The following is a 72,089-nucleotide window of genomic DNA, read 5'->3' on the forward strand; positions in this document are numbered from 1 at the left end:
GAGACAACTTAGTAAAAAAATTTGTCCGTTAAGGGCTTCTGTAGAAAAATGGCGGCACAAAATGGTGACTTCTATGTAAGGGGACCCTCAGTGTATGTAGATAAAAAGGTCTCGTTCTAAGGTAATAAACACATACCGGTTCATTATGAAAGGTCTTTATACACCCCTGATAATATAGTTTTGTATATAATTTTGCATTTTCGTCAAGAGATCCTTCTAAAAATTACACACTGCACCTTTAAATGTGTACAGAGTTCTATTAATAGTAGACTTAGTTAAAGAGTAATCATCTTCTGGGTTTTCTGTGAGTGCAAATGTCAGCCAGTGATTAATCCTCTACAGCCATCTAGTGGACATAACGGAAAATTGCACCTAAAAGTCACAATAAGGAATTTGAGTATATTGCCAGATCTCAATAATACTTGTATGCTTTGTCATAAGCTTTAGGGGCCGTTTGTCAGGGCCGTTTTCAAAATGACTGTGTGATAGCTATACTTCTGCAAAGTTGTTTTTGTATTTGTATTATACAGTGTAGAGAAAATTGTACTGCACTGGCTTTACTGTTGTTGAGTGTAAGAACTGAAACAATTTAATAAAACAAAACCAGATAAGTTATCTGAATGGTGGATGGTGTTATTAAATCGTGTCAATAACAAATATCATTTCATTTAGCAGATTCATGTTCATGTCCTTTAATCGAGTACCATGAAGGCTTTCTGTTTTAGTTAGGTAAATAAAGTGAGGTATGCAAGTTATTAAACCGAATATATCTTTATGGACAAAAGGAACATATACACAAACATGCTCTGCACATTTTGTATGTTTCTCTCATCTGAAACAGTCATTTTAATTCATAGAGATCTAGGTCTTACTAAATGGTTGCTTGTTTAAATCTTTTAGACTATTTTTTAAACAAAAGTAATTGTTCTTATAGAACATATATATTCTTTGACATAGATATGATGTGCAAACATACAAGTTTTTCAGATGACAGCCTCTGTCATATTATAGTAGGCCTAAAAATAGTCCTAAAGCTGTACATTTTTTATATTTAACAACTGGCTATGTCCATACATAACTGATCCAGATGTGTTGTTTATATCAAATGGAGTTAATAACAAATATGATGTCATTAAGCAAATGTCAGTCAGATTTGCTATTAAGCACTTATTTGTAAATAGAAAATAGAAAATAGATTAGAATACTAACTTTTAAATCTAGATTAAAAACACATCTGTTTAACTTTGCATTTACTGAATGAGCACTGTGCTGCTTTACACTGACTGCACCTTTAACTCAAGCCACTTTTACTCCTGTTTTATTCTGTTTAACATTTTAAACTGTTTTTATTAAAATCACATTCATTTTCTTTAATTGTTATTCAAAATTCTCATGTATCTTTTTTTATTGTGATTTTATTGTGTATCTATTATTTTTAAATTTTCTTTTTTCTCTTTTATATATTGTTTTCTCATTTCTATGTAAAGCACTTTGAATGACCTCTGTGTGAAATGTGCTATACAAATAAACTTGCCTTGCCTTGCCTTGCCTTGTGTTCACACACGTGCTGTGCTAGAGTAAGTATTCAGTAAACATTTATATTTAAAATAACCAAGTGTATCATAACATTACAATTTCATTGCAATAATTCTATAAACAATTATTGAAAACTTTATAAGACACAGCATGACGTGTTTATGTTATGGAAAATAGATTAGAATACTAAAGCTACTGATAACCAGTGTTGGTCATCTTACTTTAAAAAAGTAATAAGTTACAGTTACAAATTACTTATCCCAAAAAGTAATTGAGTTAGTAACTCAGTTACCACATTGTAAAAGTAATTAGTTACTCAGCAAAGTAACTGTGACGTTATTTTTTAAGTTGTATAACGCTATTACGTTCTATAACATCTTTAATATCAAAAATGTATATTAACTGATTGAAAAATAAAAACACTATATACAGTATTTTAGAACATTTGGTATTTATTTGAACTCAGTAGATTGCAGCCTGCCATATATGCATAGAAATAAAAACATGTAAAAAATAAATATTGTGCAAAATTAAGACACACAAATGTAAACTTGGGTAAAAAGAAACAAAGGAAAACCTGGCCATTAATGCAAATCTCTGTAACTGTATATTAGGCCTACTGCACAATAAACAGAACACTATCCAACTCTTAAATATTCAGTACAGTAACAAAATTGAATATTGAAAATAAATAATGTTCACATACTTTGCATTCAAGTGCAGAACTAAGACACACAACTGTAAGCTTGTGTAATAAGAAAAAAATGAAAATTTGGCCTTTAATTAGTGCAATTATCTGTTTCTCTATAATGCTGCACAATTAACAGAGCACTATCCAACTCTTAAATATTCAGTAAAGTAATACAAATTAAATATTGAAAATAAATAATATTCAGTTATTCACACACTTTGCAATCAAGTGCAAACTAAGACAAACAAATGTAAACTTGTGTAAACAAACAAAGGAAGATCTGGCCATTAAGTAGTATAAATCTCTGTACCTATATATTATTGCACAATAAACAGAACACTATCCAACTCTCTATGTATGTAGATTAACATGTTGTTTGTTCTCAGTTAGAATGAACAATACATTAATCTATACTAAAATACTCCTCTCATCTAACAACTAAACCAGTGGTTGTAACGTAGGAGGAGAAGCTTTTCGAATCTTTTGTCTGACAGTCTGTTCCTCTTCGGAGAGAAGACAAGCTTGCCCAGGCTGAACAGTCTCTCAACAGGTGCACTAGATGGTGTAGCAGCATTGTAACGTAGTGAAATTTTCTTGATGAGAGAAAATTCACACAGAGAGTTTAAGTTTTGTGCTGAAGATCTAATATAGTCTGCCACTTGGTTTTCTGCTGAAGATGAAGTTTCCTCCTCATCCTCCTCAAAGGAAAAGAAATCGTTCTCTTTGACTGAATCTGTGTGATGTGAAGATGTGCTGGGACCTGGCTGTGGTTCGTCGAGGACAATTCTTCTGCACTCTGCCAGCAAACTTGCCTTAGCCTTATCCTTTAACTCCTGTGAACGCAGCCAGCGAAGTTTGAATTTTGGAAGAGTTACAGCAGCAAGTATAGCCTCCTCATTTCCCAGGACATCAGCAAATCTGGTTTTGATAGACTGAAATGATAATAATAATAACATTAAATATATGTATCAAAACAAATCAGTGATATTATTATTATTATTATTATTATCATAATTAGTAGCAGTTGTATTTATTATTATGTGTACTATAGCAATGTTCACTTAACAAATAATAAAATATCAAATTCAAGTTCTTACTGTGACTATGGCATCAGGAAGGTCTCTCAGTATTTGCAGGTCACTTTTAAGGGCTTCTGTCTTCAACATTAATGTCTCGATCGTTGGTAAGAGTGTACCATAAAAACAGTTGTCTTCTCCCTGAAGTATATCCAAGGCAACTGTAAGGGGCTTCATCGCAGTACAGTACTCCTTTAAAAACTGGTGTTCCCTTTCTGTTATCGCTGCCAGTCCTAATTTGGATGAAATGGTGTTAAGGTCTACCATGGATATTTCACAGATTCTAGCCAGGGCATCATAGAAGGAATTCCATCGTGTTGTACAAGGTACAAGCAGCTTTTTTGACACCAACTCATCAACTGTTTCAGTAGCCAAAGCAGATCGACTAGTCTTGTTCCATAGGGAAGTACATTTGGCAGTAGCACTTCTATAAACAGCCTTTGTTCCAGATTTTGACAGCAGCCACTTTTCAACATCAGTGCATGAAATCAGGTTTAGTGTGTGTGATGCACATCTCTTGTGGGGGGGCAAAGTGATCACAACATCACCATCATTATCATCAGTTGCATGTAGAGCAGCATTAATGTCTGTAAACGTCACCTCATCTTCATTGTCTTCTTCAGAATCACTTTCCTCAAGTGGCTGGTACCTCTTAAATGCTTTAACAAAATTAGAGCCGTTATCAGTCACTGTTGCTGTGATTTTGTGTGTTATCCCATATGTTGAGTGTATATTGTCAAGCTCAACTGCAATGGCGTCATGAGTATGATGCCCCTTAAACCGTCTGCAGGCAAGAGCTGCTTTCTCTCTTTCCATGTTATTTGGATTGATCCAATGTGCTGTCACACCCAGGTAACTTTTATTGTGGGCAGTCCAGATGTCTGCTGTAGTTGAAATGTACTCAAGTTCCTCAAATGACGTTTTGAGCTTAATATTCATTTTTTCATATTCACTGTCTATGAATTTAGCAAAAGTGTTTCGGCATGGGGCAACCCCCCTTCCTCCTCCTCGTATTGGTATTTTAGCAAGGATCGCTCTGAATGACTCAGACACCACAGTTGACAGGGGGAGCATGTTTTCAACAACATACCTTGCAATCAACGTGTTCAGCTCGGGCTTGGTCACCTGTTGCTGACCCGAAAAATCGAGCGTTGCTTGTTTTAACAGAGTGGCTCCGTCTCCTTGGCTGGAGCTCAGGCTAGCTGCATCTGGGGTTGGGTTAGCAGCAGCAACAAGTGTCGTGTTAGCGTGTGTTGATGTGAGGTGCTTCATAAGATTTGAGTTGCTTGAGGCAGACGTCGATAAAGTCTTTTTTCCTGGGCATAGCGTGCATGTAACGTAAACATTCTTGCCTTTAATTTCAATTAATGAGAAGTAATGCCGGTACTTCCAGTTTGCGAACGCAACCTTTGAATTTCCCCGGCTCATCGCCATTGTCACTCACGCTGTCTTGTGTTGGTAGTCAGCGCGTGCAGTGAGACAGCGTGAGCAGGGCACCGCCCACCCAGCCAATCATCATGGCATTTGAAACGGTGTCATCATCCCCACCCCTGCTCTCTCCAGGCAGCTGATGTGTAGCCAAAGCATGACACCTCGCGCTTTATTCAACCAAATTGTAGTAACGCAACACTTTACATTCTCAGTAAAGATAACGGCGTTGCAACGATGGGAAAAGTAATTAATTAGATTACTCCGTTACTGAAAAATGAACTCCGTTACTAACGCCGTTATACTTAAACGCCGTTACTGCCAACACTGCTGATAACCAAATATTTATTCTCTTTATGTGTGATTATTAGTTATTATTTCTAATGTTGGCCTATTATTGTTCTTTAAGGATCCACATATTTACAGCAATCTTTTTCATACCTTTAAGGCCAGTTCACACTGGTCAGACAACTACCAACTCCAACAGACACCAACAGACAACCACATTCTAAAGTCTCATTTACTTTGATCCAACAACTTCCAACAGGGGTTTCACACTGGTCAGACAGACTCCAACAGACGCGTCTGTTGGAGTCTGTCTGACCAGTGTGAAGTGGCCTTTAGGATTTGAAGAATTCTAAGACAACATTTGAAGCTTTATAACTTCATAGGGTTGCTTCCCACAGGTTTAAATTGATGCATGACTAGCCATTAGTTATGTAAAAACATTTAGGTACTTTTTACAAACAAACCTTATAAAAAACATTACTGGTATACATCTTAAGACAAAACTATGGCCCAGATATATTTAGAGGTAGGCCAGTGTAAGCTATTTTCAAGTAAGATAACTGAAACTTAAGCCTTAATTTTAGTCTGTAACTACACTTAAACCAATGGTCAGTAACATGAATCTCTAAGACTAGTATTCAAAGTTAGTCATACATTTTTGTCTTCATGATTGAACATAACTGCTTTAAGTATCATGTGAAAAAATATTTAAATTATTTAAATTATATTTAAATCCAAATAGTAAGACTGATTAGCCCTAACTAACTACTAGTTCTTCAGACTAGTCCTTAAAACACAGTCTTTACTTAATGGCTACTGTATGTTTATTCAACCAGCCCTAGTCTTGGAAAGACATATATTGTCTGATCTTAATAAAACTGTTAATATTTTGTCATAAGCTTCACATTACTAGTTAATTAGTTAGATATACTTAGTCTGGCCCATTTTGAAAATGTCACATTTCAAAATGCTTGAATTGATTACCTCAAGTCTTTTAGTTTTAATGAGGTAAATGACTGCAAATCATTAAATCTTAATTTTCATGCAGATGCAAACCCATGGACAAAAGGAACATAACAGCCGCTACAAATGAAATAAAGAATACAGGTTACAAATGGTGCCCACCTCCCTATGTGACATCACATCAAATCCAGTAATACAACGGCAAAATTTTATTTTATGTTTCATATTGATATTTGCCCAGATAGTACAGCAAATTCATAAAATTGTTTTTCATATAAACATAAACATCTAGAGCAGTACTTTCAACTCAGTGAACCGCAGTGGTTTCTCAAGACCCAATGCTTGGCACATTTTGTATGTTTCTCTCATCTGACACAATCAGTTCAGTTCATACAAATCTCTACTGATGATTAAAGTAGATTTGTTTAAAATAGAAGACTTTCGTATATGTGCAGAGCAGTGGGCCTCCAGGAATAATTTTGAGAACCATTGATCTGGGGCACATTTAACGTAACTCCCGTTGTTCTAGATGCAAATATTTCCGGAATGATGAGCCAAAAATCATCAAAGACACTTGAGAACATAAGACAAACAGGCCCATCAGTTTAGTTGTAATGGCACACCATTACGCTGGACTCGTACATGGTTAATACTGGCTGGCTGTTGGTCGTCATGTTTTCTAAGATATGTAATTATCCTAAAAGACCCTTATAAGAATCTGAAAGCAGATGTTATGTGCAAAATAAAAAGTAGGTCAGACAAATATTTATGTGTTGTATACATATGCTATAGTTATCGTTATTTTTTCTTAGGTTATAGCGCCACCTAGTGGACAATCTCTGCAATTTTTTGCATGTGACCTTGGCCTGGGTCTATACATATGTGTACCAAGTTTCGTGTTGATATCTCATTCCTATCATAAATGATAGCCATTGTAGTATTTGTGGCACCGCCTCTTCATACTTTTGACCGTGGTGTTGCGACAATGAGTGCAAAGTTCAACTTTTTTTTGATAGTTATTGATAATCAGTGTCTAAGGACTATTCCAGCACTGGATCGGTTCAGATCGGTCAAAAAACCTAGGACTAGTTCGCAAAAGTAGGTTTCAAAGAAAATGATGAATATCTAACAAACGATTCGACTGAGACAAGTGCTGCTTGAGGAAAAGTTGTTCATTTTAAGTACCTCTATTAATTGATATGAGGATCTTGTTGATATCTGAAACACTGCATAATACACAATCACTTAAACACTGAAAAAACGTGATAGCGCCCTCCGGAGTCCGAATTTTTTCTTACTCTGCACAGACCTTCATGGCCAAGAGACAAACAGGCCCACCGCGTTTCATTTCGATCGGGCTCCGTTAACCCTGTCTAATAGCTGCTTTTTCTTGATTGGCCGATGGCGGCCATGTTTTTTGAGTTACGCAAAATTCCTTTTAAACATAGATAGTACCCCAGACCAGGAGCACACCTGTCAAATGTCAAGTTGATCGGTCCCATATTTCCGTAGTTACAGCCCTTCAAAGTTGAGGTGGTGTTATAGTGACAACTAGTGGTCAAGCGGCGCAATTTTTTGCACCTGACCTCAGAATAGTCCCCTGTATATGTGTACCAAATTTGGTGTCGATACCTCCTTCCCTTCCTAAGTTATAGCCATTTAAGATCAAGAGGCTCCGCTCATTGGGGGCGTTTGGGCGTGGCTTGACGACGGCGAGTCGAAAGTTCAACTTTTTTTTGATAACTTTTGATATTCACACTCCAAGGAATATTACGGCACTGGAACGGTTCCAATCGGACGAAAAACCTAGGACGAGTTCGTTTTTATTTTTTTTTGACAAAATCGAAAATAGCGAAAAAATTTTCATGACGGAAATGAAATCGGAGATATACGTTTTGTTCGCCTTGACGCAAGGAATCCAGGGATATAAGACACTTGACATTTGGATAAGATTTGTGGAAGTTATGACCATCAACGCGTTTGTTATCGCTATAGCGCCACCTATGGGCCAATCGGGTTGATACTCTATCAACCTCTCCCCAAATTGGGTCCTACCATTTGGCCAAGTTTCAAGTCTCTAGGCCTTACGGTTTGGTCTGCACGTTCCGTTTTACGGCAGAATAATAATAACTAATAATAATAATAATAAATATAGCTGCTAGCAGCGATTATCGGGGTTCAAGCCATTTAGATCACAAGACGTTTAAGGACATGGCCATATAGATATTCTGCATTGTATATTGTACACACACACGTTTACCTGAGAAAGGAGAAACAAGACTGTTAAAGAACAAGACTTAATATTGACATGGTTATACACTCATTTGGTATGTAGTTTTTTTTATAAAAAACAAAAAATATATAATTCTTACTGCAAATGTCGTGTAAGTGCCTCCAAAATTATGTTCACGTTTCACAGCTATCATAAAATGACATGAGTGTTAAAACTGATAACTCAGAACAATTGAAGTGGTAGTCTTTCACTAAATGTGATTTTAATATTATAACAGTAAAATCATGAAGTTAAAGGTGCAGTGTGTACATTTTAGCGGCACCTAGTGGTGAGGTCATGAATTGCAACCAATGGCTTAGTCCACTGCTCACCCCTCGCTTTTGAAACACATAGAGAAGCTACAGTAGCCGCCACCAGACAAACATGTCATCGTCGGAGACAACTTAGTAAAAAAATTTGCCCGTTAAGGGCTTCTGTAGAAAAATGGCGGCAGAAAATGGTGACTTCTATGTAAGGGGACCCTCAGTGTATGTAGATAAAAAGGTCTCGTTCTAAGGTAATAAACACATACCGGTTCATTATGAAAGGTCTTTATACACCCCTGATAATATAGTTTTGTATATCATTTTGCATTTTCGTCAAGAGATCCTTCTAAAAATGACACACTGCACCTTTAAATGTGTACAGAGTTCTATTAATAGTAGACTTAGTTAAAGAGTAATCATCTTCTGGGTTTTCTGTGAGTGCAAATGTCAGCCAGTGATTGATCCTCTACAGCCATCTAGTGGACATAACGGAAAATTGCACCTAAAAATCACAATAAGGAATTTGAGTATATTGCCAGATCTCAATAATACTTGTATGCTTTGTCATAAGCTTTAGGGGCCGTTCGTCAGGGCCGTTTTCAAAATGACTGTGTGATAGCTATACTTCTGCAAAGTTGTTTTTGTATTTGTATTATACAGTGTAGAGAAAATTGTACTGCACTGGCTTTACTGTTGTTGAGTGTAAGAACTGAAACAATTTATTAAAACAAAACCAGATACGTTATCTGAATGGTGGATGGTGTTATTAAATTGTGTCAATAACAAATATCATTTCATTTAGCAGATTCATGTTCATGTCCTTTAATCGAGTACCATGAAGGCTTTCTGTTTTAGTTAGGTAAATAAAGTGAGGTATGCAAGTTATTAAACCGTATATATCTTTATGGACAAAAGGAACATACACAAACATGCTCTGCACATTTTGTATGTTTCTCTCATCTGAAACAGTCATTTTAATTCATAGAGATCTAGGTCTTACTAAATGGTTGCTTGTTTAAATCTTTTAGACTATTTTTTAAACAAAAGTAATTGTTCTTATAGAACATATATATTCTTTGACATAGATATGATGTGCAAACATACAAGTTTTTCAGATGACAGCCTCTGTCATATTATAGTAGGCCTAAAAATAGTACTAAAGCTGTACATTTTTTATATTTAACAACTGGCTATGTCCATACATAACTGATCCAGATGTGTTGTTTATATCAAATGGAGTTAATAACAAATATGATGTCATTAAGCAAATGTCAGTCAGATTTGCTATTAAGCACTTATTTGTAAATAGAAAATAGAAAATAGATTAGAATACTAACTTTTAAATCTAGATTAAAAACACATCTGTTTAACTCTGCATTTACTGAATGAGCACTGTGCTGCTTTACACTGACTGCACCTTTAACTCAAGCCACTATTACTCCTGTTTTATTCTGTTTAACATTTTAAACTGTTTTTATTAAAATCACATTCATTTTCTTTAATTGTTATTCAAAATTCTCATGTATCTTTTTTTATTGTGATTTTATTGTGTATCTATTATTTTTAAATTTTCTTTTTTCTCTTTTATATATTGTTTTCTCATTTCTATGTAAAGCACTTTGAATGACCTCTGTGTATGAAATGTGCTATACAAATAAACTTGCCTTGCCTTGCCTTGCCTTGTGCTCACACACGTGCTGTGCTAGAGTAAGTTTTCAGTAAACATTTATATTTAAAATAACCAAGTGTATCATAACATTACAATTTCATTGCAATAATTCTATAAACAATTATTGAAAACTTTATAAGACACAGCATGACGTGTTTATGTTATGGAAAATAGATTAGAATACTAAAGCTACTGATAACCAAATATTTATTCTCTTTATGTGTGATTATTAGTTATTATTTCTAATGTTGGCCTATTATTGTTCTTTAAGGATCCACATATTTACAGCAATCTTTTTCATACCTTTAAGGCCAGTTCACACTGGTCAGACAACTACCAACTCCAACAGACACCAACAGACACCAACAGACAACCACATTCTAAAGTCTCATTTACTTTGATCCAACAACTTCCAACAGGGGTTTCACACTGGTCAGACAGACTCCAACAGACGCGTCTGTTGGAGTCTGTCTGACCAGTGTGAAGTGACCTTTAGGATTTGAAGAATTCTAAGACAACATTTGAAGCTTTATAACTTCATAGGGTTGTTTCCCACAGGTTTAAATTGATGCATGACTAGCCATTAGTTATGTAAAAACATTTAGGTACTTTTTACAAACAAACCTTATAAAAAACATTACTGGTGTACATCTTAAGACAAAACTATGGCCCAGATATATTTAAAGGTAGGCCAGTGTAAGCTATTTTCAAGTAAGATAACTAAAACTTAAGCCTTAATTTTAGTCTGTAACTACACTTAAACCAATGGTCAGTAACATGAATCTCTAAGACTAGTTTTCAAAGTTAGTCATACATTTTTGTCTTCATGATTAAACATAACTGCTTTAAGTATCATATGAAAAAAATATTTAAATTATTTAAATTATATTTAAATCCAAATAGTAAGACTGATTAGCCCTAACTAACTACTAGTTCTTCAGACTAGTCCTTAAAACACAGTCTTTACTTAATGGCTACTGTATGTTTATTCAACCAGCCCTAGTCTTGGAAAGACATATATTGTCTGATCTTAATAAAACTGTTAATATTTTGTCATAAGCTTCACATTACTAGTTAATTAGTTAGATATACTTAGTCTGGCCCATTTTGAAAATGTCACATTTCAAAATGCTTGAATTGATTACCTCAAGTCTTTTAGTTTTAATGAGGTAAATGACTGCAAATCATTAAATCTTATAATAATTTTCATGCAGATGCAAACCCATGGACAAAAGGAACATAACAGCAGCTACAAATGAAATAAAGAATACAGGTTACAAATGGTGCCCACCTCACTATGTGACATCACATCAAATCCAGTAATACAACGACAAAATTTTATTTTATGTTTCATATTGATATTTGCCCAGATAGTACAGCAAATTCATAAAATTGTTTTTCATATAAACATAAACATCTAGAGCAGTACTTTCAACTCAGTGAACCGCATTGGTTTCTCAAGACCCAATGCTCGGAACATTTTGTATGTTTCTCTCATCTGACACAATCAGTTCAGTTCATACAAATCTCTACTGATGATTAAAGTAGATTTGTTTAAAATAGAAGACTTTCGTATATGTGCAGAGCAGTGGGCCTCCAGGAATAATTTTGAGAACCATTGATCTAGGGCACAGTTAACGTAACTCCCGTTGTTCTAGATGCAAATATTTCCGGAATTATGAGCCAAAAATCATCAAAGACACTTGAGAACATAAGACAAACAGGCCCATCAGTTTAGTTGTAATGGCACACCATTACGCTGGACTCGTACATGGTTAATGCTGGCTGGCTGTTGGTCGGCATGTTTTCTAAGATATGTAATTATCCTAAAAGACCCTTATAAGAATCTGAAAGCAGATGTTATGTGCAAAATAAAAAGTAGGTCAGACAAATATTTATGTGTTGTATACATATGCTATAGTTATCGTTATTTTTTCTTAGGTTATAGCGCCACCTAGTGGACAATCTCTGCAATTTTTTGCATGTAACCTCGGCCTGGGTCTATACATATGTGTACCAAGTTTCGTGTTGATATCTCATTCCTATCATAAATGATAGCCATTGTAGTATTTGTGGCACCGCCTCTTCGTACTTTTGACCGTGGTGTTGCGACAATGAGTGCAAAGTTCAACTTTTTTTTGATAGTTATTGATAATCAGTGTCTAAGGACTATTCCAGCACTGGATCGGTTCAGATCGGTCAAAAAACCTAGGACTAGTTCGCAAAAGTAGGTTTCAAAGAAAATGATGAATATCTAACAAACGATTCGACTGAGACAAGTGCTGCTTGAGGAAAAGTTGTTCATTTTAAGTACCTCTATTAAATGATATGAGGATCTTGTTGATATCTGAAACACTGCATAATACACAATCACTTAAACACTGAAAAAACGTGATAGCGCCCTCCGGAGTCCGAATTCTTTCTTACTCTGCACAGACCTTCATGGCCAAGAGACAAACAGGCCCACCGCGTTTCATTTCGATCGGCCTCCGTTAACCCTGTCTAATAGCTGCTTTTTCTTGATTGGCCGATGGCGGCCATGTTTTTTGAGTTACGCAAAATTCCTTTTAAACATAGATAGTACCCCAGACCAGGAGCACACCTGTCAAATGTCAAGTTGATCGGTCCCATATTTCCGTAGTTACAGCCCTTCAAAGTTGAGGTGGTGTTATAGCGACAACTAGTGGTCAAGCGGCGCAATTTTTTGCACCTGACCTCAGAATAGTCCCCTGTATATGTGTACCAAATTTGGTGTCGATACCTCCTTCCCTTCCTAAGTTATAGCCGTTTAAGGTCAAGAGGCTCCGCTCATTGGGGGCGTTTGGGCGTGGCTTGACGACGGCGAGTCGAAAGTTCAACTTTTTTTTGATAACTTTTGATATTCACACTCCAAGGAATATTACGGCACTGGAACGGTTCCGATCGGACGAAAAACCTAGGACGAGTTCGTTTTTATTTTTTTTTACAAAATCGAAAATAGCGAAAAAAAATTCATGACGGAAATGAAATCGGAGATATACGTTTTGTTCGCCTTGACGCAAGGAATCCAGGGATATAAGACACTTGACATTTGGATAAGATTTGTGGAAGTTATGACCATCAACGCGTTTGTTATCGCTATAGCGCCACCTATGGGCCAATCGGGTTGATACTCTATCAACCTCTCCCCAAATTGGGTCCTACCATTTGGCCAAGTTTCAAGTCTCTAGGCCTTACGGTTTGGTCTGCACGTTCCGTTTTACGGCAGAATAATAATAACTAATAATAATAATAATAATAATAATAATAATAAAAACCTTGGCAATTACAATAGGGTTTCAGCACTTCGTGCTTGAACCCCTAAATATAGCTGCAAGCAGCGATTACCGGGGTTCAAGCGATTTGGGACATTAAGACCTTTAAGGGCATGGCTGTGTAGATTTGCTGCATTGTACAAAATAAATGATGAAAAATAAGATACCAGACACACGTGTTCAAAGTTATCAGCAAAAAAGTGCTATCATTCAGTGAAATGTCTCCCTCTCTTCTCACGGAACATTGACAAATAGAACACTGAAGGAAATGTTTGTGGTGCTTGCATTGGCAAAACTCGGGTCACAAAATGTTAAAATAGGGTTAATGAGTCAAAAGAGCCGAACCCCATGTCTCTACGATGTTCTGATACAGAGATACAGCTCTTGCTAAATGGTTGCTAGGGTATTCTCATTGGTTGCTAGGGAATGACTTGCAATCCATCAATGATTATACTCAAAGCCATGAAAGGAATAATCCATGATGACTCATGATTTTAAATGTAAGGTTACAGTATTTTTAAGTGAAAATAACAAATTACCACCAGGTGGCGCTATGACAAACTCGTGCATGGAATCTCAGGTCATGACTGTGTTACATCTAGCTAGCATCATGGCTGTACACTTTAGTTTTATTGAAAAAAACAGTTGTATGACCATTGGGTTTGCTCAATGTCATAGGTTTTGTTAAATTATGAGGCCAACTAGTGGTGCAGGCATACCATTTTTTTTGTATTGCCTCAGCTTGTGCTCAGACATCAGCGTATCAAATCTGGTGAAAAAATATCATTTCGTTGCGGAGTTATAACCATTTATGTGTAAAAACACAAAATTTTGAGGTAATTTTTCGTTTTTTGCAATTTTCGGCCATTTCTGATGGAAATTTTAACATAACGCCAATAGAACTTTTTGTTCAGAAGGTAATACAATGTTCTTCCTATGGTCGTTTCGAGTCGATCGGAATAACCCTCGCGGAGATATTTGAGCGTGTTTTTTAAGAGCTATTTTGCTGTGCAGAACCAACCGTAAAGCAAAACCTGGCATGCTTGGTATCGTTGGACTCGGCAACAATTCAGGACTCCAAAGAAAAAAGTTGCATGAAAATACGTTAAACTCAGCCTAAGTTATAAGCATTTAAATGATTCGTCTGACCACTAGGTGGCGCTGTGACGAAACGACGCATGCCACCTCAAGCCATGACTGTCATCACAAGTACCAAGTGTCGTGTTGATACTTCATTCCTGTCCGCAGTTATAGCCAATAAATCCCTAGTGGCTGCGCACACTTCAGACGTTTGGGCGTGGCATGTCGACCGTGAGTTGAAAGTTCAACTTTTTTTCAATAATTATTGATATTCGAACTCCAAGGAACATTTTAGCACCGAAACGATTCCGATCGAGCGAAAAACCTAGGACTAGTTCGTTTTTATTTTTTTTGACAAAATCGAAAATAGCGGAAAATTTTTAATGACGGAAATGAAATCGGAGATATACATTTTGTTCGTCCTGACGCAAGGAATCCAGGAATATAAGACACTTGACATCTGGACAAGAATTGTCGAAGTTATGAGCATCAACGCGTTTGCCATCGCTGTAGCGCCCCCCATAGGCCGATTGAGATGACACTCTGTCAACTTCGCGCACGAATGAGACCTACCATTTGGCCAAGTCTCAAGTCTCTAGGCCTTACGGTTTGGTCTGCACGATCCGTTTTACGGCAGAAGAAAAATAATAAATAGAATAAGAATAATAAAAATCCATACAAATACAATAGGGTTTCAGCCCTTCGGGCTTGAACCCCTAATAATAAAACAGACAAATACAATAGGTTTTCAGCACTTCGTGCTCGAAACCCTAATTAAAGCTGCAAGCAGCATTTACCGGGTTTCGAGCATTAAAGCACGTCAGAGACGTCAGACGTCGTCGACCAGGCTGATACATCACATCGCATGCAGAAAAACGAAAGAGATGGTCAGAAACGGTTCATACAGACTATGTATGCTTACACACAGGTGCACCTATAGGACAAATATGTCACGTCCTTAATGTTAAGTCATTCAGATAATTTGTTAACGAGAATTAGTTTTTCAGATTTATACCGTAACATACAATTCAGAAATGGCCGTGTTTAGTTGAACTACAAGGCCATTGAGTCGTGGTATGGTGCAATGGTGTAAACAGACTGCAGACGTGCACATAAGGCACACACACAGCAGCGCAGCAAACCGCAAGGACCTACAGTGGACAGCAAACACAGCTGGAAAGATAATACTTGACTTATTTAATGTCCTCCTTAATTGTGTTCTGATAACTCCAGGACTAAGCATAAGGCAAAACCTGGCATGTTTGGTATCGTTGGACTCTGCAACAATTCAGGACTCCTGTGAAAAAAGTCCCATGAAAATACGGTGACTGCAGCCAAAGATTTACGTTTCTAAAATATGCTTCCGACCACTAGGTGTTGGTGCAACAAAACTGCAGGCTCCCTCAGGTCCTGACTGCCATCAGAATAACCAAGTACTGTGTCATTACGCATACGTTTGGCGAAGATACACCTTAAATACATTAGCTATCAGCAAAAAAACAGCTCTCATTCAGTGAAATTTCTCTGCTCTCTACTCACTTTTAAGTGAAAATAACAAATAACCACAGGGTGGCGCTATGACAAAATTATGCATGCAACGTCAGGTCATGACTTTGTTACATCTAGCTAGTATCATGGCTGAACACTTTAGTTTAGTGAAAAAAACAGTTGTAAGACCATTGGGCTCGCTCAATGTCAAAGGTTTTGTTCAATTATGAGGCCAACGAGTGGTGCAGGCATATTATTTTTTGGGTATTGCCTCAGACTCTGCTCAGCCATCAGCGTATCAAATCTGGTGAAAAAAATGTCATTTCGTTGCGGAGGTATAACCATCTATGTGTAAAAAACACAAAATTTTGGGGTAATTTTTCGTTTTTTGCAATTTTCTGCCATTTCTGATAGAAATTTTAACATAACGTCAATAGACTTTTTTGTTCAGAAGGTAATGCAATGTTCTTCCTATGGTCGTTTAAAGTCGATCGGAATAATCCTCGCAGAGTTATTCGCGCATGTTTTGTAAGTGCTATTTTTGCTGTGCAGAACTAACCGTAAGGCGAAACCTGGCATGCTTGGTATCGTAGGACTCGGAAACAATTCAGGATGCTAAAAAAATAACTCCCATGAAAATCTCTTGACCACAGATAAAGTTATAGGCGTGAAAGTTGCAACCATTGCATAATCACAGTATTTAGTGCTATTTTCCCCGTTATAGTGCCATCTAGTGTCCAATCGGGGAGCTTTTTATATCACGACCTTAGACCGATGGCCTACACATATGATTCAAGCCCCATGATGATATCTCAAACGCCTCTCGAGTTATGGCCGTTTAAATGTTTTAAGCTCCGCCCAGTTCGATTTTTGGCCACTCCTTGCATGTTTGAATACAAATTTCAACTTTTTTTCGATAATTATTCATATTCACACTCCACAGAATCAATCAGCTTTCGTTAGGTTCAGATCGGATGAAAAACCTAGGACTAGTTCGCAAAAGTAGGTTTGAACGTTATCGCCAATAACTAACGAACCGTTTGATTGACAACAACGCTTTAAGAGGCAAAGTTTTTCGTCATGAACCGATCTATCATATGATGTCATGTTTGTGTATGTATGTCAAACGTCACGTGATACAGGCACCGACATACGGTATTACGCCCCCTAGTGGCCAAATGACACCATAATTCTTACAGACCTTCTAGAGCAGTACACGAACAAGCACAGTGAGTGTCGTTCCGATCGACCTTCGTTAACCCTGTCAAATCAGCCCTCACACTTCATTGGCCGATGACGGCCATTTTTTTGCAGATACGCCAATGTCCTTCTAGAACCTCATGGTACATTGCACAAAGACACACCAAACCAAATATGAAGTGTATCGGGCTTACGGTTGTGTAGTGATAGCCATTTTCGACCCTCAAGCTTATTATAGCGCCACCTAGTGGCCAAAATCCGCCTTTTTTTTCCTGTGACCCCGGAGTGAGCTGATACACATGTGTACCAAACCGCGTTAAGATATCTCTAACCGTTCACGAGTTATAGCCATTTTCCTGGAGATAGTCTACTTCCGGTATTGAATTTTGGCGCCCCTTAGTGACACTGAAGCGAAATTACACATTCTGTTCGATAATTATTTACCTACTCACTCCACAGATTTCTCCTGCGTTGGAACGATTCCGATCGGGCGAAAAACCTAGGACTAGTTCAGTTTGGCTTGAAATGCATATTATGCAAATTAGCGAAAAAATTTGCATACCGGAAATGAAATCGGAGATATACATTTTTTAAGTTTGGAGCCAAGGATTACAATGACACCAAACACTTGAGTGTAGGATGTCCGGTTTAGGAGTTATGAGCCCCAACGCGTCGGGCATTGCTATAGCGCCACCTATGGGCCGATTTGGCTGATTCACTGTATCTGAGTAGCCTGCTAATATACAACCAGTTGACCAAGTGGCAAGTTTCTACGACTTACGGTTTGTGCTGGGCGACGCGTTTTATGGCGGAAAAATAATAATAATAATAATAAATATAGCTGCAAGCAGCGATTACCGGGGTTCAAGCGATTTGGGACATTGAGACCTTTAAGGGCATGGCTGTGTAGATGATGAATAAATAATAAATGATGAAAAATAAGATACCAGACACACATGTTCAAAGTTATCAGCAGAAAAGTGCTATCATTTAGTGAAATGTCTCCCTCTCTTCTCACAGAACATTGACAAATGGAACACTGAAGGAAATGTTTGTGGTGCTTGCATTGGCAAAACTCGGGTAACAAAATGATAAAATAGTGTTTATGAGTCAAAAGAGCTGAACCCCATGTCTCTACGATGTTCTGATACAGAGATACAGCTCTTGCTAAATGGTTGCTAGGGTATTCTCATTGGTTGCTATGGAGTGATTTGCAATCCACCAATGATTATACTCAAAGTCATGAAAGGAATAATCCATGATGACTCATGATTTTAAATGTAAGGTTACAGTATTTTTAAGTGAAAATAACAAATTACCACTAGGTGGCGCTATGACAAACTCGTGCATGGAATCTCAGGTCATGACTGTGTTACATCTAGCTAGTATCATGGCTGTACACTTTAGTTTAGTGAAAAAACATTTGTATGACCATTGGGCTTGCTCAATGTCAAAGGTTTTGTTTAATTATGAGGCCAACTAGTGGTGCAGGCATACCATTTTTGTTGTATTGCATCAGAATGTGCTCAGACATCAGCATATCAAATCTGGTGAAAAAATATCATTTCGTTGCGGAGTTATAACCATTTATGTTTAAAAAACACAAAGTTTTGAGGTAATTTTTCGTTTTTTGTAATTTTCGGCCATTTCTGATGGAAATTTTAACATAACGCCAATAGAACTTTTTGTTCATAAGGTAATACAATGTTCTTCCTATGGTCGTTTCGAGTCGATCGGAATAACCCTCGCGGAGTTTTTCGCGCGTGTTTTTTAAGTGCTATTTTCCTGTGCAGAACCAACCGTAAAGCAAAACCTGGCATGCTTGGTATCGTTGGACTCGGCAACAATTCAGGACTCCAAGGAAAAAAGTTGCATGAAAATACGTTAAACTCAGCCTAAGTTATAAGCATTATTTGATTCGTCTGACCACTAGGTGGCGCTGTGACGAAACGATGCATGAAACCTTAGGCCATGACTCTCATCACAAGTACCAAGTGTCGTGTTGATACTTCATTCCTGTCCCCAGTTATAGCCAATAATGTTCTAGTGCCTGCCCACAATTCAGACGTTTGGGCGTGGCATGTTGACCGTGAGTCGAAAGTTCAACTTTTTTTTAATAATTATTGATATTCAAACTCCAAGGAACATTGTAGCACTGGAATGCTTCCGATCGGGTAAAAAACCTAGGACTAGTTCGTTTTTATTTTTGTCTACAAAATCGAAAATAGTGGAAAATTTTTCATGACGGAAATAAAATCGGAGATATACATTTTGTTCGTCTTGATGCAAGGAATCCAGGGATATAAGAGACTTGATATTTGGACAAGAATTGTGGGAGTTATGAGCATTAACGCGTTTGCCATCGCTGTAGCGCCACCTATAGGCCAATCGGGTTGATACTCTGTCAACCTCTCCCCAAATTGGGTCCTACTATTTGGCCAAGTTTCAAGTCTCTAGGCCTTACCGTTTGGTCTGCACGTTCCGTTTTATGGCAGAATAATAATACAAATCCTAACAAAAACAAATGGTATTAAAGCTGCAAGCAGCGTTTACCGGGTTTCGAGCATTAAAGCACATACAACATGTCAGATGTCGTCGACCAGGCTGATACACCACATCGCATCCAGGAAAACGTAAGAGATGGTTTAGAAACGGTTCAGACAGACTATGTAGCTTACACACAGGTGCACCTATAGGACAAACATGTCACATCCTTAATGTTAAGTCATTCTGATAATTTGTTAACGAGAATTAGTTTTTCAGATTTATACCGTAAAATACAATTCAGAAATGGCCGTGTTTAGTTGAATTACAAGGCCATTGAGTCAGGTTCAAGCGATTTGGGACCTTAAGACCTTTAAGGGCATGCCTGTGTAGTTTTGCTGAATTGTACAAAATAAATTATAAAAAATAAGCTACCTCACACACCTGTTCAAAGTCATCAGCAAAAAAGGTGCTATCATTCAGTGAAATGTCTCCCTCTCTTCTCACGAAGCATTGACAAATAGAACACTGAAGGAAATGTTTGTGGTGCTTACAGTGGCAAAACTTGGGTCACAAAATGTTAAAATAGTGTAAAAAAGTCAAACGAGCCGAACCCCATATCTCTACGATGTTCTGATACAAAGATACAGCTCTTGCTAAATGGTTGCTAGGGTATTCTGATTGGTTGCTAGGGAGTGAATTGCAATCCACCAATGATTATACTCAAAGCCATGAAAGGCATAATCCACGATGACTCATGATTTTAGATATAAGGTTGCAGTATTTTTAAGTCAAAATAACAAATAACCACTAGGTGGCGCTATGAAAAACTTGTGCATGCAACGTCATGAATGTGTTACATCTAGCTAGTATCATGGCTATACACTTAAGTTTAGTGAAAAAAACTGTTGTATGACCATTGTGCTAGCTCAACGTCAAAGGTTTTGTTCAATTATGAGGCCAACTAGTGGTGCAGGCATACCATTTTTTTTTGTATTGCCTCAGACTCTGCTCAGACATCAGCGTATCAAATCTGGTAAAAAAATATCATTTCGTTGCGGAGTTATAACCATTTATGTGTAAAAAACAAAAAATTTGGAGTAAATTTTTCGTTTTTTGCAATTTTCGGCCATTTCTGATGGAAATTTTAACATAATGCCAATAGAACTTTTTGTTCAGAAGGTAATACAATATTCTTCCTATGGTTGTTTCGAGTCGATCGGATGAACCCTCGCGGAGTTATTCGCGCATGTTTTTTAAGTGCTATTTTCCTGTGCAGAACCAACCGTAAAGCAAAACCTGGCATGCTTGGTATCATTGGACTCGGCAACAATTCAGGAGTCCAAGGAAAATTGTCGCATGAAAATACGTTAAACTCAGCCTAAGTTATAAGCATTATTCGATTCGTATGACCACTAGGTGGCGCTGTGACGAAACGATGCATGAAACCTCAGGCCATGACTCTCATCACAAGTACCAAGTGTCGTGTTGATACTTCATTCCTGTCCCCAGTTATAGCCAATAATGTTCTAGTGCCTGCCCACAATTCAGACGTGTGGGCGTGGCATGTTGACCGTGAGTCGAAAGTTCAACTTTTTTTTGATAATTATTGATATTCAAACTCCAAGGAACATTTTAGCACTGGAATGATTCCGATCGGGCGAAAAACCTAGGACTAGTTCGTTTTTATTTTTTTCGACAAAATCGAAAATAGCGGAACATTTTTCATGACGGAAATGAAATCGGAGATATACATTTTTTAAGTTTGGAGCCAGGGATTACAATGATACCAAACACTTGAGTGTAGGATGTCCGGTTTAGGAGTTATGAGCCCCAACGCGTCGGGCATTGCTATAGCGCCACCTATGGGCCGATTTGGCTGATTCACTGTATCTGAGTAGCCTGCTAATATACAACCAGTTGACCAAGTGGCAAGTTTCTACGACTTACGGTTTGTGCTGGGCGACGCGTTTTATGGCGGAAAAATAATAATAATAATAATAATAAAACAGACAAATACAATAGGTTTTCAGCACTTCGTGCTCGAAACCCTAATAAATATAGCTGCAAGCAGCGATTACCGGGGTTCAAGCGATTTGGGACATTAAGACCTTTAAGGGCATGGCTGTGTAGATTTGCTGCATTGTACAAAATAAATGATGAAAAATAAGATACCAGACACACGTCTTCAAAGTATCAGCAAAAAAGTGCTATCATTCAGTGAAATGTCTCCCTCTCTTCTCACGGAACATTGACAAATGGAACAATGAAAGAAATGTTTGTGGTGCTTGCATTGGCAAAACTCGGGTCACAAAATTTTAAAATAGTGTTAATGAGTCAAAAGAACTGAACCCCATGTCTCTACGATGTTCTGATACAGAGATACAGCTCTTGCTAAATGGTTGCTAGGGTATTCTCATTGCTTGCTAGGGAGTGACTTGCAATCCACCAATGATTATACTCAAAGCCATGAAAGGAATAATCCATGATGACTCATGATTTTAAAGGTAAGGTTACAGTATTTTTAAGTGAAAATAACAAATTACCACTAGGTGGCGCTATGACAAACTCGTGCATGGAATCTCAGGTCATGACTGTGTTACATCTAGCTAGTATCATGGCTGTACACTTTAGTTTATTGAAAAAACAGTTGTATGACCATTGGGTTTGCTCAATGTCATAGGTTTTGTTAAATTATGAGGCCAACTAGTGGTGCAGGCATACCATTTTTTTTTGTATTGCCTCAGCTTGTGCTCAGACATCAGCGTATCAAATCTGGTGAAAAAATATCATTTCGTTGCGGAGTTATATCCATTTATGTGTAAAAACACAAAATTTTGAGGTAATTTTTCGTTTTTTGCAATTTTCGGCCATTTCTGATGGAAATTTTAACATAACGCCAATAGAACTTTTTGTTCAGAAGGTAATACAATGTTCTTCCTATGGTCGTTTCGAGTCGATCGGAATAACCCTCGCGGAGTTATTCGCGCTTGTTTTTAAAGCGCTATTTTCCTGTGCAGAACCAACCGTAAAGCAAAACCTGGCATGCTTGATATCGTTGGACTCGGCAACAATTCAGGACTCCAAAGAAAAAAGTTGCATGAAAATACATTAAACTCAGCCTAAGTTATAAGCGTTTAAATGATTCGTCTGACCACTAGGTGGCGCTGTGACGAAACGACGCATGCCACCTCAGGCCATGACTGTCATCACAAGTGCCAAGTGTCGTGTTGATACTTCATTCCTGTCCGCATATAGCCAATAAATCCCTAGTGGCTGCGCACACTTCAGACGTTTGGGCGTGGCATGTCGACCGTGAGTCGAAAGTTCAACTTTTTTTCAATAATTGTTGATATTCGAACTCTAAGGAACATTTTAGCACCGAAACGATTCCGATCGAGCGAAAAACCTAGGACTAGTTCGTTTTTATTTTTTTCGACAAAATCGAAAATAGCGGAAAATTTTTAATGACGGAAATGAAATCGGAGATATACATTTTGTTCGTCTTGACGCAAGGAATCCAGGGATATAAGACACTTGACATTTGGACAAGAATTGTGGAAGTTATGAGCATCAACGCGTTTGCCATCGCTGTAGCGCCCCCCATAGGCCGATTGGGATGACACTCTGTCAACTTCGCGCACGAATGAGACCTACCATTTGGCCAAGTCTCAAGTCTCTAGGCCTTACGGTTTGGTCTGCACGATCCGTTTTACGGCAGAAGAAAAATAATAAAAATAATAATAATAATAATAATAATAATAAAAATCAGTACAAATACAATAGGGTTTCAGCCCTTCGGGCTTGAACCCCTAATAAAAATCTGAGCAATTACAATAGGGTTTCAGCCCTACGGGCTTGAACCCCTAATAATAATAAAACAAACAAATACAATAGGTTTTCAGCACTTCGTGCTCGAAACCCTAATTAAAGCTGCAAGCAGCGTTTACCGGGTTTCGAGCATTAAAGCACATACAACATGTCAGATGTCGTCGACCAGGCTGATACACCACATCGCATCCAGAAAAACGTAAGAGATGGTCAGAAACGGTTCAGACAGACTATGTAGCTTACACACAGGTGCACCTATAGGACAAACATGTCACATCCTTAATGTTAAGTTATTCTGATAATTTGTTAACGAGAATTAGTTTTTCAGATTTATACCGTAAAATACAATTCAGAAATGGCCGTGTTTAGTTAAATTACAAGGCCATTGAGTCGGGTTCAAGCGATTTGGGACCTTAAGACCTTTCAGGGCATGCCTGTGTAGTTTTGCTGAATTGTACAAAATAAATTATAAAAAATAAGCTACCTCACACACACTCTTGCTAAATGGTTGCTAGGGTATTCTGATTGGTTGCTAGGGAGTGAATTGCAATCCACCAATGATTATACTCAAAGCCATGAAAGGCATAATCCACGATGACTCATGATTTTAGATATAAGGTTGCAGTATTTTTAAGTCAAAATAACAAATAACCACTAGGTGGCGCTATGAAAAACTTGTGCATGCAACGTCATGAATGTGTTACATCTAGCTAGTATCATGGCTATACACTTAAGTTTAGTGAAAAAAACTGTTGTATGACCATTGTGCTAGCTCAACGTCAAAGGTTTTGTTCAATTATGAGGCCAACTAGTGGTGCAGGCATACCATTTTTTTTTGTATTGCCTCAGATTCTGCTCAGACATCAGCGTATCAAATCTGGTAAAAAAATATCATTTCGTTGCGGAGTTATAACCATTTATGTGTAAAAAACACAAAATTTGGAGTACATTTTTCGTTTTTTGCAATTTTCGGCCATTTCTGATGGAAATTTTAACATAATGCCAATAGAACTTTTTGTTCAGAAGGTAATACAATATTCTTCCTATGGTTGTTTCGAGTCGATCGGAGGAACCCTCGCGGAGTTATTCGCGCATGTTTTTTAAGCGCTATTTTCCTGTGCAGAACCAACCGTAAAGCAAAACCTGGCATGCTTGGTATCATTGGACTCGGCAACAATTCAGGACTCCAAGGAAAAACGTCGCATGAAAATACGTTAAACTCAGCCTAAGTTATAAGCATTATTCGATTCGTTTGACCACTAGGTGGCGCTGTGACGAAACGATGCATGAAACCTCAGGCCATGACTCTCATCACAAGTACCAAGTGTCGTGTTGATACTTCATTCCTGTCCCCAGTTATAGCCAATAATGTTCTAGTGCCTGCCCACAATTCAGACGTGTGGGCGTGGCATGTTGACCGTGAGTCGAAAGTTCAACTTTTTTTTGATAATTATTGATATTCAAACTCCAAGGAACATTTTAGCACTGGAATGATTCCGATCGGGCGAAAAACCTAGGACTAGTTCGTTTTTATTTTTTTCGACAAAATCGAAAATAGCGGAAAATTTTTCATGACGGAAATGAAAACGGAGATATACATTTTTTAAGTTTGGAGCCAGGGATTACAATGATATCAAACACTTGAGTGTATGATGGCAGGTTTAGGAGTTATGAGCCCAAACGCGTCGGGCATTGCTATAGCGCCACCTATGGGCCGATTTGGCTGGTTCACTGTATCTGAGTAGCCTGCTAATATACAACCAGTTGACCAAGTGGCAAGTTTCTACGACTTACGGTTTGTGCTGGGCGACGCGTTTTATGGCGGAAAAATAATAATAATAATAATAAATATAGCTGCAAGCAGCGATTAGCGGGGTTCAAGCGATCTGGGACCTTAAAGGGGTCATAGCGTGAAAATCTGACTTTTTCCAAGTGTAAGTGCTATAATTGGGTCCCCAGTGCTTATATCAACCTAGAAAACATGAAAAAGATAAAAAATAAAATAATCGAGAGCACAATTGAATTTCAATTACAACAAACCACCATCATTGTGATCAGTGTTTGCATTTCATCCACTCATTTGCATTTTAAAGGAAACACCCAAAAACTGCACAATTTTGCTCAGGCCTACAAAGTGTCAATTTTAACATGCTATAATAAATGATCTGTGGAGTATTTTGAGATAACACTTCACATACACACTCTGGGTACACAAACAATTTATTTTACATCTTTAAAAAATCTCATTATATGAACCTTTAAGACCTTTAAGGGCATGCCTGTTTAGATTTGCTGCATTGTTATCAAATCTACTTAGAATATGAAATACTAACATGTTACCAATTAGGTAAATTTTCTGAAGAGAAAATTATGTGGTGCATGCTGTTGCAAGATTTGTCACACAAAATGTTTCAAAAATTGTTAACATGAGACAAAACAGCCCACCACAATTTCTCTACGATGTTCTGATATAGAGATATAGGTCTCATATGGCTAATCTATAACACAGCAATGATGAAGAATAAGCTAAAACACATACATGCATTTACACACAGAAGCAGAAATGGCAGGGTTAGGAAATAAGACTTTGAAATAAATGACCAATCTCCATATGCTTGGTGTCCTTTAAGAGTTCATCAACCTATTTAAATGTTTATCCTATGTTCGAATGTCACATGACTGTTAAAACGGATACCGTCAGAATGATTGACGAAATGTTATTTTAACATAATAATACTGACTTCATAAAGTTAAATCATGCATCCATTGATGAAACCTGTGAACACAATTTCATTGAGTATACATTTTAAATAATAAATAATAATTTTAGCCAGCAGATGGCAGAAGATGACCTTCTGCCATCTGTTGGCTAAAATTATTGTTTTCCTTTTACAATTAATTTAACATAAAATTAGTATTGAATATTTAAAAGTAAATAAAGGTAGACACATTTTTAACTCAAATCCTGATAAGCATGCTCTTAAGTATATTAATGAGGGTCTGTGTTTCACACAGAGAGTATATATTTTTCATATAATCCTTTTATTGTGTTATTGTAAGAGAATACTAATTTATGGATTTGGAAACAATAAAGCAAAGTTACATATTTTAATAGAAACATTTTTAGGCTCTGTCATGTTAAATTGTCAAATAGTGGTATAGCTCTGCAATTATTTTCATGTGATTTTAGGCTGGGCCAATAAATAACTGATCCAGATATGTTTTCAATATCAAATTATGTCAATAACAAATGTCATGTTATTTAGTAGATTTGCAGCAGATTTGCTGGTGAGCATTTGTCTGTGTTACTTTCATAAAGTGCTGCTTTTTAGTCGGGTTCTAGCATGTCATTTATGTGAATAATAACCAATTGCATTATCACATGAAGTTTTTGGTGCAATATTTGAAAAATAACATATAAAAATGTAACAACTTTGTATTATACATCATGTCAGGACACGTTTATGTCATGGAAGGTAGAATAGAATCCTAATGCTACTGATGTAAATAAATGGAGATAATGAAAAACTTTAATCCATATCTTTATGAGTTCCTTTAAACACACATGCTGCAATTCAGTCGTACAAATGGCACCTACACCAATGTGTGACATCACATGAAATCTATGCTTACAAAAGCAGGTATTCAAATTCATTACATTTTGTATTTGATATACCTTTACACACAGAGGACAGAAAAATGTACTGCGCTGATTTTATTGTTGTTGACTGAAAAAATTCTAGTAGTTTTGAAAAGTTGTTTTTGTAATTCAAAGCTAAACAACTAAAGGAATAAGACGTACAATTGGTGATAACAATTTGGCATTCATATTTGCTCACAGACTACAGGAAATTGTATTGCATTGGCTTTAGTGGTGTTGAGTGAAAAACCAAGTATTAGTTCACAAAATAGTTTTTTCATATAAACATAAACATATAGAGCAGTGGTTCTCTACTCCGTTTCTGGAGAACCACTGCTCTGCACATTTTGTATGTTTCTCTCATCTGACACAATCAGTTTAGTTAATAGAGATCTCTACTATTGTGCTGATTATGTGAAGCAGGTGTGTTGAGAACCACTGATCTAGAGAACTGTTTACTTTGCACACATTGTGTTAGATGCAAAGATTTTCAGAAAGATGAACTAAAAATCCTCACAGACACTTGGAAACATAAGACCAACAGTCCCATGAGTTTAGTTGTAATCACACACCATTAGGCTTGACTCGTACATGGTTAATACTGGTTGGCTGTTGAGTGGCATGTTTTCAAAGATAAATAATTATCCTCATAGACCATTATAAGAACCTGAAAGTAGATGTAATGTGCAAAATAACAAGTAGGTCAGACAAATATTTATGTGTCATATACATATGCTATAGTTATGGTTATTTGTTCTTAAGTTATAGCGCCACCTAATGGACAATCTCTGCAATTTTTTGCATGTGACCTCAGCTTGGGTCTATACATATGTGTACCAAGTTTCATGTTGATATCTCATTCCTATCATAAATGATAGCAATTTAAGTATTTGTGGCCCCGCCTCTTCGTACTTTTGACCGTAGTGTTGCGACGACGAGTGCAAAGTTCAACTTTTTTTCGATAATTATTGATATTCAGTGTCTAAGGAATATTCCAGCACTGGATTGGTTCAGATCGGTCAAAAAACCTAGGACTAGTTCGCAAAAGTAGGTTTAAGAGAAAATTATGAATATCTAACAAACGATTCGACTGAGACAAGTGCTTCTTGAGGAAAAGTTGTTCATTAAATGTAGCTCTATTAAATGATATAAAGATCTTGTTGATATCTGAAACACTGCATAATACACAATCACTTAAACATTGAAAAAACGTGATAGCGCCTCCCGGAGGCCGAATTTTTTCTTACTCTGCACAGACCTTCATGGCCAAGAGACAAACAGGTCCACCACGTTTCGTTTCGATCGGCCTCCGTTAACCCTGCCCAATAGCTGCTTTTTCTTGATTGGCCGATGGCGGCCATGTTTTTTGAGCTACGCGAAATTCCTTTCCCACACAGATAGTACCCTAGACCAAGAGCACCCGTGCCAAATCTCAAGTTGATCGGTCCCAGATTTCTCTAGTTACAGCTCTTCAAAGTTGAAGTAGTGTTATAGCGCCAACTAGTGGTCAAGCGATGCAATTTTTTGCACGTGACCCCAGAATAGTCCGCTGTATATGTGTACCAAATTTGGTTTCGATACCTCTTTCCAATCCCAAGTTACAGCCATTGAAGTCCAAGAGGCTCCGCCCATTGGGGGCGTTTGGGCGTGGCTTGACGACGACGAGTATAAAGTTCAACTTTTTTTTGATAACTTTTCATATTCGCACTCCAAGGAATATTACAGCACTGGAACGGTTCCGATCGGACAAAAAACCTAGGACTAGTTCGTTTTTATTTTTTTCGACAAAATCGAAAATAGCGAAAAAATTTTCATGACGGAAATGAAATCGGAGATAAACGTTTTGTTCGTCTTGACGCAAGGAATCCAGGGATATAAGACACTTGACATTTGGACAAGAATTCTGGGAGTTATGAGCATCAACGCGTTTGTTATCGCTATAGCGCCACCTATAGGCCAATCGGGTTGATACTCTATCAACCTCTCCCCAAATTGGGTCCTACCATTTGGCCAAGTCTCAAGTCTCTAGGCCTTACGGTTTGGTCTGCACGATCCGTTCTACGGCAGAAGAAAAATAATAACTAGAATAATAATAAAAATCCATACAAATACAATAGGGTTTCAGCCCTACGGGCTTGAACCCCTAAATATAGCTGCTAGCAGCGATTATCGGGGTTCAAGCCATTTAGATCACAAGACGTTTAAGGACATGGCCATATAGATATTCTGCATTGTATATTGTACACACACACGTTTACCTGAGAAAGGAGAAACAAGACTGTTAAAGAACAAGACTTAATATTGACATGGTTATACACTCATTTGGTATGTAGTTTTTTTTATAAAAAAACAAAAAATATATAATTCTTACTGCAAATGTCGTGTAAGTGCCTCCAAAATTATGTTCACGTTTCACAGCTATCATAAAATGACATGAGTGTTAAAACTGATAACTCAGAACAATTGAAGTGGTAGTCTTTCACTAAATGTGATTTTAATATTATAACAGTAAAATCATGAAGTTAAAGGTGCAGTGTGTACATTTTAGCGGCACCTAGTGGTGAGGTCACGAATTGCAACCAATGGCTTAGTCCACTGCTCACCCCTCGCTTTTGAAACACATAGAGAAGCTACAGTAGCCGCCACCAGACAAACATGTCATCGTCGGAGACAACTTAGTAAAAAAATTTGCCCGTTAAGGGCTTCTGTAGAAAAATGGCGGCAGAAAATGGTGACTTCTATGTAAGGGGACCCTCAGTGTATGTAGATAAAAAGGTCTCGTTCTAAGGTAATAAACACATACCGGTTCATTATGAAAGGTCTTTATACACCCCTGATAATATAGTTTTGTATATCATTTTGCATTTTCGTCAAGAGATCCTTCTAAAAATGACACACTGCACCTTTAAATGTGTACAGAGTTCTATTAATAGTAGACTTAGTTAAAGAGTAATCATCTTCTGGGTTTTCTGTGAGTGCAAATGTCAGCCAGTGATTGATCCTCTACAGCCATCTAGTGGACATAACGGAAAATTGCACCTAAAAATCACAATAAGGAATTTGAGTATATTGACAGATCTCAATAATACTTGTATGCTTTGTCATAAGCTTTAGGGGCCGTTCGTCAGGGCCGTTTTCAAAATGACTGTGTGATAGCTATACTTCTGCAAAGTTGTTTTTGTATTTGTATTATACAGTGTAGAGAAAATTGTACTGCACTGGCTTTACTGTTGTTGAGTGTAAGAACTGAAACAATTTATTAAAACAAAACCAGATACGTTATCTGAATGGTGGATGGTGTTATTAAATCGTGTCAATAACAAATATCATTTCATTTAGCAGATTCATGTTCATGTCCTTTAATCGAGTACCATGAAGGCTTTCTGTTTTAGTTAGGTAAATAAAGTGAGGTATGCAAGTTATTAAACCGTATATATCTTTATGGACAAAAGGAACATACACAAACATGCTCTGCACATTTTGTATGTTTCTCTCATCTGAAACAGTCATTTTAATTCATAGAGATCTAGGTCTTACTAAATGGTTGCTTGTTTAAATCTTTTAGACTATTTTTTAAACAAAAGTAATTGTTCTTATAGAACATATATATTCTTTGACATAGATATGATGTGCAAACATACAAGTTTTTCAGATGACAGCCTCTGTCATATTATAGTAGGCCTAAAAATAGTACTAAAGCTGTACATTTTTTATATTTAACAACTGGCTATGTCCATACATAACTGATCCAGATGTGTTGTTTATATCAAATGGAGTTAATAACAAATATGATGTCATTAAGCAAATGTCAGTCAGATTTGCTATTAAGCACTTATTTGTAAATAGAAAATAGAAAATAGATTAGAATACTAACTTTTAAATCTAGATTAAAAACACATCTGTTTAACTCTGCATTTACTGAATGAGCACTGTGCTGCTTTACACTGACTGCACCTTTAACTCAAGCCACTATTACTCCTGTTTTATTCTGTTTAACATTTTAAACTGTTTTTATTAAAATCACATTCATTTTCTTTAATTGTTATTCAAAATTCTCATGTATCTTTTTTTATTGTGATTTTATTGTGTATCTATTATTTTTAAATTTTCTTTTTTCTCTTTTATATATTGTTTTCTCATTTCTATGTAAAGCACTTTGAATGACCTCTGTGTATGAAATGTGCTATACAAATAAACTTGCCTTGCCTTGCCTTGCCTTGTGTTCACACACGTGCTGTGCTAGAGTAAGTTTTCAGTAAACATTTATATTTAAAATAACCAAGTGTATCATAACATTACAATTTCATTGCAATAATTCTATAAACAATTATTGAAAACTTTATAAGACACAGCATGACGTGTTTATGTTATGGAAAATAGATTAGAATACTAAAGCTACTGATAACCAAATATTTATTCTCTTTATGTGTGATTATTAGTTATTATTTCTAATGTTGGCCTATTATTGTTCTTTAAGGATCCACATATTTACAGCAATCTTTTTCATACCTTTAAGGCCAGTTCACACTGGTCAGACAACTACCAACTCCAACAGACACCAACAGACAACCACATTCTAAAGTCTCATTTACTTTGATCCAACAACTTCCAACAGGGGTTTCACACTGGTCAGACAGACTCCAACAGACGCGTCTGTTGGAGTCTGTCTGACCAGTGTGAAGTGACCTTTAGGATTTGAAGAATTCTAAGACAACATTTGAAGCTTTATAACTTCATAGGGTTGTTTCCCACAGGTTTAAATTGATGCATGACTAGCCATTAGTTATGTAAAAACATTTAGGTACTTTTTACAAACAAACCTTATAAAAAACATTACTGGTGTACATCTTAAGACAAAACTATGGCCCAGATATATTTAAAGGTAGGCCAGTGTAAGCTATTTTCGAGTAAGATAACTAAAACTTAAGCCTTAATTTTAGTCTGTAACTACACATAAACCAATGGTCAGTAACATGAATCTCTAAGACTAGTATTCAAAGTTAGTCATACATTTTTGTCTTCATGATTAAACATAACTGCTTTAAGTATCATATGAAAAAAATATTTAAATTATTTAAATTATATTTAAATCCAAATAGTAAGACTGATTAGCCCTAGCTAACTACTAGTTCTTCAGACTAGTCCTTAAAACACAGTCTTTACTTAATGGCTACTGTATGTTTTTTCAACCAGCCCTAGTCTTGGAAAGACATATATTGTCTGATCTTAATAAAACTGTTAATATTTTGTCATAAGCTTCACATTGCTAGTTAATTAGTTAGATATACTTAGTCTGGCCCATTTTGAAAATGTCACATTTCAAAATGCTTGAATTGATTACCTCAAGTCTTTTGGGTTTAATGAGGTAAATGACTGCAAATCATTAAATCTTATAATAATTTTCATGCAGATGCAAACCCATGGACAAAAGGAACATAACAGCAGCTACAAATGAAATAAAGAATACAGGTTACAAATGGTGCCCACCTCACTATGTGACATCACATCAAATCCAGTAATACAACGGCAAAATTTTATTTTATGTTTCATATTGATATTTGCCCAGATAGTACAGCAAATTCATAAAATTGTTTTTCATATAAACATAAACATCTAGAGCAGTACTTTCAACTCAGTGAACCGCAGTGGTTTCTCAAGACCCAATGCTCGGCACATTTTGTATGTTTCTCTCATCTGACACAATCAGTTCAGTTCATACAAATCTCTACTGATGATTAAAGTAGATTTGTTTAAAATAGAAGACTTTCGTATATGTGCAGAGCAGTGGGCCTCCAGGAATAATTTTGAGAACCATTGATCTAGGGCACAGTTAACGTAACTCCCGTTGTTCTAGATGCAAATATTTCCGGAATGATGAGCCAAAAATCATCAAAGACACTTGAGAACATAAGACAAACAGGCCCATCAGTTTAGTTGTAATGGCACACCATTACGCTGGACTCGTACATGGTTAATGCTGGCTGGCTGTTGGTCGTCATGTTTTCTAAGATATGTAATTATCCTAAAAAACCCTTATAAGAATCTGAAAGCAGATGTTATGTGCAAAATAAAAAGTAGGTCAGACAAATATTTATGTGTTGTATACATATGCTATAGTTATCGTTCTTTTTTCTTAGGTTATAGCGCCACCTAGTGGACAATCTCTGCAATTTTTTGCATGTGACCTCGGCCTGGGTCTATACATATGTGTACCAAGTTTCGTGTTGATATCTCATTCCTATCATAAATGATAGCCATTGCAGTATTTGTGGCACCTCCTCTTCGTACTTTTGACCGTGGTGTTGCGACAATGAGTGCAAAGTTAAACTTTTTTTGATAGTTATTGATAATCAGTGTCTAAGGACTATTCCAGCACTGGATCGGTTCAGATCGGTCAAAAAACCTAGGACTAGTTCGCAAAAGTAGGTTTCAAAGAAAATGATGAATATCTAACAAACGATTCGACTGAGACAAGTGCTGCTTGAGGAAAAGTTGTTCATTTTAAGTACCTCTATTAAATGATATGAGGATCTTGTTGATATCTGAAACACTGCATAATACACAATCACTTAAACACTGAAAAAACGTGATAGCGCCCTCCGGAGTCCGAATTTTTTCTTACTCTGCACAGACCTTCATGGCCAAGAGACAAACAGGCCCACCGCGTTTCATTTCGATCGGGCTCCGTTAACCCTGTCTAATAGCTGCTTTTTCTTGATTGGCCGATGGCGGCCATGTTTTTTGAGTTACGCAAAATTCCTTTTAAACATAGATAGTACCCCAGACCAGGAGCACACCTGTCAAATGTCAAGTTGATCGGTCCCATATTTCCGTAGTTACAGCCCTTCAAAGTTGAGGTGGTGTTATAGTGACAACTAGTGGTCAAGCGGCGCAATTTTTTGCACCTGACCTCAGAATAGTCCCCTGTATATGTGTACCAAATTTGGTGTCGATACCTCCTTCCCTTCCTAAGTTATAGCCGTTTAAGATCAAGAGGCTCCGCTCATTGGGGGCGTTTGGGCGTGGCTTGACGACGGCGAGTCGAAAGTTCAACTTTTTTTTGATAACTTTTGATATTCACACTCCAAGGAATATTACGGCACTGCAACGGTTCCGATCGGACGAAAAACCTAGGACGAGTTCGTTTTTATTTTTTTTGACAAAATCGAAAATAGCGAAAAAAATTTCATGACGGAAATGAAATCGGAGATATACGTTTTGTTCGCCTTGACGCAAGGAATCCAGGGATATAAGACACTTGACATTTGGATAAGATTTGTGGAAGTTATGACCATCAACGCGTTTGTTATCGCTATAGCGCCACCTATGGGCCAATCGGGTTGATACTCTATCAACCTCTCCCCAAATTGGGTCCTACCATTTGGCCAAGTTTCAAGTCTCTAGGCCTTACGGTTTGGTCTGCACGTTCCGTTTTACGGCAGAATAATAATAACTAATAATAATAAAAACCTTGGCAATTACAATAGGGTTTCAGCACTTCGTGCTTGAACCCCTAAATATAGCTGCAAGCAGCGATTAGCGGGGTTCAAGCTATTTGGGATCACAAGACGTTTAAGGACATGGCCAAATAGATATTCTGCATTGTATATTATACACATACACGTTTACCTGAGAAAGGAGAAACAAGACTGTTAAAGAACAAGACTTAATATTGACATGGTTACACACTCATTTTGTATGTAGTTTTTTTTAAATAAAAAACATAAAAATATAATTCTTACTGCAAATGTCGTGTAAGTGCCTCCAAAATTATGTTCACCTTTCACAGCTATCATAAAGTGACATGAGTGATAAAACTGACAACTCAGAACAATTGAAGTGGTAGTCTTTCACTAAATTTGATTTTAATATTATAACAGTAAAATCATGAAGTTAAAGGTGCAGTGTGTACATTTTAGTGGCATCTAGTGGTGAGGTCACAAATTGCAACCAATGGCTTAGTCCACTACTCACCCCTCGCTTTTGAAACACATAGAGAAGCTACGGTAGCCGCAACCAGACAAACATGTCATCGTCGGAGACAACTTAGTAAAAATTTTGTCCGTTAGGGGCTTCTGTAGAAAAATGGCGCCAGAAAATGTTGACTTCCATGTAAGTGGACCTTGGTGTATGTAGATAAAAAGGTCTCGTTCTAAGCTAATAAACACATACCGGTTCATTATGAAAGGTCTTTATACACCCCTGATAATATAGTTTTGTATATCATTTTGCATTTCTGTCAAGAGATCCTTCTAAAAATTACACACTGCACCTTTAAATGTGAACAGATTTCTTTTAATAGTAGAATTAGTTAAAGAGTAATCATCTTCTGTGTTTTCTGTGAGTTCAAATGTCAGCCAGTGATTGATCCTCTTCTGCCATCTAGTGGACATAATGGAAAATTGCACCTAAAAACCACAATAAGGACAAATTGAGTATATTGCCTGATCTCAATAATACATTGTATGCTTTGTCATAAACTTTAGGGGCCGTTCGTCAGGGCCATTTTCAAAATGACTGTGTGATAGCTATACTTTTTCAAAGTTGTTTTTGTATTTGATATATATAAATATATATAAATTAATTTATACAGTGTAGAGAAAATTGTACTGCACTGGCTTTAATGTTGTTGAGTGTAAGAACTGAAACATTTAATAAAACAACCAGATACGTTATCTGAATGGTGGATGGTGTTATTAAATCGTGTCAATAACAAATATCAATTCGTTTAGCAGATTCATGTTCATGTCCTTTAATCGAGTACCATGAAGGCTTTCTGTTTTAATTAGGTAAATAAAGTGAGGTATGCAAGTTATTAAACCGTATATATTTTTATGGACAAAAGGAACATATACACAAACATGCTCTGCACATTTTGTATGTTTCTCTCATCTGAAACAGTCATTTTAGTTCATAGAGATCTATTCTGTAGGTCTTACTAAATGTTTGCTTGTTTAAATGTATTAGACTATTTTTTAACAAAAGTAATTGTTTTTATAGAACATATATATATTCTTTGACATAGATATTATGTGCAAACGTACAAGTATTTTAGATGACAGCCTCTGTCATATTATAGTAGGCCTAAAAATAGCACTAAAGCTCTGCATATTTTTATATTTAACCACTGGCTATGCCCAGATTACTAGTTCATTATTAGAAATACTTAGTCTGGCCCATTTTGAAAATGCCACATTTCAAAATGCTTGAATTGATTACCTCAAGTCTTTTAGTTTTAATGAGGCAAATGACTGCAAATCATTGAATCTTATAATAATTTTCATGCAGATGCAACCCATGGACAAAAGGAACATAACAGCATCTAAAAATTAAATAACGAATACAGGTTACAAATGGTGCCCACATCACTATGTGACATCACATCAAATCTTTGAATACAAAAGTTTTTTTTATGTTTCATATTGATATTTGCCCAGATAGTACAGCAAATTCACAAAATTGCTTTTCATATAAACATAAACATCTAGAGCAGTACTTTCAACTCAGTGAACCACAGTGGTTTCTCGAGACCAATGCTCGGCACATTTTGTATGATTCTCTCATCTGACACAATCAGTTCAGTTCATACAAATCTCTACTGATGATTAAAGTGGATTTGTTTAAAATAGAAGACTTTTGTATATGTGCAGAGCAGTGGGCATCCAGGAATAGTTTTGAGAACCACTGATCTAGGGGACAGTTAACGTAACACCCGTTGTTCTAGATGCAAATATTTCCGGAATGATGAGCCAAAAATCCTCACAGACAATTGAGAACATAATACAAACAGGCCCATCAGTTTAGTTGTAATCGCAGACCATTACGCTGGACTCGTACATGCTTAATGCTGGCTGGCTGTTGGTCGGCATGTTTTCTAAGATATGTAATTATCCTAATAGACCCTTATAAGAATCTGAAAGCAGATGTTATGTGCAAAATAACAAGTAGGTCAGACAAATATTTATGTGTTGTATACATATGCTATAGTCATCGTTCTTTGTTCTTTGGTTATAGCGCCACCTGGTGGACAACCTCTGAAATTTTTTGCATGTTACCTCGGCCTAGGACTATACATATGTGTACCAAATTTCGTGTTGATATCTCATTCCTATCATAAATGATAGCCATTTAAGTATTTGTGGCACCGCCTCTTCGTACTTTTGACCATGGTGTTGCGACCACGAGTGCAAAGTTCAACTTTTTTTGATAATTATTGATATTCAGTGTCTAAGGAATATTCTAGCACTTGATTGGTTCAGATCGGTCAAAAAACCTAGGACTAGTTCGCAAAAGTAGGTTTATAAGAAAATTATGAATATCTAACAAACGATTCGACTGAGACAAGTGCTTCTTGAGGGAAAGTTGTTCATTATAAGTACCTCTATTAAATGATATGAAGATCCTGTTGATATCTGAAACACTGCATAATACACAATCACTTAAACACTGAAAAAACGTGATAGCGCCTCCCGGAGGCCGAATTTTTTCTTACTCTGCACAGACCTTCATGGCCAAGAGACAAACAGGCCCAACGCGTTTCGTTTTGATCGGCCTCCGTTAACCCTGTCTAATACCTGCTTTTTCTTGATTGGCCGATGGCGGCCATGTTTTTTGAGCTACGCGAAATTCCTTTTAGACATAGATAGTACCCTAGACCAGGAGCACCGGTGCCAAAGGTCAAGTTGATCGGTCGCATATTTCTATAGTTACAGACCTTCAAAGTTGAGGTGGTGTTATAGCGCCAACTAGTGGTCAAGCGGCGCAATTTTTTGCAGGTGACCCCAGAATAGTCCCCTGTATATGTGTACCAAATTTGGTGTCGATACCTCTTTCCAATCCCAAGTTATAGCTATTTAAGTCCAAGAGGCTCCGCCCATTGGGGGCGTTTGGGCGTGGCTTTACGACGGTGAGTCGAAAGTTCAAATTTTTTTTGATAACTTTTGATATTCACACTCCAAGGAATATTACAGCACTGGAACGGTTCCGATCGGACAAAAAACCTAGGACTAGTTCGTTTTTATTTTTTTCGACAAAATCGAAAATAGCGAAAAAAATTTCATGACGGAAATGAAATCGGAGATATACGTTTTGTTTGTCTTGACGCAAGGATTCCAGTGATATAAGACACTTGACATTTGGACAAGATTTGTGGGAGTTATGATCATCAACGCGTTTGTTATCGCTATAGCGCCACCTATAGGCCAATCGGGTTGATACTCTATCAACCTCTCCCCAAATTGGGTCCTACCATTTGACCAAGTTTCAAGTCTCTAGGCCTTACGGTTTGGTCTGCACGTTCCGTTTTACGGCAAAATAATAATAATAAATAAAAATCTTAACAATTACAATAGGGTTTCAGCCCTACGGGCTTGAACCCCTAAATATAGCTGCTAGCAGCGATTATCGGGGTTCAAGCCATTTAGATCACAAGACGTTTAAGGACATGGCCATATAAATATTCTGCATTGTATATTGTACACACACACGTTTACCTGAGAAAGGAGAAACAAGACTGTTAAAGAACATATTGACTTAATATTGACATGGTTATACACTCATTTGGTATGTAGTTTTTTTTTATAAAAAACAAAAAATATATAATTCTTACTGCAAATGTCGTGTAAGTGCCTCCAAAATTATGTTCACGTTTCACAGCTATCATAAAATGACATGAGTGTTAAAACTGATAACTCAGAACAATTGAAGTGGTAGTCTTTCACTAAATGTGATTTTAATATTATAACAGTCAAATCATGAAGTTAAAGGTGCAGTGTGTACATTTTAGCGGCACCTAGTGGTGAGGTCACAAATTGCAACCAATGGCTTAGTCCACTACTCACCCCTTGCTTTTGAAACACATAGAGAAGCTACAGTAGCCACCACCAGACAAACATGTCATCGTCGGAGACAACTTAGTAAAAAAATTTGTCCGTTAAGGGCTTCTGTAGAAAAATGGCGGCACAAAATGGTGACTTCTATGTAAGGGGACCCTCAGTGTATGTAGATAAAAAGGTCTCGTTCTAAGGTAATAAACACATACCGGTTCATTATGAAAGGTCTTTATACACCCCTGATAATATAGTTTTGTATATAATTTTGCATTTTCGTCAAGAGATCCTTCTAAAAATTACACACTGCACCTTTAAATGTGTACAGAGTTCTATTAATAGTAGACTTAGTTAAAGAGTAATCATCTTCTGGGTTTTCTGTGAGTGCAAATGTCAGCCAGTGATTAATCCTCTACAGCCATCTAGTGGACATAACGGAAAATTGCACCTAAAAGTCACAATAAGGAATTTGAGTATATTGCCAGATCTCAATAATACTTGTATGCTTTGTCATAAGCTTTAGGGGCCGTTTGTCAGGGCCGTTTTCAAAATGACTGTGTGATAGCTATACTTCTGCAAAGTTGTTTTTGTATTTGTATTATACAGTGTAGAGAAAATTGTACTGCACTGGCTTTACTGTTGTTGAGTGTAAGAACTGAAACAATTTAATAAAACAAAACCAGATAAGTTATCTGAATGGTGGATGGTGTTATTAAATCGTGTCAATAACAAATATCATTTCATTTAGCAGATTCATGTTCATGTCCTTTAATCGAGTACCATGAAGGCTTTCTGTTTTAGTTAGGTAAATAAAGTGAGGTATGCAAGTTATTAAACCGAATATATCTTTATGGACAAAAGGAACATATACACAAACATGCTCTGCACATTTTGTATGTTTCTCTCATCTGAAACAGTCATTTTAATTCATAGAGATCTAGGTCTTACTAAATGGTTGCTTGTTTAAATCTTTTAGACTATTTTTTAAACAAAAGTAATTGTTCTTATAGAACATATATATTCTTTGACATAGATATGATGTGCAAACATACAAGTTTTTCAGATGACAGCCTCTGTCATATTATAGTAGGCCTAAAAATAGTCCTAAAGCTGTACATTTTTTATATTTAACAACTGGCTATGTCCATACATAACTGATCCAGATGTGTTGTTTATATCAAATGGAGTTAATAACAAATATGATGTCATTAAGCAAATGTCAGTCAGATTTGCTATTAAGCACTTATTTGTAAATAGAAAATAGAAAATAGATTAGAATACTAACTTTTAAATCTAGATTAAAAACACATCTGTTTAACTTTGCATTTACTGAATGAGCACTGTGCTGCTTTACACTGACTGCACCTTTAACTCAAGCCACTTTTACTCCTGTTTTATTCTGTTTAACATTTTAAACTGTTTTTATTAAAATCACATTCATTTTCTTTAATTGTTATTCAAAATTCTCATGTATCTTTTTTTATTGTGATTTTATTGTGTATCTATTATTTTTAAATTTTCTTTTTTCTCTTTTATATATTGTTTTCTCATTTCTATGTAAAGCACTTTGAATGACCTCTGTGTGAAATGTGCTATACAAATAAACTTGCCTTGCCTTGCCTTGCCTTGTGTTCACACACGTGCTGTGCTAGAGTAAGTATTCAGTAAACATTTATATTTAAAATAACCAAGTGTATCATAACATTACAATTTCATTGCAATAATTCTATAAACAATTATTGAAAACTTTATAAGACACAGCATGACGTGTTTATGTTATGGAAAATAGATTAGAATACTAAAGCTACTGATAACCAGTGTTGGTCATCTTACTTTAAAAAAGTAATAAGTTACAGTTACAAATTACTTATCCCAAAAAGTAATTGAGTTAGTAACTCAGTTACCACATTGTAAAAGTAATTAGTTACTCAGCAAAGTAACTGTGACGTTATTTTTTAAGTTGTATAACGCTATTACGTTCTATAACATCTTTAATATCAAAAATGTATATTAACTGATTGAAAAATAAAAACACTATATACAGTATTTTAGAACATTTGGTATTTATTTGAACTCAGTAGATTGCAGCCTGCCATATATGCATAGAAATAAAAACATGTAAAAAATAAATATTGTGCAAAATTAAGACACACAAATGTAAACTTGGGTAAAAAGAAACAAAGGAAAACCTGGCCATTAATGCAAATCTCTGTAACTGTATATTAGGCCTACTGCACAATAAACAGAACACTATCCAACTCTTAAATATTCAGTACAGTAACAAAATTGAATATTGAAAATAAATAATGTTCACATACTTTGCATTCAAGTGCAGAACTAAGACACACAACTGTAAGCTTGTGTAATAAGAAAAAAATGAAAATTTGGCCTTTAATTAGTGCAATTATCTGTTTCTCTATAATGCTGCACAATTAACAGAGCACTATCCAACTCTTAAATATTCAGTAAAGTAATACAAATTAAATATTGAAAATAAATAATATTCAGTTATTCACACACTTTGCAATCAAGTGCAAACTAAGACAAACAAATGTAAACTTGTGTAAACAAACAAAGGAAGATCTGGCCATTAAGTAGTATAAATCTCTGTACCTATATATTATTGCACAATAAACAGAACACTATCCAACTCTCTATGTATGTAGATTAACATGTTGTTTGTTCTCAGTTAGAATGAACAATACATTAATCTATACTAAAATACTCCTCTCATCTAACAACTAAACCAGTGGTTGTAACGTAGGAGGAGAAGCTTTTCGAATCTTTTGTCTGACAGTCTGTTCCTCTTCGGAGAGAAGACAAGCTTGCCCAGGCTGAACAGTCTCTCAACAGGTGCACTAGATGGTGTAGCAGCATTGTAACGTAGTGAAATTTTCTTGATGAGAGAAAATTCACACAGAGAGTTTAAGTTTTGTGCTGAAGATCTAATATAGTCTGCCACTTGGTTTTCTGCTGAAGATGAAGTTTCCTCCTCATCCTCCTCAAAGGAAAAGAAATCGTTCTCTTTGACTGAATCTGTGTGATGTGAAGATGTGCTGGGACCTGGCTGTGGTTCGTCGAGGACAATTCTTCTGCACTCTGCCAGCAAACTTGCCTTAGCCTTATCCTTTAACTCCTGTGAACGCAGCCAGCGAAGTTTGAATTTTGGAAGAGTTACAGCAGCAAGTATAGCCTCCTCATTTCCCAGGACATCAGCAAATCTGGTTTTGATAGACTGAAATGATAATAATAATAACATTAAATATATGTATCAAAACAAATCAGTGATATTATTATTATTATTATTATTATCATAATTAGTAGCAGTTGTATTTATTATTATGTGTACTATAGCAATGTTCACTTAACAAATAATAAAATATCAAATTCAAGTTCTTACTGTGACTATGGCATCAGGAAGGTCTCTCAGTATTTGCAGGTCACTTTTAAGGGCTTCTGTCTTCAACATTAATGTCTCGATCGTTGGTAAGAGTGTACCATAAAAACAGTTGTCTTCTCCCTGAAGTATATCCAAGGCAACTGTAAGGGGCTTCATCGCAGTACAGTACTCCTTTAAAAACTGGTGTTCCCTTTCTGTTATCGCTGCCAGTCCTAATTTGGATGAAATGGTGTTAAGGTCTACCATGGATATTTCACAGATTCTAGCCAGGGCATCATAGAAGGAATTCCATCGTGTTGTACAAGGTACAAGCAGCTTTTTTGACACCAACTCATCAACTGTTTCAGTAGCCAAAGCAGATCGACTAGTCTTGTTCCATAGGGAAGTACATTTGGCAGTAGCACTTCTATAAACAGCCTTTGTTCCAGATTTTGACAGCAGCCACTTTTCAACATCAGTGCATGAAATCAGGTTTAGTGTGTGTGATGCACATCTCTTGTGGGGGGGCAAAGTGATCACAACATCACCATCATTATCATCAGTTGCATGTAGAGCAGCATTAATGTCTGTAAACGTCACCTCATCTTCATTGTCTTCTTCAGAATCACTTTCCTCAAGTGGCTGGTACCTCTTAAATGCTTTAACAAAATTAGAGCCGTTATCAGTCACTGTTGCTGTGATTTTGTGTGTTATCCCATATGTTGAGTGTATATTGTCAAGCTCAACTGCAATGGCGTCATGAGTATGATGCCCCTTAAACCGTCTGCAGGCAAGAGCTGCTTTCTCTCTTTCCATGTTATTTGGATTGATCCAATGTGCTGTCACACCCAGGTAACTTTTATTGTGGGCAGTCCAGATGTCTGCTGTAGTTGAAATGTACTCAAGTTCCTCAAATGACGTTTTGAGCTTAATATTCATTTTTTCATATTCACTGTCTATGAATTTAGCAAAAGTGTTTCGGCATGGGGCAACCCCCCTTCCTCCTCCTCGTATTGGTATTTTAGCAAGGATCGCTCTGAATGACTCAGACACCACAGTTGACAGGGGGAGCATGTTTTCAACAACATACCTTGCAATCAACGTGTTCAGCTCGGGCTTGGTCACCTGTTGCTGACCCGAAAAATCGAGCGTTGCTTGTTTTAACAGAGTGGCTCCGTCTCCTTGGCTGGAGCTCAGGCTAGCTGCATCTGGGGTTGGGTTAGCAGCAGCAACAAGTGTCGTGTTAGCGTGTGTTGATGTGAGGTGCTTCATAAGATTTGAGTTGCTTGAGGCAGACGTCGATAAAGTCTTTTTTCCTGGGCATAGCGTGCATGTAACGTAAACATTCTTGCCTTTAATTTCAATTAATGAGAAGTAATGCCGGTACTTCCAGTTTGCGAACGCAACCTTTGAATTTCCCCGGCTCATCGCCATTGTCACTCACGCTGTCTTGTGTTGGTAGTCAGCGCGTGCAGTGAGACAGCGTGAGCAGGGCACCGCCCACCCAGCCAATCATCATGGCATTTGAAACGGTGTCATCATCCCCACCCCTGCTCTCTCCAGGCAGCTGATGTGTAGCCAAAGCATGACACCTCGCGCTTTATTCAACCAAATTGTAGTAACGCAACACTTTACATTCTCAGTAAAGATAACGGCGTTGCAACGATGGGAAAAGTAATTAATTAGATTACTCCGTTACTGAAAAATGAACTCCGTTACTAACGCCGTTATACTTAAACGCCGTTACTGCCAACACTGCTGATAACCAAATATTTATTCTCTTTATGTGTGATTATTAGTTATTATTTCTAATGTTGGCCTATTATTGTTCTTTAAGGATCCACATATTTACAGCAATCTTTTTCATACCTTTAAGGCCAGTTCACACTGGTCAGACAACTACCAACTCCAACAGACACCAACAGACAACCACATTCTAAAGTCTCATTTACTTTGATCCAACAACTTCCAACAGGGGTTTCACACTGGTCAGACAGACTCCAACAGACGCGTCTGTTGGAGTCTGTCTGACCAGTGTGAAGTGGCCTTTAGGATTTGAAGAATTCTAAGACAACATTTGAAGCTTTATAACTTCATAGGGTTGCTTCCCACAGGTTTAAATTGATGCATGACTAGCCATTAGTTATGTAAAAACATTTAGGTACTTTTTACAAACAAACCTTATAAAAAACATTACTGGTATACATCTTAAGACAAAACTATGGCCCAGATATATTTAGAGGTAGGCCAGTGTAAGCTATTTTCAAGTAAGATAACTGAAACTTAAGCCTTAATTTTAGTCTGTAACTACACTTAAACCAATGGTCAGTAACATGAATCTCTAAGACTAGTATTCAAAGTTAGTCATACATTTTTGTCTTCATGATTGAACATAACTGCTTTAAGTATCATGTGAAAAAATATTTAAATTATTTAAATTATATTTAAATCCAAATAGTAAGACTGATTAGCCCTAACTAACTACTAGTTCTTCAGACTAGTCCTTAAAACACAGTCTTTACTTAATGGCTACTGTATGTTTATTCAACCAGCCCTAGTCTTGGAAAGACATATATTGTCTGATCTTAATAAAACTGTTAATATTTTGTCATAAGCTTCACATTACTAGTTAATTAGTTAGATATACTTAGTCTGGCCCATTTTGAAAATGTCACATTTCAAAATGCTTGAATTGATTACCTCAAGTCTTTTAGTTTTAATGAGGTAAATGACTGCAAATCATTAAATCTTAATTTTCATGCAGATGCAAACCCATGGACAAAAGGAACATAACAGCCGCTACAAATGAAATAAAGAATACAGGTTACAAATGGTGCCCACCTCCCTATGTGACATCACATCAAATCCAGTAATACAACGGCAAAATTTTATTTTATGTTTCATATTGATATTTGCCCAGATAGTACAGCAAATTCATAAAATTGTTTTTCATATAAACATAAACATCTAGAGCAGTACTTTCAACTCAGTGAACCGCAGTGGTTTCTCAAGACCCAATGCTTGGCACATTTTGTATGTTTCTCTCATCTGACACAATCAGTTCAGTTCATACAAATCTCTACTGATGATTAAAGTAGATTTGTTTAAAATAGAAGACTTTCGTATATGTGCAGAGCAGTGGGCCTCCAGGAATAATTTTGAGAACCATTGATCTGGGGCACATTTAACGTAACTCCCGTTGTTCTAGATGCAAATATTTCCGGAATGATGAGCCAAAAATCATCAAAGACACTTGAGAACATAAGACAAACAGGCCCATCAGTTTAGTTGTAATGGCACACCATTACGCTGGACTCGTACATGGTTAATACTGGCTGGCTGTTGGTCGTCATGTTTTCTAAGATATGTAATTATCCTAAAAGACCCTTATAAGAATCTGAAAGCAGATGTTATGTGCAAAATAAAAAGTAGGTCAGACAAATATTTATGTGTTGTATACATATGCTATAGTTATCGTTATTTTTTCTTAGGTTATAGCGCCACCTAGTGGACAATCTCTGCAATTTTTTGCATGTGACCTTGGCCTGGGTCTATACATATGTGTACCAAGTTTCGTGTTGATATCTCATTCCTATCATAAATGATAGCCATTGTAGTATTTGTGGCACCGCCTCTTCATACTTTTGACCGTGGTGTTGCGACAATGAGTGCAAAGTTCAACTTTTTTTTGATAGTTATTGATAATCAGTGTCTAAGGACTATTCCAGCACTGGATCGGTTCAGATCGGTCAAAAAACCTAGGACTAGTTCGCAAAAGTAGGTTTCAAAGAAAATGATGAATATCTAACAAACGATTCGACTGAGACAAGTGCTGCTTGAGGAAAAGTTGTTCATTTTAAGTACCTCTATTAATTGATATGAGGATCTTGTTGATATCTGAAACACTGCATAATACACAATCACTTAAACACTGAAAAAACGTGATAGCGCCCTCCGGAGTCCGAATTTTTTCTTACTCTGCACAGACCTTCATGGCCAAGAGACAAACAGGCCCACCGCGTTTCATTTCGATCGGGCTCCGTTAACCCTGTCTAATAGCTGCTTTTTCTTGATTGGCCGATGGCGGCCATGTTTTTTGAGTTACGCAAAATTCCTTTTAAACATAGATAGTACCCCAGACCAGGAGCACACCTGTCAAATGTCAAGTTGATCGGTCCCATATTTCCGTAGTTACAGCCCTTCAAAGTTGAGGTGGTGTTATAGTGACAACTAGTGGTCAAGCGGCGCAATTTTTTGCACCTGACCTCAGAATAGTCCCCTGTATATGTGTACCAAATTTGGTGTCGATACCTCCTTCCCTTCCTAAGTTATAGCCATTTAAGATCAAGAGGCTCCGCTCATTGGGGGCGTTTGGGCGTGGCTTGACGACGGCGAGTCGAAAGTTCAACTTTTTTTTGATAACTTTTGATATTCACACTCCAAGGAATATTACGGCACTGGAACGGTTCCAATCGGACGAAAAACCTAGGACGAGTTCGTTTTTATTTTTTTTTGACAAAATCGAAAATAGCGAAAAAATTTTCATGACGGAAATGAAATCGGAGATATACGTTTTGTTCGCCTTGACGCAAGGAATCCAGGGATATAAGACACTTGACATTTGGATAAGATTTGTGGAAGTTATGACCATCAACGCGTTTGTTATCGCTATAGCGCCACCTATGGGCCAATCGGGTTGATACTCTATCAACCTCTCCCCAAATTGGGTCCTACCATTTGGCCAAGTTTCAAGTCTCTAGGCCTTACGGTTTGGTCTGCACGTTCCGTTTTACGGCAGAATAATAATAACTAATAATAATAATAATAAATATAGCTGCTAGCAGCGATTATCGGGGTTCAAGCCATTTAGATCACAAGACGTTTAAGGACATGGCCATATAGATATTCTGCATTGTATATTGTACACACACACGTTTACCTGAGAAAGGAGAAACAAGACTGTTAAAGAACAAGACTTAATATTGACATGGTTATACACTCATTTGGTATGTAGTTTTTTTTATAAAAAACAAAAAATATATAATTCTTACTGCAAATGTCGTGTAAGTGCCTCCAAAATTATGTTCACGTTTCACAGCTATCATAAAATGACATGAGTGTTAAAACTGATAACTCAGAACAATTGAAGTGGTAGTCTTTCACTAAATGTGATTTTAATATTATAACAGTAAAATCATGAAGTTAAAGGTGCAGTGTGTACATTTTAGCGGCACCTAGTGGTGAGGTCATGAATTGCAACCAATGGCTTAGTCCACTGCTCACCCCTCGCTTTTGAAACACATAGAGAAGCTACAGTAGCCGCCACCAGACAAACATGTCATCGTCGGAGACAACTTAGTAAAAAAATTTGCCCGTTAAGGGCTTCTGTAGAAAAATGGCGGCAGAAAATGGTGACTTCTATGTAAGGGGACCCTCAGTGTATGTAGATAAAAAGGTCTCGTTCTAAGGTAATAAACACATACCGGTTCATTATGAAAGGTCTTTATACACCCCTGATAATATAGTTTTGTATATCATTTTGCATTTTCGTCAAGAGATCCTTCTAAAAATGACACACTGCACCTTTAAATGTGTACAGAGTTCTATTAATAGTAGACTTAGTTAAAGAGTAATCATCTTCTGGGTTTTCTGTGAGTGCAAATGTCAGCCAGTGATTGATCCTCTACAGCCATCTAGTGGACATAACGGAAAATTGCACCTAAAAATCACAATAAGGAATTTGAGTATATTGCCAGATCTCAATAATACTTGTATGCTTTGTCATAAGCTTTAGGGGCCGTTCGTCAGGGCCGTTTTCAAAATGACTGTGTGATAGCTATACTTCTGCAAAGTTGTTTTTGTATTTGTATTATACAGTGTAGAGAAAATTGTACTGCACTGGCTTTACTGTTGTTGAGTGTAAGAACTGAAACAATTTATTAAAACAAAACCAGATACGTTATCTGAATGGTGGATGGTGTTATTAAATTGTGTCAATAACAAATATCATTTCATTTAGCAGATTCATGTTCATGTCCTTTAATCGAGTACCATGAAGGCTTTCTGTTTTAGTTAGGTAAATAAAGTGAGGTATGCAAGTTATTAAACCGTATATATCTTTATGGACAAAAGGAACATACACAAACATGCTCTGCACATTTTGTATGTTTCTCTCATCTGAAACAGTCATTTTAATTCATAGAGATCTAGGTCTTACTAAATGGTTGCTTGTTTAAATCTTTTAGACTATTTTTTAAACAAAAGTAATTGTTCTTATAGAACATATATATTCTTTGACATAGATATGATGTGCAAACATACAAGTTTTTCAGATGACAGCCTCTGTCATATTATAGTAGGCCTAAAAATAGTACTAAAGCTGTACATTTTTTATATTTAACAACTGGCTATGTCCATACATAACTGATCCAGATGTGTTGTTTATATCAAATGGAGTTAATAACAAATATGATGTCATTAAGCAAATGTCAGTCAGATTTGCTATTAAGCACTTATTTGTAAATAGAAAATAGAAAATAGATTAGAATACTAACTTTTAAATCTAGATTAAAAACACATCTGTTTAACTCTGCATTTACTGAATGAGCACTGTGCTGCTTTACACTGACTGCACCTTTAACTCAAGCCACTATTACTCCTGTTTTATTCTGTTTAACATTTTAAACTGTTTTTATTAAAATCACATTCATTTTCTTTAATTGTTATTCAAAATTCTCATGTATCTTTTTTTATTGTGATTTTATTGTGTATCTATTATTTTTAAATTTTCTTTTTTCTCTTTTATATATTGTTTTCTCATTTCTATGTAAAGCACTTTGAATGACCTCTGTGTATGAAATGTGCTATACAAATAAACTTGCCTTGCCTTGCCTTGCCTTGTGCTCACACACGTGCTGTGCTAGAGTAAGTTTTCAGTAAACATTTATATTTAAAATAACCAAGTGTATCATAACATTACAATTTCATTGCAATAATTCTATAAACAATTATTGAAAACTTTATAAGACACAGCATGACGTGTTTATGTTATGGAAAATAGATTAGAATACTAAAGCTACTGATAACCAAATATTTATTCTCTTTATGTGTGATTATTAGTTATTATTTCTAATGTTGGCCTATTATTGTTCTTTAAGGATCCACATATTTACAGCAATCTTTTTCATACCTTTAAGGCCAGTTCACACTGGTCAGACAACTACCAACTCCAACAGACACCAACAGACACCAACAGACAACCACATTCTAAAGTCTCATTTACTTTGATCCAACAACTTCCAACAGGGGTTTCACACTGGTCAGACAGACTCCAACAGACGCGTCTGTTGGAGTCTGTCTGACCAGTGTGAAGTGACCTTTAGGATTTGAAGAATTCTAAGACAACATTTGAAGCTTTATAACTTCATAGGGTTGTTTCCCACAGGTTTAAATTGATGCATGACTAGCCATTAGTTATGTAAAAACATTTAGGTACTTTTTACAAACAAACCTTATAAAAAACATTACTGGTGTACATCTTAAGACAAAACTATGGCCCAGATATATTTAAAGGTAGGCCAGTGTAAGCTATTTTCAAGTAAGATAACTAAAACTTAAGCCTTAATTTTAGTCTGTAACTACACTTAAACCAATGGTCAGTAACATGAATCTCTAAGACTAGTTTTCAAAGTTAGTCATACATTTTTGTCTTCATGATTAAACATAACTGCTTTAAGTATCATATGAAAAAAATATTTAAATTATTTAAATTATATTTAAATCCAAATAGTAAGACTGATTAGCCCTAACTAACTACTAGTTCTTCAGACTAGTCCTTAAAACACAGTCTTTACTTAATGGCTACTGTATGTTTATTCAACCAGCCCTAGTCTTGGAAAGACATATATTGTCTGATCTTAATAAAACTGTTAATATTTTGTCATAAGCTTCACATTACTAGTTAATTAGTTAGATATACTTAGTCTGGCCCATTTTGAAAATGTCACATTTCAAAATGCTTGAATTGATTACCTCAAGTCTTTTAGTTTTAATGAGGTAAATGACTGCAAATCATTAAATCTTATAATAATTTTCATGCAGATGCAAACCCATGGACAAAAGGAACATAACAGCAGCTACAAATGAAATAAAGAATACAGGTTACAAATGGTGCCCACCTCACTATGTGACATCACATCAAATCCAGTAATACAACGACAAAATTTTATTTTATGTTTCATATTGATATTTGCCCAGATAGTACAGCAAATTCATAAAATTGTTTTTCATATAAACATAAACATCTAGAGCAGTACTTTCAACTCAGTGAACCGCATTGGTTTCTCAAGACCCAATGCTCGGAACATTTTGTATGTTTCTCTCATCTGACACAATCAGTTCAGTTCATACAAATCTCTACTGATGATTAAAGTAGATTTGTTTAAAATAGAAGACTTTCGTATATGTGCAGAGCAGTGGGCCTCCAGGAATAATTTTGAGAACCATTGATCTAGGGCACAGTTAACGTAACTCCCGTTGTTCTAGATGCAAATATTTCCGGAATTATGAGCCAAAAATCATCAAAGACACTTGAGAACATAAGACAAACAGGCCCATCAGTTTAGTTGTAATGGCACACCATTACGCTGGACTCGTACATGGTTAATGCTGGCTGGCTGTTGGTCGGCATGTTTTCTAAGATATGTAATTATCCTAAAAGACCCTTATAAGAATCTGAAAGCAGATGTTATGTGCAAAATAAAAAGTAGGTCAGACAAATATTTATGTGTTGTATACATATGCTATAGTTATCGTTATTTTTTCTTAGGTTATAGCGCCACCTAGTGGACAATCTCTGCAATTTTTTGCATGTAACCTCGGCCTGGGTCTATACATATGTGTACCAAGTTTCGTGTTGATATCTCATTCCTATCATAAATGATAGCCATTGTAGTATTTGTGGCACCGCCTCTTCGTACTTTTGACCGTGGTGTTGCGACAATGAGTGCAAAGTTCAACTTTTTTTTGATAGTTATTGATAATCAGTGTCTAAGGACTATTCCAGCACTGGATCGGTTCAGATCGGTCAAAAAACCTAGGACTAGTTCGCAAAAGTAGGTTTCAAAGAAAATGATGAATATCTAACAAACGATTCGACTGAGACAAGTGCTGCTTGAGGAAAAGTTGTTCATTTTAAGTACCTCTATTAAATGATATGAGGATCTTGTTGATATCTGAAACACTGCATAATACACAATCACTTAAACACTGAAAAAACGTGATAGCGCCCTCCGGAGTCCGAATTCTTTCTTACTCTGCACAGACCTTCATGGCCAAGAGACAAACAGGCCCACCGCGTTTCATTTCGATCGGCCTCCGTTAACCCTGTCTAATAGCTGCTTTTTCTTGATTGGCCGATGGCGGCCATGTTTTTTGAGTTACGCAAAATTCCTTTTAAACATAGATAGTACCCCAGACCAGGAGCACACCTGTCAAATGTCAAGTTGATCGGTCCCATATTTCCGTAGTTACAGCCCTTCAAAGTTGAGGTGGTGTTATAGCGACAACTAGTGGTCAAGCGGCGCAATTTTTTGCACCTGACCTCAGAATAGTCCCCTGTATATGTGTACCAAATTTGGTGTCGATACCTCCTTCCCTTCCTAAGTTATAGCCGTTTAAGGTCAAGAGGCTCCGCTCATTGGGGGCGTTTGGGCGTGGCTTGACGACGGCGAGTCGAAAGTTCAACTTTTTTTTGATAACTTTTGATATTCACACTCCAAGGAATATTACGGCACTGGAACGGTTCCGATCGGACGAAAAACCTAGGACGAGTTCGTTTTTATTTTTTTTTACAAAATCGAAAATAGCGAAAAAAAATTCATGACGGAAATGAAATCGGAGATATACGTTTTGTTCGCCTTGACGCAAGGAATCCAGGGATATAAGACACTTGACATTTGGATAAGATTTGTGGAAGTTATGACCATCAACGCGTTTGTTATCGCTATAGCGCCACCTATGGGCCAATCGGGTTGATACTCTATCAACCTCTCCCCAAATTGGGTCCTACCATTTGGCCAAGTTTCAAGTCTCTAGGCCTTACGGTTTGGTCTGCACGTTCCGTTTTACGGCAGAATAATAATAACTAATAATAATAATAATAATAATAATAATAATAAAAACCTTGGCAATTACAATAGGGTTTCAGCACTTCGTGCTTGAACCCCTAAATATAGCTGCAAGCAGCGATTACCGGGGTTCAAGCGATTTGGGACATTAAGACCTTTAAGGGCATGGCTGTGTAGATTTGCTGCATTGTACAAAATAAATGATGAAAAATAAGATACCAGACACACGTGTTCAAAGTTATCAGCAAAAAAGTGCTATCATTCAGTGAAATGTCTCCCTCTCTTCTCACGGAACATTGACAAATAGAACACTGAAGGAAATGTTTGTGGTGCTTGCATTGGCAAAACTCGGGTCACAAAATGTTAAAATAGGGTTAATGAGTCAAAAGAGCCGAACCCCATGTCTCTACGATGTTCTGATACAGAGATACAGCTCTTGCTAAATGGTTGCTAGGGTATTCTCATTGGTTGCTAGGGAATGACTTGCAATCCATCAATGATTATACTCAAAGCCATGAAAGGAATAATCCATGATGACTCATGATTTTAAATGTAAGGTTACAGTATTTTTAAGTGAAAATAACAAATTACCACCAGGTGGCGCTATGACAAACTCGTGCATGGAATCTCAGGTCATGACTGTGTTACATCTAGCTAGCATCATGGCTGTACACTTTAGTTTTATTGAAAAAAACAGTTGTATGACCATTGGGTTTGCTCAATGTCATAGGTTTTGTTAAATTATGAGGCCAACTAGTGGTGCAGGCATACCATTTTTTTTGTATTGCCTCAGCTTGTGCTCAGACATCAGCGTATCAAATCTGGTGAAAAAATATCATTTCGTTGCGGAGTTATAACCATTTATGTGTAAAAACACAAAATTTTGAGGTAATTTTTCGTTTTTTGCAATTTTCGGCCATTTCTGATGGAAATTTTAACATAACGCCAATAGAACTTTTTGTTCAGAAGGTAATACAATGTTCTTCCTATGGTCGTTTCGAGTCGATCGGAATAACCCTCGCGGAGATATTTGAGCGTGTTTTTTAAGAGCTATTTTGCTGTGCAGAACCAACCGTAAAGCAAAACCTGGCATGCTTGGTATCGTTGGACTCGGCAACAATTCAGGACTCCAAAGAAAAAAGTTGCATGAAAATACGTTAAACTCAGCCTAAGTTATAAGCATTTAAATGATTCGTCTGACCACTAGGTGGCGCTGTGACGAAACGACGCATGCCACCTCAAGCCATGACTGTCATCACAAGTACCAAGTGTCGTGTTGATACTTCATTCCTGTCCGCAGTTATAGCCAATAAATCCCTAGTGGCTGCGCACACTTCAGACGTTTGGGCGTGGCATGTCGACCGTGAGTTGAAAGTTCAACTTTTTTTCAATAATTATTGATATTCGAACTCCAAGGAACATTTTAGCACCGAAACGATTCCGATCGAGCGAAAAACCTAGGACTAGTTCGTTTTTATTTTTTTTGACAAAATCGAAAATAGCGGAAAATTTTTAATGACGGAAATGAAATCGGAGATATACATTTTGTTCGTCCTGACGCAAGGAATCCAGGAATATAAGACACTTGACATCTGGACAAGAATTGTCGAAGTTATGAGCATCAACGCGTTTGCCATCGCTGTAGCGCCCCCCATAGGCCGATTGAGATGACACTCTGTCAACTTCGCGCACGAATGAGACCTACCATTTGGCCAAGTCTCAAGTCTCTAGGCCTTACGGTTTGGTCTGCACGATCCGTTTTACGGCAGAAGAAAAATAATAAATAGAATAAGAATAATAAAAATCCATACAAATACAATAGGGTTTCAGCCCTTCGGGCTTGAACCCCTAATAATAAAACAGACAAATACAATAGGTTTTCAGCACTTCGTGCTCGAAACCCTAATTAAAGCTGCAAGCAGCATTTACCGGGTTTCGAGCATTAAAGCACGTCAGAGACGTCAGACGTCGTCGACCAGGCTGATACATCACATCGCATGCAGAAAAACGAAAGAGATGGTCAGAAACGGTTCATACAGACTATGTATGCTTACACACAGGTGCACCTATAGGACAAATATGTCACGTCCTTAATGTTAAGTCATTCAGATAATTTGTTAACGAGAATTAGTTTTTCAGATTTATACCGTAACATACAATTCAGAAATGGCCGTGTTTAGTTGAACTACAAGGCCATTGAGTCGTGGTATGGTGCAATGGTGTAAACAGACTGCAGACGTGCACATAAGGCACACACACAGCAGCGCAGCAAACCGCAAGGACCTACAGTGGACAGCAAACACAGCTGGAAAGATAATACTTGACTTATTTAATGTCCTCCTTAATTGTGTTCTGATAACTCCAGGACTAAGCATAAGGCAAAACCTGGCATGTTTGGTATCGTTGGACTCTGCAACAATTCAGGACTCCTGTGAAAAAAGTCCCATGAAAATACGGTGACTGCAGCCAAAGATTTACGTTTCTAAAATATGCTTCCGACCACTAGGTGTTGGTGCAACAAAACTGCAGGCTCCCTCAGGTCCTGACTGCCATCAGAATAACCAAGTACTGTGTCATTACGCATACGTTTGGCGAAGATACACCTTAAATACATTAGCTATCAGCAAAAAAACAGCTCTCATTCAGTGAAATTTCTCTGCTCTCTACTCACTTTTAAGTGAAAATAACAAATAACCACAGGGTGGCGCTATGACAAAATTATGCATGCAACGTCAGGTCATGACTTTGTTACATCTAGCTAGTATCATGGCTGAACACTTTAGTTTAGTGAAAAAAACAGTTGTAAGACCATTGGGCTCGCTCAATGTCAAAGGTTTTGTTCAATTATGAGGCCAACGAGTGGTGCAGGCATATTATTTTTTGGGTATTGCCTCAGACTCTGCTCAGCCATCAGCGTATCAAATCTGGTGAAAAAAATGTCATTTCGTTGCGGAGGTATAACCATCTATGTGTAAAAAACACAAAATTTTGGGGTAATTTTTCGTTTTTTGCAATTTTCTGCCATTTCTGATAGAAATTTTAACATAACGTCAATAGACTTTTTTGTTCAGAAGGTAATGCAATGTTCTTCCTATGGTCGTTTAAAGTCGATCGGAATAATCCTCGCAGAGTTATTCGCGCATGTTTTGTAAGTGCTATTTTTGCTGTGCAGAACTAACCGTAAGGCGAAACCTGGCATGCTTGGTATCGTAGGACTCGGAAACAATTCAGGATGCTAAAAAAATAACTCCCATGAAAATCTCTTGACCACAGATAAAGTTATAGGCGTGAAAGTTGCAACCATTGCATAATCACAGTATTTAGTGCTATTTTCCCCGTTATAGTGCCATCTAGTGTCCAATCGGGGAGCTTTTTATATCACGACCTTAGACCGATGGCCTACACATATGATTCAAGCCCCATGATGATATCTCAAACGCCTCTCGAGTTATGGCCGTTTAAATGTTTTAAGCTCCGCCCAGTTCGATTTTTGGCCACTCCTTGCATGTTTGAATACAAATTTCAACTTTTTTTCGATAATTATTCATATTCACACTCCACAGAATCAATCAGCTTTCGTTAGGTTCAGATCGGATGAAAAACCTAGGACTAGTTCGCAAAAGTAGGTTTGAACGTTATCGCCAATAACTAACGAACCGTTTGATTGACAACAACGCTTTAAGAGGCAAAGTTTTTCGTCATGAACCGATCTATCATATGATGTCATGTTTGTGTATGTATGTCAAACGTCACGTGATACAGGCACCGACATACGGTATTACGCCCCCTAGTGGCCAAATGACACCATAATTCTTACAGACCTTCTAGAGCAGTACACGAACAAGCACAGTGAGTGTCGTTCCGATCGACCTTCGTTAACCCTGTCAAATCAGCCCTCACACTTCATTGGCCGATGACGGCCATTTTTTTGCAGATACGCCAATGTCCTTCTAGAACCTCATGGTACATTGCACAAAGACACACCAAACCAAATATGAAGTGTATCGGGCTTACGGTTGTGTAGTGATAGCCATTTTCGACCCTCAAGCTTATTATAGCGCCACCTAGTGGCCAAAATCCGCCTTTTTTTTCCTGTGACCCCGGAGTGAGCTGATACACATGTGTACCAAACCGCGTTAAGATATCTCTAACCGTTCACGAGTTATAGCCATTTTCCTGGAGATAGTCTACTTCCGGTATTGAATTTTGGCGCCCCTTAGTGACACTGAAGCGAAATTACACATTCTGTTCGATAATTATTTACCTACTCACTCCACAGATTTCTCCTGCGTTGGAACGATTCCGATCGGGCGAAAAACCTAGGACTAGTTCAGTTTGGCTTGAAATGCATATTATGCAAATTAGCGAAAAAATTTGCATACCGGAAATGAAATCGGAGATATACATTTTTTAAGTTTGGAGCCAAGGATTACAATGACACCAAACACTTGAGTGTAGGATGTCCGGTTTAGGAGTTATGAGCCCCAACGCGTCGGGCATTGCTATAGCGCCACCTATGGGCCGATTTGGCTGATTCACTGTATCTGAGTAGCCTGCTAATATACAACCAGTTGACCAAGTGGCAAGTTTCTACGACTTACGGTTTGTGCTGGGCGACGCGTTTTATGGCGGAAAAATAATAATAATAATAATAAATATAGCTGCAAGCAGCGATTACCGGGGTTCAAGCGATTTGGGACATTGAGACCTTTAAGGGCATGGCTGTGTAGATGATGAATAAATAATAAATGATGAAAAATAAGATACCAGACACACATGTTCAAAGTTATCAGCAGAAAAGTGCTATCATTTAGTGAAATGTCTCCCTCTCTTCTCACAGAACATTGACAAATGGAACACTGAAGGAAATGTTTGTGGTGCTTGCATTGGCAAAACTCGGGTAACAAAATGATAAAATAGTGTTTATGAGTCAAAAGAGCTGAACCCCATGTCTCTACGATGTTCTGATACAGAGATACAGCTCTTGCTAAATGGTTGCTAGGGTATTCTCATTGGTTGCTATGGAGTGATTTGCAATCCACCAATGATTATACTCAAAGTCATGAAAGGAATAATCCATGATGACTCATGATTTTAAATGTAAGGTTACAGTATTTTTAAGTGAAAATAACAAATTACCACTAGGTGGCGCTATGACAAACTCGTGCATGGAATCTCAGGTCATGACTGTGTTACATCTAGCTAGTATCATGGCTGTACACTTTAGTTTAGTGAAAAAACATTTGTATGACCATTGGGCTTGCTCAATGTCAAAGGTTTTGTTTAATTATGAGGCCAACTAGTGGTGCAGGCATACCATTTTTGTTGTATTGCATCAGAATGTGCTCAGACATCAGCATATCAAATCTGGTGAAAAAATATCATTTCGTTGCGGAGTTATAACCATTTATGTTTAAAAAACACAAAGTTTTGAGGTAATTTTTCGTTTTTTGTAATTTTCGGCCATTTCTGATGGAAATTTTAACATAACGCCAATAGAACTTTTTGTTCATAAGGTAATACAATGTTCTTCCTATGGTCGTTTCGAGTCGATCGGAATAACCCTCGCGGAGTTTTTCGCGCGTGTTTTTTAAGTGCTATTTTCCTGTGCAGAACCAACCGTAAAGCAAAACCTGGCATGCTTGGTATCGTTGGACTCGGCAACAATTCAGGACTCCAAGGAAAAAAGTTGCATGAAAATACGTTAAACTCAGCCTAAGTTATAAGCATTATTTGATTCGTCTGACCACTAGGTGGCGCTGTGACGAAACGATGCATGAAACCTTAGGCCATGACTCTCATCACAAGTACCAAGTGTCGTGTTGATACTTCATTCCTGTCCCCAGTTATAGCCAATAATGTTCTAGTGCCTGCCCACAATTCAGACGTTTGGGCGTGGCATGTTGACCGTGAGTCGAAAGTTCAACTTTTTTTTAATAATTATTGATATTCAAACTCCAAGGAACATTGTAGCACTGGAATGCTTCCGATCGGGTAAAAAACCTAGGACTAGTTCGTTTTTATTTTTGTCTACAAAATCGAAAATAGTGGAAAATTTTTCATGACGGAAATAAAATCGGAGATATACATTTTGTTCGTCTTGATGCAAGGAATCCAGGGATATAAGAGACTTGATATTTGGACAAGAATTGTGGGAGTTATGAGCATTAACGCGTTTGCCATCGCTGTAGCGCCACCTATAGGCCAATCGGGTTGATACTCTGTCAACCTCTCCCCAAATTGGGTCCTACTATTTGGCCAAGTTTCAAGTCTCTAGGCCTTACCGTTTGGTCTGCACGTTCCGTTTTATGGCAGAATAATAATACAAATCCTAACAAAAACAAATGGTATTAAAGCTGCAAGCAGCGTTTACCGGGTTTCGAGCATTAAAGCACATACAACATGTCAGATGTCGTCGACCAGGCTGATACACCACATCGCATCCAGGAAAACGTAAGAGATGGTTTAGAAACGGTTCAGACAGACTATGTAGCTTACACACAGGTGCACCTATAGGACAAACATGTCACATCCTTAATGTTAAGTCATTCTGATAATTTGTTAACGAGAATTAGTTTTTCAGATTTATACCGTAAAATACAATTCAGAAATGGCCGTGTTTAGTTGAATTACAAGGCCATTGAGTCAGGTTCAAGCGATTTGGGACCTTAAGACCTTTAAGGGCATGCCTGTGTAGTTTTGCTGAATTGTACAAAATAAATTATAAAAAATAAGCTACCTCACACACCTGTTCAAAGTCATCAGCAAAAAAGGTGCTATCATTCAGTGAAATGTCTCCCTCTCTTCTCACGAAGCATTGACAAATAGAACACTGAAGGAAATGTTTGTGGTGCTTACAGTGGCAAAACTTGGGTCACAAAATGTTAAAATAGTGTAAAAAAGTCAAACGAGCCGAACCCCATATCTCTACGATGTTCTGATACAAAGATACAGCTCTTGCTAAATGGTTGCTAGGGTATTCTGATTGGTTGCTAGGGAGTGAATTGCAATCCACCAATGATTATACTCAAAGCCATGAAAGGCATAATCCACGATGACTCATGATTTTAGATATAAGGTTGCAGTATTTTTAAGTCAAAATAACAAATAACCACTAGGTGGCGCTATGAAAAACTTGTGCATGCAACGTCATGAATGTGTTACATCTAGCTAGTATCATGGCTATACACTTAAGTTTAGTGAAAAAAACTGTTGTATGACCATTGTGCTAGCTCAACGTCAAAGGTTTTGTTCAATTATGAGGCCAACTAGTGGTGCAGGCATACCATTTTTTTTTGTATTGCCTCAGACTCTGCTCAGACATCAGCGTATCAAATCTGGTAAAAAAATATCATTTCGTTGCGGAGTTATAACCATTTATGTGTAAAAAACAAAAAATTTGGAGTAAATTTTTCGTTTTTTGCAATTTTCGGCCATTTCTGATGGAAATTTTAACATAATGCCAATAGAACTTTTTGTTCAGAAGGTAATACAATATTCTTCCTATGGTTGTTTCGAGTCGATCGGATGAACCCTCGCGGAGTTATTCGCGCATGTTTTTTAAGTGCTATTTTCCTGTGCAGAACCAACCGTAAAGCAAAACCTGGCATGCTTGGTATCATTGGACTCGGCAACAATTCAGGAGTCCAAGGAAAATTGTCGCATGAAAATACGTTAAACTCAGCCTAAGTTATAAGCATTATTCGATTCGTATGACCACTAGGTGGCGCTGTGACGAAACGATGCATGAAACCTCAGGCCATGACTCTCATCACAAGTACCAAGTGTCGTGTTGATACTTCATTCCTGTCCCCAGTTATAGCCAATAATGTTCTAGTGCCTGCCCACAATTCAGACGTGTGGGCGTGGCATGTTGACCGTGAGTCGAAAGTTCAACTTTTTTTTGATAATTATTGATATTCAAACTCCAAGGAACATTTTAGCACTGGAATGATTCCGATCGGGCGAAAAACCTAGGACTAGTTCGTTTTTATTTTTTTCGACAAAATCGAAAATAGCGGAACATTTTTCATGACGGAAATGAAATCGGAGATATACATTTTTTAAGTTTGGAGCCAGGGATTACAATGATACCAAACACTTGAGTGTAGGATGTCCGGTTTAGGAGTTATGAGCCCCAACGCGTCGGGCATTGCTATAGCGCCACCTATGGGCCGATTTGGCTGATTCACTGTATCTGAGTAGCCTGCTAATATACAACCAGTTGACCAAGTGGCAAGTTTCTACGACTTACGGTTTGTGCTGGGCGACGCGTTTTATGGCGGAAAAATAATAATAATAATAATAATAAAACAGACAAATACAATAGGTTTTCAGCACTTCGTGCTCGAAACCCTAAATATAGCTGCAAGCAGCGATTAGCGGGGTTCAAGCGATCTGGGACCTTAAAGGGGTCATAGCGTGAAAATCTGACTTTTTCCAAGTGTAAGTGCTATAATTGGGTCCCCAGTGCTTATATCAACCTAGAAAACATGAAAAAGATAAAAAATAAAATAATCGAGAGCACAATTGAATTTCAATTACAACAAACCACCATCATTGTGATCAGTGTTTGCATTTCATCCACTCATTTGCATTTTAAAGGAAACACCCAAAAACTGCACAATTTTGCTCAGGCCTACAAAGTGTCAATTTTAACATGCTATAATAAATGATTTGTGGAGTATTTTGAGATAACACTTCACATACACACTCTGGGTACACAAACAATTTATTTTACATCTTTAAAAAATCTCATTATATGAACCTTTAAGACCTTTAAGGGCTTGCCTGTTTAGATTTGCTGCATTGTTATCAAATATACTTAGAATATGAAATACTAACATGTTACCAATTAGGTACATTTTCTGAAGAGAAAATTATGTGGTGCATGCTGTTGCAAGATTTGTCACACAAAATGTTTCAAAAATTGTTAACATGAGACAAAACAGCCCACCACAATTTCTCTACGATGTTCTGATATAGAGATATAGGTCTCATATGGCTAATCTATAACACAGCAATGATGAAGAATAAGCTAAAACACATACATGCATTTACACACAGAAGCAGAAATGGCAGGGTTAGGAAATAAGACTTTGAAATAAATGACCAATCTCCATATGCTTGGTGTCCTTTAAGAGTTCATCAACCTATTTAAATGTTTATCCTATGTTCGAATGTCACATGACTGTTAAAACGGATACCGTCAGAATGATTGACGAAATGTTATTTTAACATAATAATACTGACTTCATAAAGTTAAATCATGCATCCATTGATGAAACCTGTGAACACAATTTCATTGAGTATACATTTTAAATAATAAATAATAATTTTAGCCAGCAGATGGCAGAAGATGACCTTCTGCCATCTGTTGGCTAAAATTATTGTTTTCCTTTTACAATTAATTTAACATAAAATTAGTATTGAATATTTAAAAGTAAATAAAGGTAGACACATTTTTAACTCAAATCCTGATAAGCATGCTCTTAAGTATATTAATGAGGGTCTGTGTTTCACACAAAGAGTATATATTTTTCATATAATCCTTTTATTGTGTTATTGTAAGAGAATACTAATTTATGGATTTGGAAACAATAAAGCAAAGTTACATATTTTAATAGAAACATTTTTAGGCTCTGTCATGTTAAATTGTCAAATAGTGGTATAGCTCTGCAATTATTTTCATGTGATTTTAGGCTGGGCCAATAAATAACTGATCCAGATATGTTTTCAATATCAAATTTTGTCAATAACAAATGTCATGTTATTTAGTAGATTTGCAGCAGATTTGCTGGTGAGCATTTGTCTGTGTTACTTTCATAAAGTGCTGCTTTTTAGTTGGGTTCTAGCAGGTCATTTATGTGAATAATAACCAATTGCATTATCACATGAAGTTTTTGGTGCAATATTTGAAAAATAACACAAAGTTGTTACATTTTTATATATTATACATCATGTCAGGACACGTTTATGTCATGGAAGGTAGAATAGAATCCTAATGCTACTGATGTAAATAAATGGAGATAATGAAAAACTTTAATCCATATCTTTATGAGTTCCTTTAAACACACATGCTGCAATTCAGTCGTACAAATGGCACCTACACCAATGTGTGACATCACATGAAATCTATGCTTACAAAAGCAGGTATTCAAATTCATTACATTTTGTATTTGATATACCTTTACACACAGAGGACAGAAAAATGTACTGCGCTGATTTTATTGTTGTTGACTGAAAAAATTCTAGTAGTTTTGAAAAGTTGTTTTTGTAATTCAAAGCTAAACAACTAAAGGAATAAGACGTACAATTGGTGATAACAATTTGGCATTCATATTTGCTCACAGACTACAGGAAATTGTATTGCATTGGCTTTAGTGGTGTTGAGTGAAAAACCAAGTATTAGTTCACAAAATAGTTTTTTCATATAAACATAAACATATAGAGCAGTGGTTCTCTACTCCGTTTCTGGAGAACCACTGCTCTGCACATTTTGTATGTTTCTCTCATCTGACACAATCAGTTTAGTTAATAGAGATCTCTACTATTGTGCTGATTATGTGAAGCAGGTGTGTTGAGAACCACTGATCTAGAGAACTGTTTACTTTGCACACATTGTGTTAGATGCAAAGATTTTCAGAAAGATGAACTAAAAATCCTCACAGACACTTGGAAACATAAGACCAACAGTCCCATGAGTTTAGTTGTAATCACACACCATTAGGCTTGACTCGTACATGGTTAATACTGGTTGGCTGTTGAGTGGCATGTTTTCAAAGATAAATAATTATCCTCATAGACCATTATAAGAACCTGAAAGTAGATGTAATGTGCAAAATAACAAGTAGGTCAGACAAATATTTATGTGTCATATACATATGCTATAGTTATGGTTATTTGTTCTTAAGTTATAGCGCCACCTAATGGACAATCTCTGCAATTTTTTGCATGTGACCTCAGCTTGGGTCTATACATATGTGTACCAAGTTTCATGTTGATATCTCATTCCTATCATAAATGATAGCAATTTAAGTATTTGTGGCCCCGCCTCTTCGTACTTTTGACCGTAGTGTTGCGACGACGAGTGCAAAGTTCAACTTTTTTTTGATAATTATTGATATTCAGTGTCTAAGGAATATTCCAGCACTGGATTGGTTCAGATCGGTCAAAAAACCTAGGACTAGTTCGCAAAAGTAGGTTTAAGAGAAAATTATGAATATCTAACAAACGATTCGACTGAGACAAGTGCTTCTTGAGGAAAAGTTGTTCATTAAATGTAGCTCTATTAAATGATATAAAGATCTTGTTGATATCTGAAACACTGCATAATACACAATCACTTAAACATTGAAAAAACGTGATAGCGCCTCCCGGAGGCCGAATTTTTTCTTACTCTGCACAGACCTTCATGGCCAAGAGACAAACAGGTCCACCACGTTTCGTTTCGATCGGCCTCCGTTAACCCTGCCCAATAGCTGCTTTTTCTTGATTGGCCGATGGCGGCCATGTTTTTTGAGCTACGCGAAATTCCTTTCCCACACAGATAGTACCCTAGACCAAGAGCACCCGTGCCAAATCTCAAGTTGATCGGTCCCATATTTCTCTAGTTACAGCTCTTCAAAGTTGAAGTAGTGTTATAGCGCCAACTAGTGGTCAAGCGATGCAATTTTTTGCACGTGACCCCAGAATAGTCCGCTGTATATGTGTACCAAATTTGGTTTCGATACCTCTTTCCAATCCCAAGTTACAGCCATTGAAGTCCAAGAGGCTCCGCCCATTGGGGGCGTTTGGGCGTGGCTTGACGACGACGAGTATAAAGTTCAACTTTTTTTTGATAACTTTTCATATTCACACTCCAAGGAATATTACAGCACTGGAACGGTTCCGATCGGACAAAAAACCTAGGACTAGTTCGTTTTTATTTTTTTCGACAAAATCGAAAATAGCGAAAAAAATTTCATGACGGAAATGAAATCGGAGATATACGTTTTGTTCGTCTTGACGCAAGGAATCCAGGGATATAAGACACTTGACATTTGGACAAGAATTCTGGGAGTTATGAGCATCAACGCGTTTGTTATCGCTATAGCGCCACCTATAGGCCAATCGGGTTGATACTCTATCAACCTCTCCCCAAATTGGGTCCTACCATTTGGCCAAGTCTCAAGTCTCTAGGCCTTACGGTTTGGTCTGCACGATCCGTTCTACGGCAGAAGAAAAATAATAACTAGAATAATAAAAATCCATACAAATACAATAGGGTTTCAGCCCTACGGGCTTGAACCCCTAATTAAGAGCATACATTTGTATATTTGCTGCATTGTACAAAATAAATGATGAAAAATAAGCTACCAGACACACGTGTTCAAAGTTATCAGGAAAAAAGTTGCTATCATTCAGTGAAATGTCTCCCTTTCTTCTCACGGAACATTGACAAACAGAACACTGAAGGAAATGTTTGTGGTCCTTGCAGTGGCAAAACTCGGGTCACAAAATGTTAAAATACTGTTAATGAGTCAAAAGAGCCGAACCCCACGTCTCTACGATGTTCTGATACAGAGATACAGCTCTTGCTAAATGATTGCTAGGGTATTCTCATTGGTTGCTAGGGAGTGAATTGCAATCCACCAAGGATTATACTCAAAGCCATGAAAGGCATAATCCATGATGACTCATGATTTTAGATGTGAGGTTGCAGTATTTTTATGTGAAAATAAAAAAACATTAGGTGGCGCTATGACAAACTTGTGCATGCAACCATAAGTCATGACAGTTTTACATCTAGCTAGAATCATGGCTATACACTTTAGTGAAAAAACAGTTGTATGACCATTAGGCTAGCTCAATATCAAAGGTTTTGTTCAATTATGAGGCCAACTAGTGGTGCAGGCATACCATTTTTTTTGTATTGCCTCAGACTCTGCTCAGACATCAGCGTATCAAATTTGGTGAAAAAATGTTATTTCGTTGCAGACTTATAACCATTTATGTGTAAAAAACACCAAATTTGGAGGTAATTTTTCATTTTTTGCAATTTTCGGCCATTTCTGATGGAAATTTTAACATAATGCTAATAGACTTTTTTGTTCAGAAGGTAAAGTTAAGTTCTTCCTATGGTCGTTTTGAGTCGATCGGAATAACCCTTGCGGAGTTATTCGCACGTGTTTTTTAAGCGCTATTTTGCTGTGCAGGGCTATCCGTAAGACAAAACCTGGCATGTTTGGTTTCGTTGGACTCGGCAACAATTCAGGACTCCAAGGAAAAAAGTTGCATGAAAATACATCAAACTCAGCCTAAGTTATAAGCATTTAAATGATTCGTCTGACCACTAGGTGGCGCTGTGACGAAACGAGGCATGCAACCTCAGGACATGACTCTCATCACAAATACCAAGTGTCGTGTTGATACTTCATTTCTGTCCCCAGTTATAGCCAATAAAGTCCAAGTGGCTGCGCACACTTCGGACGTTTGGGTGTGGCATGGCGACCGTGAGTCGAAAGTTCAATTTTTTTTTGATAACTTTTCATATTCACACTCCAAGGAATATTACAGCACTGGAACGGTTCCGAGCAGACGAAAAACCTAGGACTAGTTCATTTTTATTTTTTTCGACAAAATCGAAAATAGCGAAAAAAACTTCATGGCGGAAATGAAATCGGAGATATACATTTTGTTCGTCTTGACGCAAGGATTCCAGTGATATAAGACACTTGAGATTTAGATAAGAATTGTGGGAGTTATGGGCATCAACGCGTTTGCTATCACTATAGCGCCACCTATAGGCCGATTGGGGTCATACTCTGTCAACCTCACCCCAAATTGGGACCTACCATTTGGCCAAATTTGAAGTCTCTAGGCCTTACCGTTTGGTCTGCACGATCCGTTTTATGGCAGAAAAATAAATATCCTAACAAAAACAATCGGTAATATAGCTGCTAGCAGCGATTACCGGGGTTCAAGCCATTTAGATCACAAGACGTTTAAGGACATGGCCATATAGATATTCTGCATTGTATATTGTACACACACACGTTTATCTGAGAAAGGAGAAACAAGACTGTTAAAGAACAAGACTTAATATTGACATGGTTACACACTCATTTGGTATGTTTTTTTTTATAAAAAACTAAAAATATATAATTCTTACTGCAAATGTCGTGTAAGTGCCTCCAAAATTATGTTCACGTTTCACAGCTTTCATAAAATGACATGAGTGTTAAAACTGATAACTCAGAACAATTGAAGTGGTAGTCTTTAACTAAATGTGATTTTAATATTATAACAGTAAAATCATGAAGTTAAAAGTGCAGTGTGTACATTTTAGCGGCGTCTAGTGGTGAGGTCACGAATTGCAACCAATGGCTTAGTCCACTGCTCACCCCTCGCTTTTGAAACACATAGAGAAGCTACGGTAGCCGCCACCAGACAAACATGTCATCGTCGGAGACAACTTAGTAAAAAAATGTCCGTTAGGGGCTTCTGTAGAAAAATGGCGCCACAAAATGGTGACTTCCATGTAAGGGGACACTCGGTGTATGTAGATAAAAAGGTCTCGTTCTAAGGTAATAAACACATACCGGTTCATTATGAAAGGTCTTTATACACCCCTGATAATATAGTTTTTTATATCATTTTGCATTTCTGTCAAGAGATCCTTCTAAAATTTACACACTGCACCTTTAAATGTGAACAGATTTCTATTAATAGTAAACTTAGATGATGATTACTCTTTAACTGTGTTTTCTGTGAGTGCAAATGTCAGCCAGTGATTGATCCTCTTCTACCATCTAGTGGACATAACGGAAAATTGCACCTAAAAACCACAATAAGGAATTTGAGTATATTGCCTGATCTCAATAATACATTGTATGCTTTGTCATAAGCTTTAGGGGCCGTTCGTCAGAGCCGTTTTCAAAATGACTGTGTGATAGCTATACTTCTGCAAAGTTGTTTTTGTATTTGATATATATATATATTTATACAGTGTAGAGAAAATTGTACTGCACTGGCTTTACTGTTGTTGAGTGTAAGAACTGAAACAATTTAATAAACATAACCAGATACTTTATCTGAATGGTGGATGATGTTATTAAATCGTGTCAATAACAAATATCATTTCATTTAGCAGATTCATGTTCATGTCCTTTAATCGAGTACCATGAAGGCTTTCTGTTTTAATTAGGTAAATAAAGTGAGGTATGCAAGTTATTAAACCGTATATATTTTTATGGACAAAAGGAACATATACACAAACATGCTCTGCACATTTTGTATGTTTCTCTCATCTGAAACAGTCATTTTAGTTCTTAGAGATATATTCTGTAGGTCTTACTAAATGGTTGCTTGTTTAAATCTTTTAGACTATTTTTTTTATTAACAAACGTAATTGTTCTTAAAGAACATATATATTCTTTGACATAAATATTATGTGCAAACATACAAGTATTTCAGATGACAGCCTCTGTCATATTATAGTAGGCCTAAACATAACAAATCCAGATGTGTTGTTTATATCAAATGGAGTTAATAACAAATATGATGTCATTAAGCAAATGTCAGTCAGATTTGCTATTAAGCACTTATTTGTGTTCACACATGTGCTGTGCTTGAGTAAGTTTTCAGTAAATCATTTACATTTAAAACAATTTTAACCAATTATATCATAACATTACAATTTCATTGCAATAATTCTATAAACAATTATTAAAAACTTTATAAGACACATCATGACATGTTTATGTCATGGAAAATAGATTAAAATACTAAAGCTACTGATAACCAAATATATATTCTCTTTATGTGTGATTATTAGTAATTATTTCTAATGTTGGCCTGTTCTTTAAGGATCCACATATTTACAGCAATCTTTTTCATACCTTTAGGATTTGAAGAATTCTAAGACAACATTTGAAGCTTTATAACTTTATTGGGTTGTTTCCCACAGGTTTAAATTGATGCATGACTAGCCATTAGTTATTTAAAAACATTTAGGTACTTTTTACAAACAAACCTTTTAAAAAACATTACTGGTGTACATCTTAAGACAAAACTATGGCCCTGATATATTTAAAGATAGGCCATTGTAAGCTATTTTCAAGTAAGACAACTAAAACATAAACCTAAATTTTTGTCTGTAACTACACTTAAACCAATGGTCAGTAACATTAATCTCTAAGACTAGTCTTAAAAGTTAGTCATACATTTTTGTCTTCATGACTGAACATAACTGCTTTAAGTATCATGTGAAAAAATATTTAAATTATTTAAATTATATTTAAATCCAAATAGTAAGACTGATTAGCCCTAACTAACTACTAGTTCTTCAGACTAGTCCTTAAAACACAGTTTTAACTTAATTATTCAACCAGCCCTAGTCTTGGAAAGACATATATTGTCTGATCTTAATAAAACTATTAATATTTTGTCATAAGCTTCACATTACTAGTTAATTGGTTAGATATACTTAGTCTGGCCCATTTTGAAAATGTCACATTTCAAAATGCTTGAATTGATAACCTCAAGTCTTTTAGTTTTAATGAGGTAAATGACTGCAGATCATTGAATCTTATAATAATTTTCATGCAGATGCAAACCCTCGGACAAAAGGAACATAACAGCAGTTACAAATGAAATAACGAATACAGGTTAGAAATGGTTCCCACATCACTGTGAGACATCATATCAAATCTAGGAATACAACGGCAAAAGTTTATTTTATGTTTCATATTGATATTTGCCCAGATAGTACAGCAAATTCACAAAATTGTTTTTCATATAAACATAAACATCTAGAGCAGTACTTTTAACTAAGTGAAACACAGTGGTTTCTCCAGACCCAATGCTCAGCACATTTTCTATGATTCCCTCATCTGACACAATCAGGTCAGTTCATACAAATCTCTACTGATGATTAAAGTGGATTTGTTTAAAATAGAAGACTTTTGTATATGTGCAGAGCAGTGGGCTTCCAGGAATACTTTTGAAAACCACTGATCTAGGGGACAGTTAACGTTACACCCATTGTTCTAGATGCAAATATTTCCGGAATGATGAGCCAAAAATCCTCACAGACACTTGAGAACATAAGACAAAAAAGCCCATCAGTTTAGTTGTAATCGCTGGACTCGTACATGGTTAATGCTGGCTGGCTGTTGGTCGGCATGTTTTCTAAGATATGTAATTATCCTAATAGACCCTTATAAGAATCTGAAAGCAGATGTTATGTGCAAAATAGTAGGTGAGACAAATATTTATGTGTCGTATACATATGCTATAGTCATCGTTCTTTGTTCTTAGGTTATTGCGCCACCTAGTGGACAATCTCTGCTATTTTTTGCATGTGAACTCAGTCTAGGTCTATACATATGTGTACCAAGTTTCGTGTTGATATCTCATTCCTATCATAAATGATAGCCATTTAAGTATTTGTGGCACCGCCTCTTCGTACTTTTGACCGTGGTGTTGCGACGACGAGTGCAAAGTTCAACTTTTTTTTGATAATTATTGATATTCAATGTCTAAGGAATATTCCAGCACTGGATTGGTTCAGATTGGTCAAAAAACCTAGGACTAGTTTGCAAAAGTAGGTTTAAAAGAAAATGATGAATATCTAACAAACGATTTTACTGAGACAGTTGCTTCTTGAGGGAAAGTTGTTCATTGTAAGTACCTCTATTAAATGATATGAGGATCTTGTGGATATCTAAAACACTACATAATACACAATAATTTAAACACTAAAAAACGTGATAGCGCCCCCCGGAGGCCGAATTTTTTCTTACTCTGCACAGACCTTCATGGCCAAGAGACAAACAGGCCCACCGCGTTTCGTTTCGATCGGCCTTCGTTAACCCTGTCTAATAGCTGCTTTTTCTTGATTGGCCGATGGCGGCTATGTTTCTTGAGCCATGCAAAATTCCTTTTAGACATTAATAGTACCCTAGACCAAGAGCAACCGTGCCAAATTTCAAGTTGATCGGTCCCACACTTTTGTAGCTACAGCCCTTCAAAGGTTGAGGTGGTGTTATAACGCCAACTAGTGGTCAAGCGGCGCAATTATTTGAACGTGAGCCCAGAATAGTCCCCTGTATATATACACCAAATTTGGTGTCGATACCTCTTTCTAATCCCAAGTTATAGCCATTTAAGACCTAGAGGCTCCGCCCATAGGGGGCGTTTGGGCGTGGCTTTACGACGGTGAGTCGAAAGTTCAACTTTTTTTTGATAACTTTTGATATTCACGCTCCAAGGAATATTACAGCACTGGAATGGTTCCGATCGGTCGAAAAACCTAGGACTAGTTCGTTTTTATTTTTTTCGACAAAATCGAAAATAGCGAAAAAAAATTCTAGGCGCAAATAAAATCGGAGATATACGTTTTGTTCGTCTTGACGCAAGGATTCCAGTGATATAAGACACTTGACATTTGGACAAGATTTCTGGGAGTTATGAGCATAAACGTGATTTCCGTCGTTATAGCGCCACCTATAGGCCAATCGGGTTGATACTCTGTCAACCTCTCCCCAAATTGGGTCCTACCATTTGGCCAAGTTTCAAGTCTCTAGGCCTTACGGTTTGGTCTGCACGTTCCGTTTTACGGCAGAATAATAATAATAAAAATCTTAACAATTACAATAGGGTTTCAGCGCTTCGCGCTTGAACCCCTAAATATAGCTGCTAGCAGCGATTATCGGGGTTCAAGCCATTTAGATCACAAGACGTTTAAGGACATGGCCATATAGATATTCTGCATTGTATATTGTACACACACACGTTTACCTGAGAAAGGAGAAACAAGACTGTTAAAGAACAAGACTTAATATTGACATGGTTATACACTCATTTGGTATGTAGTTTTTTTTTATAAAAAACCAAAAATATATAATTCTTACTGCAAATGTCGTGTAAGTGCCTCCAAAATTATGTTCACGTTTCACAGCTATCATAAAATGACATGAGTGTTAAAACTGATAACTCAGAACAATTGAAGTGGTAGTCTTTCACTAAATGTGATTTTAATATTATAACAGTAAAATCATGAAGTTAAAGGTGCAGTGTGTACATTTTAGCGGCACCTAGTGGTGAGGTCACGAATTGCAACCAATGGCTTAGTCCACTGCTCACCCCTCGCTTTTGAAACACATCTCTATGCTACAGTAGCCGCCACCAGACAAACATGTCATCGTCGGAGACAACTTAGTAAAAAAATGTGTCCGTTAAGGGCTTCTGTAGAAAAATGGTGACTTCTATGTAAGGGGACCCTCAGTGTATGTAGATAAAAAGGTCTCGTTCTAAGGTAATAAACACATACCGGTTCATTATGAAAGGTCTTTATACACCCCTGATAATATAGTTTTGTATATCATTTTGCATTTCCGTCAAGAGATCCTTCTAAAAATTACACACTGCACCTTTAAATGTGTACAGAGTTCTATTAATAGTAGACTTAGTTAAAGAGTAATCATCTTCTGTGTTTTCTGTGAGTGCAAATGTCAGCCAGTGATTGATCCTCTACAGCCATCTAGTGGACATAACGGAAAATTGCA

At 36.9% G+C, this 72,089-nt stretch overlaps 2 protein-coding genes across 2 annotated transcripts; both read right to left on the reverse strand.

The window, feature by feature from the left end:
* Positions 1-2,658: 2,658 nt before the first annotated feature.
* On the reverse strand, positions 2,659-5,204 carry LOC135735440 (uncharacterized). Its single transcript, XM_065253867.2, has 2 exons — positions 3,325-5,204; positions 2,659-3,159 (listed from the first exon to the last, which is right to left on the reverse strand). Exons 1-2 carry the CDS (start codon positions 4,735-4,737, stop codon positions 2,659-2,661), a joined length of 1,914 nt encoding a protein of 637 aa, XP_065109939.1. The 5' UTR covers positions 4,738-5,204.
* A 36,563-nt stretch (positions 5,205-41,767) lies between these two features.
* LOC135735441 (uncharacterized) lies at positions 41,768-44,313 on the reverse strand. Its single transcript, XM_065253868.2, has 2 exons — positions 42,434-44,313; positions 41,768-42,268 (listed from the first exon to the last, which is right to left on the reverse strand). The coding sequence occupies exons 1-2, from the start codon at positions 43,844-43,846 to the stop codon at positions 41,768-41,770; spliced, it is 1,914 nt and encodes a 637-aa protein (XP_065109940.1). The 5' UTR covers positions 43,847-44,313.
* Between the last annotated feature and the right edge of the window lie 27,776 nt (positions 44,314-72,089).

This window comes from Paramisgurnus dabryanus, chromosome 4 (genome assembly GCF_030506205.2).
Source record: "Paramisgurnus dabryanus chromosome 4, PD_genome_1.1, whole genome shotgun sequence".
Classification (NCBI taxonomy): domain Eukaryota; kingdom Metazoa; phylum Chordata; class Actinopteri; order Cypriniformes; family Cobitidae; genus Paramisgurnus; species Paramisgurnus dabryanus.

Excerpts from the sequence above, each read along its gene's own strand:
- LOC135735440 (XM_065253867.2), bottom strand. The coding sequence starts at position 4,737 with ATGGCGATGAGCCGGGGAAATTCAAAGGTTGCGTTCGCAAACTGGAAG. Across the intron at positions 3,160-3,324 it reads TTCCTGATGCCATAGTCACA|TCTATCAAAACCAGATTTGC; the intron begins GTAAGAACTTGA and ends TTATCATTTCAG.
- LOC135735441 (XM_065253868.2), bottom strand. The coding sequence starts at position 43,846 with ATGGCGATGAGCCGGGGAAATTCAAAGGTTGCGTTCGCAAACTGGAAG. Across the intron at positions 42,269-42,433 it reads TTCCTGATGCCATAGTCACA|TCTATCAAAACCAGATTTGC; the intron begins GTAAGAACTTGA and ends TTATCATTTCAG.